Source organism: Scyliorhinus torazame, chromosome 3 (genome assembly GCF_047496885.1).
Source record: "Scyliorhinus torazame isolate Kashiwa2021f chromosome 3, sScyTor2.1, whole genome shotgun sequence".
NCBI classification, from domain to species: Eukaryota; Metazoa; Chordata; class Chondrichthyes; order Carcharhiniformes; family Scyliorhinidae; genus Scyliorhinus; species Scyliorhinus torazame.
Genome location: NC_092709.1, coordinates 298,900,980 through 298,973,068, shown reverse-complemented (window position 1 = coordinate 298,973,068; position 72,089 = coordinate 298,900,980). Strand labels below are relative to the sequence as shown.

General features: G+C 47.1%; 1 protein-coding gene across 3 annotated transcripts; it reads right to left on the bottom strand.

Annotated features, from left to right (window-relative positions):
• Nucleotides 1-18,334: 18,334 nt before the first annotated feature.
• Nucleotides 18,335-67,503, bottom strand: smad7 (SMAD family member 7). Of its 3 annotated transcripts, none has more exons than XM_072497439.1 (4): nt 66,202-67,503; nt 64,850-64,903; nt 56,650-56,724; nt 18,335-19,225 (listed from the first exon to the last, which is right to left on the bottom strand). In XM_072497439.1, exons 1-4 carry the CDS (start codon nt 66,857-66,859, stop codon nt 18,687-18,689), a joined length of 1,326 nt encoding a protein of 441 aa, XP_072353540.1. In that variant the 5' UTR covers nt 66,860-67,503; the 3' UTR covers nt 18,335-18,686. The 3 variants fall into 3 exon arrangements, with proteins under 3 accessions (XP_072353540.1, XP_072353541.1, XP_072353542.1); XM_072497440.1 differs by having other exon boundaries at nt 56,650-56,721; XM_072497441.1 differs by lacking the exons at nt 64,850-64,903; nt 66,202-67,503 and adding an exon at nt 62,718-62,870.
• Between the last annotated feature and the right edge of the window lie 4,586 nt (nt 67,504-72,089).

The window sequence follows — 72,089 nt, the reverse complement described above, 5'->3', positions numbered from 1 at the left end:
TGCCACCATGCCGCTGGATAACTAGCATGGGCTTTAGATGAATTAACAACCTGTGACACCAGAAAAACAGGCAAAATGTACAGTTCTCCAGCGGGAGCCACCTTGTGCACATCTTCCCCGACATTACGCCACTGGAGGTCCAGCTTGACAGTTTCTTTTGACATTTTTGACAGTTGCTATTGGCAGTTCTGACAGTTCCATTTGAGAGCTCTCTTGACAGTTCCAATGAGTTTATGCACATTCATGTCTACTTTTAACAAACTTAAGGGCACATTACTTCTCTGATCAACTTCAGATGATCAGCTCTACCCTACCTTGACCCATTTGTTTTCATTCCATTTCATTTTAACTGTCTTTTACCATTTCTTTCTTTCTTAATATATATTTAATCCCCTCCCCCAATCTTATCCACCTTTCCTTAACTTTTCTGCTCTTTGTTTCCCCCTTCCCCTCCCCCCACATCTACAGTTCATCCTCGGATGTCAGTTTCCCTGCTATTTGACCATTCACATCTTTTGTTCTCTCTGGGGACTGCCATTAGCACTGTTTCCCCTTGGTTTCTGTGGCCATTAGCACTGTTTCCCCTTGGTTTCTGTGGCCATTAGCATCCGGTTTCCCTGGGCTTCTGTGGCGATGACTCATCTTTCATTCTCACTCCACAGTATAAATATTTCCCACTTCCTCTGTCTGTTAGCTTTGACAAAGGGTCATCTGGACTCGAAACGTTAGCTCTTTTCTCTCCCTACAGATGCTGCCAGACCTGCTGAGATTTTCCAGCATTTTCTCTTTTGTTTCAGATACCAGCATCCGCAGTAATTTGCTTTTATTTACTTCTCTGAAGGACTCTTGACATCTCCCAAAGGTGTCTGAGACCATATTCAAAGGAGTGCCCTACCTCTTCAAAAGGTAATCTTTCTCTCTAAAGGACTCAACAAAGTTTAGACCGGCTCCCACCAGGTCAATCCTTTTTCTTTTTAAATTTAGAGTAATTATTATTTTTTTCCAATTAAGGGGCAATTTAGCGTAGCCAATCCACCTAACCTGCACATTTTTGGGTTGTGCGGGCTAAACCCAGGCAGACACGGGGAGAATGTGCAAACTCCACACGGACAGTGACCCAGGGCCGGGATTCAAACCCAGGTCCTCAGCGCCGCAGTCCCAGTGCTATCCAGTGCGCCACCGTGCTGCCCACCAGGTCAATCCTAATACACCTCGTGGAATATTCCCTCAAATTGACAAAGTGTTGTTTTTGATGAGGAAACTGGTGCGATTCCCATTGCTCCGGCCGCACAATCCAGATCGGAGTCCTCAGGCCATGCCTGAGGTGCAAAGTGTCGATTTGCCTGCCCCAGGGGTCATCTGAGCACTTCAATGAAGAGGACACTGCATTTAAACAGCTCCACAATGCTTGATCTGATTCATGCCAGGAGGATGGCAGCTTGCAAGCCAACTCCTAGATTTACGGAGTGGGCCCTCAGCCATTTGCCGGATGCCGTGGAGGAGAGGCAGGCCACAATATACCCGTGGGCTGGCAGGAGCACTCCCAGCAAGGTCACAACTCCTGCCTGGGAGATAGTGGCAGAACTGGTCAGTGCCAGCAGCCTGACCAGGAGGACGGGTACGCAATGTAGCAAACAAATGAATGACCTACTATGATCAGCAATGGTAAGTGCTCCCAGTCTCCCCTTGGCACTCCACCATTCTATCACCAACTGGAATGTCACCTGGAACCCACATTTTTTGCAAAAATATACTTTATTCGTAAAATATCTGCAAGAACATGACATGCATTTCAAAATGTCCATCACATAAAGTTCAATAATATTCAGGTTCTCTGTGATGCACGATCAATTACGATGAGACGAGAGTAGGGAGTAATCGAGGCTTTATTAAGCAGAGATGCGTTGCCTCCTGCAGCTGCTGCTGAAATGGCTGCAGCTTGGTGAGCACACACATTTATACTCCGCCTACTGGGCGGAGCCAGCAGGTAGGGATCTACCCCCGTACCTGTAGTACAGGAGCCTTACCGTATTACTTCTTATATACGTAATATATACAAACAGTGGTGACTACCACACTCTGCATATATCATGTTGTACTCTTTTAAAATAAATTTAGTGTACCCAATTCATTTTTTTCCAAATAAGGGGCAATTTAGCGCGTTCAATCCACCTATCCTGCACATCTTTGGGTTGTGAGGGTGAAACCCACGCAAACACGGGGAGAATGTGCAAACTCCACACGAACAGTGACCCAGAGCTGGGATCGAACCTGGGACCTGCCCTTATCATGTTGTACTCTTGAGGTACTTCAATACAGTCAAAGAAACATTACAAACATTCAAAGTGGTGATTACAAATGGTGCAAAGGCATTTAAGTTGTCTACATAGATCAAGTTGCACCCTGAGGTTCTCCAATACACGAAAGAGAAAATGCTGGAAAATCTTAGCAGGTCTGGCAGCATCTATAGGGAGAGAAAAGATCTAACGTTTTGAGTCCAATGACTCTTTGTCAAAGCTAATGTGGGGAATATTTATACTGTGGAGTGAGAATGAAAGATGAGTCACAGCCACAGAAACCCAGGGAAACCAGGTGCTAATGGCCACAGAAACCAAGGGAAAAGAGTGCTCATGGCAGTCCCCAGAGAGAACAAAGATGTGAGAGGCCAAACAGCAGAGAAACTGACATCAGAGGGTAAACTCTGACAGATATAGAAGTGGGGGGAGGGGAAGGGAGAAGCAAAGGGGAGAAGGGGTAAGGAAAGATGGATAAGATTGGGGGGGGGGGGGGGGTTAAATATATATTAAGAAAGACAAGAAAGAAAGAAATGGTAAAAGACAATGAAAATGAAATGAAATGAAAACAAATGGGTCAGGTGGGGTAGAGCTAATCATCTGAAGTTGTTGAATTCGATGTTCAGGCCGGAAGGCTGTAGCGTGCCTAACTGGAAGATGAGATGTTCCTCCAGTTTGCGTTGAGCTTCACTGGAACATTGCAGGAGGCCAAGAACAGACATGTGAGTATGGGCGCAGGGTCTTTAATTAAAATGGCAAGCAACGGTAAGGTCAGGGTCCTGAATGCGCATAGACCGAAGATGCTCAGCAAAGCGATCACGTCTGCGTTTGGTCTCTCCGATATAGAGGAGACCACATTGGGAGCAGCGAATGCAATAGACCAAATTGGAAGAGATGCAAGTGAAACGCTGCTGAACCTGGAATGAGTGTTTTGGGCCTGGGATGTTAAGCATGGAAGAGGTATAGGGGCAGGTGTTACAGCTTCTGCGATTGCATGGCAAGGTGCCATGGGTGACGGGAGAGGTGTTGGGTATGGTGGAGGAGTGGACGAGATTATCTCGGAGGGAACGGTCTCTGCGGAATGCTGACAGGGTGTGAAGGGAAGGTGTGTTTGGTGGTGCCATCACACTGAAGTTGGCGAAAATGGCGGAGGATTATGCTTTGCATACGGAGGCTGGTGAGATGAAATGTGAGGACGAGGGGGACTCTATCCTTGTCCTGGGAGGGAGGAGAGATGGTGAGTGTGGTGGCGCGGGAGATAGACCACACACTGTTGAGGGCCCTGTCCACAACTGTAGGAGGGAAATCACGGTTGAGGAAGAAGGAACACATTTTCGAAGCACCATTTTGGAAAGTGGCATCATCGGAACAAATGCGACGGAGGCGAAGGAGTTGCGAGAAAGGGATGGAGTCCTTACAGGGTATAGTCCAGATAGCTGTGGGAGTCAGTGGGCTTGCAGTGGGTGTTAGTAGATAGTCTATTGCCAAAAATGGAGACAGAAAGATCAAGGAAGGGAAGGGAAGTGTCTGAGGTGGACCAGGTGAAAATGATGGAGGGGTGGAAACTGGAAGTGAAGTTGATGAATTCTCCAATACAGTTGTGTTACATGTAATATTCACCATACACATTCAATGTAAGTCCTACTGCCCAAGTGGGTTCTATATAATTCCCATCCCCTCAGTTCACTGTGGGTGAAAGGTCTTAGACAGCGACCATCCGCCATTAAGCCTCTGCGATGGTTGCCCCAAGGTTTAGTGCATCCCTCAACACGTGGTCTTGGGCCAATCTGCAACACTTGGTCGGAGGCAACGCTTTGCACCAAGTTTTGGACAGACAAAGAGCGTCTGTCACTAGGTTGATGATCCTCCAGCAACAGCCAATGTATGTTTTGGTGTGTGGCCCTGGAAACAGCCCGTAGAGCACAGAGACCTGCGTCACGGAACTGCTCGGAATAAACCTCGACAAAAAAAACACCTCTCTCCAGGCATTCTTTGCTGAGGCATGTTCCACAAGGAGGTGGACAATGCTCTCTTCCCCACCACACCGACCGAATATTGCAGATTGGCACATTCAGTATTGTATAAAACGTTGGTTAGGCCACAGCTAGAGTATTGTGTGCAGTCCTGGAATCCACATTATAGGAGGGATGTGGTACATTGGAAAAGTTGCAGAGGAGATTTACCAGGATGTTGCCTGGGCTGGAGGGTTTTCGTTACGAAGAGAGATTGGATAGACTTGGATTGTTTTCCTTGGAGCAGAGAAGACTGAGGGGGACATGATTGAGACGTATACAATTATGAGGGGCATAGATAGAGTAGACAGGAACAAATTTTCCCCTTGGTGGAGGTACCAATCACCAAATGGCATAGATTTAAGGTAAGGGAGAGGCAGCTCGGTGGCACAGTGGTTAGCAGTGTTGCCTCACAGCGCCGAGGTCCCAGGTTCGATCCTGGCCCTGGGTCACTGTCCGTGTGGAGTTTCCACATTCTCCCCATGTTTGCGTGGGTTTTGCCCCCACAACCAAAAAAGATGCGCAGGGTAGGTGGATTGGCCACGCTAAATTGCCCCTTTTTTGGACAAAAAAAATGTTTGGGTACTCTAAATTTATTTTTAAAGAGATTTAAGGTAAGGGGCAGGAGGTTTCGAGAGGATGTGAGGAAAAACCTTTTTACCCAGAGGGTGGTGGGAGTTTGGAACTCGCTGCCTGAAAGGGTGGTAGAGGCAGTGACCCTCATAACATTTAAGAAGTATTTAGATGTGCACTTGTGATCCCAAGTCTATGGCCTGCTGGGAAATGGGATTAGAATAGTTAGGTGGTTGTTTCTACCAGCACAGGCTCGATGGACCAAAGGGCCTTTTCTGTACTGTAAACCTATGTAACTCTATGGCACTCCATAACTGCTGGCTGACCTGCTGAGTATTTCTAGCATTCGCTGTTTTTATTGCTTTTGCCAAATCTGGTCTGGCTTTTCTTAACTAACACACTGTTATGGGTCAGGGTTTAGAGAACCCCAAAGTGTATCATGGAGTTCACCAGACCCACAACTTATAATAGATTGTGGTATGGGGAGCACACGGCCCACTCTACAAATGTGGTACTTCAGAATGGAAAAGTTATTTTTTAAAGCAAAACAATGTTTATTCTATGAACGCAAGTGATGCACAATCAATTACACTCAAGACGAAGTGATTCCATAACTGAAGGCTTTAATCTGCTAGAACTCTTCCCCAGCAGCTTCAATACAGAAAGTGAAGGCTGCTGGGACGGCACCGGTTCTTATACACCGCCTCTCAGGGCGGAGCTATGTACAACAGCCAATGGTAGACTCCTGGGTCCGACCAATGGTCATCCACCTCTTAGGTACCGCAATACCGGGTACTACCACATTCACCCCCTGTTAAAAAAGAGCCCGGCGGGGGTGGTGGCCAGCGTTAATAGTCGCCTTTCGCATGGTATGACCAGGTATGGAGGTACCGTTATGTCGAGGGTAATTACAAAGTGTTCATAGTGCAGCAATCAGTCGATCGGGTGGCCTGGTCGTCCTTCTGGAGCGTCTGAGCCTCGGCGGTGATGCTGATGGGGGTCCCGGCGGTTGCGACTCGGGGAGCGTGATGTCGTCCTCCCTGGCAGCTTCGTCACCCCTAGGCGGCGCTGTTGGGGCAAAAGGTTGACAGGGGGGCAAAGCGCCTGTAGAGGGCGTCGGTGCGTGGTCGGGCCTAGGCAGGAGCAGCGGGAGTACTGCCCCTCCAGTTAGGTGCTGTGGGGAGGGTGGGGGTGGGGGCAATGGTTCGGGTGCACGTGGGGCTCCAGCGGGCGCCAGGCCCCGAAGGGAGACTGTGTCCTGCCGGCCATCAGGGAACGCTACGTAGGCGTACTGGGGGCAGCGTGCAGTAGGTGGACCCTCTCGACCAACTGGTCCGACTTGTGCGCCCTCACATGTTTTCGAAGCAAGCTGAGTCCGGGTGTCGCTATCCAGGCTGGGAGCGAGGTCCCGGAGGAGGACTTCCTGGGGAAAACAAGGAGACGTTCGTGAGGTGTCTGATTTGTGGCTGTACAGAGCAGCGACCGGATGGCGTGGAGGGCCACCGGGAGGACTTCCTGCCAGCGGGAGATTCCTGGACCGTAGGGCCAGCAGGACGGTCTTCCAGACCGTTCCGTTCTCCCTCTCTACCTGTCTGTTACCCCGGGGGTTGTAACTTGTCGTCCTGCTCGAGGCGATGCCCTTGCTGAGCAGGAATTGACGCAGTTCGTCGCTCATCAAGGAGGACCCCCTATCACTGTGAATGTATGCGGGGAAACCGAACAGTGTAAAGATACCCTGGAGGGCCTTGATGTCGGTGGTTGTGGTCATGTCGGGGCAGGGGATGGCGAATGGGAACCGGGAGTATTCGTCAATCACGTTCAGGAAGTACGTGTTGCGGTCGGTGGAGGGGAGGGGGCCTTTGAAGTCCATGCTGAGGCATTCAAAGGGATGGGAAGCCTTTATCAGGTGCGCCCTCGCTGGCCGGTTGAAGTGCGGTTTGCACTCCGCGCAGATTTGGCAGTCCCTGGTGGCTGTCCTGACCTCCTCGATGGAGTAGGGCAGGTTGCGGGCCTTGATAAAATGGAAAAAGCGAGTGACCCCCGGGTGGCAGAGGCCCTCATGGAGGGATCGGAGGTGGTCCCCCCGCACAATTGCCGTGGGACAGGGCATCAGGAGGCTCGTTTAGCATCCCTGGACGGTACAAGATCTCGTAATTGAAGGTGGAGAGTTCTATCCTCCACCGCAAGATCTTGTCATTCTTAATCTTGCCCCGCTGTTCATTATCGAACATGAAGGCCACCGACCGTTGGTCCGTGAGGAGAGTGAATCTCCTGCCGGCCAGATAATGCCTCCAGTGTCGCACAGCTTCTACTATGGCCTGGGCCTCCTTTTCGACTGAGGGGTGGCGAATTTCGGAAGCATGGAGTGTACGGGAGAAGAAAGCCACGGGCCTGCCCGCTTGGTTAAGGGTGGCCGCCAGAGCCACGTCGGATGCATCACCCTCGACCTGGAAGGGGAGGGACTCGTCGATGGCGCGCATCGTGGCCTTAGCAATGTCTGCTTTGATGCGGCTGAAGGGCTGGCGGGCTTCCGTCGACAGGGGGAAGGTTGTGGACTGGATCAGGGGTCGGGCTTTGTCTGCGTAATTGGGGAGCCACTGTGCATAATAGCTGAAGAACCCGAGGCAGCGCTTCAGGGCCTTGGGGCAGTGAGGGAGGGGGCGCATGCGCTCAGGGTCGGGGCCTATGACTCCACTTCGCACTACGTAGCCTAGAATGGCTAGACGGTCGATGCTAAACACGCATTTATCCTTATTGTAGGTCAGATTAAGGGTTTTCACGGTCTGGAGGAATTTGCGGAGGTTGGTGTCATGGTCCTGCTGGTCATGGCCGCAGATGGTGACGTTATCCAGATACGGGAACGTTGCGCGTAAGCCGTACCAGTCAACCATTCGGTCCATCTCTCGCTGGAAGACCGAGACCCCATTAGTGACACCAAAGGGAACTCTTAAAAATTGATAGAGCCGCTCATCCGCTTCGAAGGCAGTGTACTTGCGGTCACTAGTGCGGAGGGGTAGCTGGTGGTAGGCGGACTTGAGGTCCACCGTGGAGAAAACCTTGTATTTTGCGACCCTGTTTACCAGGTCGGCTATTCGGGGGAGAGGGTACGCATCCAGCTGCGTAAACCTGTTGATGGTCTGGCTGTAGTCGATGACCATCCTATGCTTGTCCCCGGTCTTTACCACCACTACCTGAGCCCTCCAGGGGCTGTTGCTTGCTTCGATGACCCCTTCCCCCAGCAGCCTTTGGACCTCGGACCTGATGAAGGTCCGGTCCTGGGCACTGTACCGTCTGCTCCTGGTGGCGACCGCCACACCCTTTGCAGGTGGTGGTGCGGGCCGGGCAGCGCGGGCAGGGATGATTCGCCTGCCCGCTGAAGAAACAGCGGGGTCCGGCGGCGTTAGCGGGCCGTCTCGCCGCGCAGGCTTGCGGGGTCAGGGGGAAGGTCTGAGGGGCTGCCACTGTGGGGTGCCACGCAGCCCAGGGGGCCGCCGCGCGATCGGGTGCAAAAGACAGCGCATTTTTATAGGCAACGTCCATGGACCCTGCCAGGGCCCGTGTCTCTGTAAGTCCTAGAGTGTCCCTTTCTAGGAGCCTTCGGCGGATATCGGGGGAGGTCATACCTGCCACGAAAGCATCCCTGATTAAAAGTTCAGTGTGCTCGCTCCCTGAAACTTGAGGGCGACGGGTTTGCAATCTGGGGTGAGGTTCGCAAACAGGGAAGGCGGGTCGACCTTAAGGGTCGCGAGGCCGCAGACAGTAAGGGGAGGTATAGGGCCGCCGAATTTAAAAGTCAGGCTTTGAAAATGGCATTGGAAATCCAGCCCCAGGAGGGTAGCCACGCAGAGGTGCGGCAGGGCGTACAGGCAGAAATTGTTGAATTTCCTACTTTGGACAGTGAGGTTTGCTAGGCAGAACCCCTGTATCTCCACCGAGTGTGACCCGGAGGCCAGGCAGATCCTTTGATTTACAGGGTGGGTTACAAGTGAACAGCGCCTTACCGTGTCGGGGTGAACAAAGCTTTCCGTGCTCCCAGAGTCAATCAGGTACGACGTCTCGTGGCCGTTGATGAGGACCGTCGTAGCCATTGCGAGTGTCCAAGGTCGACTTTGGTCCAGTGTTAGCAAGGCCAGATGAAGCAGATGCGAGTTCTGATCGGGCAGCGTGTAGTCGACCGAGTTGGGGGCCTGGGGCCCCATCCAAGATGGCGTTACCCATGGGTCGCACATGGTATCCGAGAATGAAAATGGCGTCGGCGATGGACAAAATGGTTTACCGGGTGGATGTAATGTCCTTCCAGCAGTTCGATAGTGGCGGCATAGTTCTCCGCCTCCTCGATAAGGGGGTAGATCCCAGGGCTGACCCGGGAGTGCAGGAGATGCATCTTCTGTCCTTCCGCGGGGGTGCCTACGGCCATGTCGAGGTAGCCCTTAAAGCACGCCAGCCAGTGTTTAAAAATAGCAGCAGAGTTATCCGCGTGGGGGCTGAGCTGGAGGCACTCCGGTTTGATGCGGAGATCCATCCTTCCAACTGAAGTTGTAGCAGATTAAATTGATGCACAATCAATTACACTCAAGACGAAATGATTCCATAACTGAAGGCTTTAATCTGCTAGAACTCTTCCCCAGCAGCTTCGATATAGAAAGTGAAGGCTGCTGGGACGGCACCGGTTCTTATACTCTGCCTCTCAGGGCGGAGCTATGTACAACAGCCAATGGTAGACTCCTGGGTCTGACCAATGGTCATCCACCTCTTAGGTACTGCAATACCTGGTACTGCCACAGCAAGTTAACCTTTTTTTAAAACAAACAGTGAACATCTAAGCAACCATTAATTCAAATACAATCCCAAAGACTACAACCCTAAGTAACCCTGTAAGCTGTCCTTTTAACATCCAAAAGACTTAACAAACCTTCAAACAGGAGCACATTAGGTTTACATTGAATACTGAGACCTTTTACAATTCTGGGTTCACCAAATGATCCATAGATAGTCTTTGGATGGCAGAGATCAACAGTACAGCTCTTTGTTAAAATTCAGATGCAACTCACTGAAAAACACAGGCACACCCAAGCTTTTTCTCAAACTGAAACTAAAAAGCAGAAGTAGAGCTCAGCTCCACCCACACTCTGACATCACTCCAGTAACATGAGCAGCTCCATTTCTTAAAGGTCCATTTCATAAACACCCATTTCTTAAAGGTACTCTCACATAACACACACATTTGGTTAAGTGACCATTCATCTTTTTCATAAGTTATTGTTTCTTAAAGGTTCCCCACCATTGAAGTTAAACTGACCTGCCTGTAGTTGCTGTTTTTTACCTTGCACCCTTGTTTGAATAAGGTTTGAACAAGGAGTTTGCAATTCTCCAGTCCACTGGCACCACCCCTCTATCTGTTCAGACCAGTGACTCTGTAGTTTCTACCTTTACTTCCCTCACTATCCTCAGACACATCTCACCTGGTCCTTGGATTTAACTTTAACTGCAGCCACCTAGCTAACACCTGCTCATTTTAATAGTTCAGCCATGTTCACTGCCTCCATGTATAAATTGCCTTTTGGTCACTAAACTCTCCCAGTCCTCTTTTTAACACCTTTTTGCTGTTTATATGCTTAGAGAATACTTTTGGGTTTCCTTTTTATGTTAGCTGCCAATCTCTTCTCTTACTCTCTGTTTGCTTCTCTTTGTTTTTTTCACTTCCTCTCTGAACTTTCTATATTCAACCTGGTTCTCAATTGTATCACCCACCAGACATTTTTCGACTTCACCTCCCTCTTTGTCTCTTTCAACATCCAGGAAATCTGGACTTGTTTGGCCTCTCTGTGCCCCTTGTGAAAATGCACCTCAACTGTACCAGAACTGTGTCATCTTTGAAGGCATCCTATTGTTCCATTACTTCTGTTAGCTTTGCCCATTAATCTCTGGTCCCAATCTATCTAGGTCAGATCCGTTATCACCTCATTCAAGTTGGGCCTCCCCAAAGGAACAATTTTTACTCTGGATTTCTTGTTGTCTTTTCCTTTGCCAATCTAAATTGTACGATACATTGACTGCCATTCTCTAAATGTTCCCCTACTGACACTTGATCCACTTCACTTACCTCTTTCCCCAGGACCAGGACCAGGAATCTCTCTTTGAGCCAAACGCCTTGAGCCAAAAACATCCTGATCTATAAAATTCTCCTGAACACATTTCAGAGACTCTTCCTCCTCTCTGCCCTTTACATTATTACCACCCCAATCTCTAATAGGATAATTAAAGTCCCCCATTATAACAACTATATAAGTCTTACATCTCTCAGTCATGGTTTGCAAATTTGTTTCATCATACCTTTCCCACTAATTGGTGAGCTATAAAATGTACCCAGGCGTGTAATGATACATTTATTGCTTCTTAACTCTGAACAATTAGATTCTGTCCATGACCCCTCAGGAATATCCTCCCTCACCAGCATTTTAATATTCTCCTTAACCAATGCAGCCATGGTAACTACTTGCTTTCCTTCCCTACCTTTCCTGAAAACATCTAAAAACATCTTATATCCAGGAATATTTAATACCCAGTCCCGCCCTTTATGGAAACAATCTCCACTGACACCCCAGCGTCATATTCCCACGTAACTGTTTGTGCCTGCAGCTCACCAACCTTACTTACTTTGTTAATAATTTTAAAATAATGACAATAATAATGGTAATTTCTCAAGAATCACATTTGTACCCCAAAGGCTGAATTGCAGCAACTTACATCAAAAAGTTAATTTATAAACTAAGTAGTCAAGTTAAAAACATGGAAACATGTAACAGTCACGTAATAACAAAAATAGACAAACTAATTCAACAGGTAACTGGGAAGTGGTGGACACGATATTAAAAGAAGGAATATTGAATTAAGACCATACTCCACGCATTCACATATATGCACATAAACCTAATCTAGTTACATTCCCTCTTACACTGTCCCCACATAATACCTCACTACTTCTTACTCTAGGGATAGCAAGAGCTTCAATTGGTGGTGGGGCAGGAAGGTCGCCTTGAGCTTTCCCATCCCGAACTTTATTGAGGCAAGGACAGAACACAGTGGGGTGCCCACCCGCCACTGTCCTGCCCAGTTAAACTTTCTCGTGCCACCAAACCTGCCTTGGGTAAAGGCATTAAATTTTTCCTCGGCAAGGGACAGATTGGGTTGCTCTGCCATTCTGAACTTGATGGCCCAAATGGCCTCCTCCTGTAACCTATGGCACTCTGACTCCACCTCCTATTTCTATACTTACTAGTGCATGATGCCAGGAGTAATTCAGAGATTACTACCTTTGAGGTCTTGCTTTCTCGTTTCTTTACTAACTCCTTAAATTACGATTATAGGACCTCATCCTTCTTTCTTCTTATGTTGTTAGTACATGACCCATAATCACTAACTGTTCTGCCTCACCATCAGGGTGCTCTGCAGCCACATAGTGATATGCTTGACCCTGGCACCAGGGAGGCAACATATCTTCCTAGTTTTACTTCTGCAGCTTCAGAAATATCTGTCTGTTACACGCACCCTTATCGATTTCCTAATCTTCTTCCTGACACTGCCCCTCCACATACCACCTCCCTCCCCCACTGCCCCATACAGCTGAGCCAACCATGGTGCCATTGATTTGGCTTAGGCTGCATCCCACAAAGGAACCATCATTAGTATTTAAAACTAAATACTAGTTGGAGGGTGAGATACACTCCAGGACTCCTGAATTTCCTGCCTAGTCCTCCTTGACTGACTTGTGGATATCTATTGCCTTTTTCTCTGCATACCCTTAAGCTGCAAGATGACCTTATCAATAAACCATGAAACTTTCCACCTCGTGCATGTACCACAATGACACTCGGGAGTTTGAACTTCTACAACTGACAACATTTCATGCATGAGAAGTATCATGAAGTTTCTACATGGAACATGATGCAGACCACACAGGACCGAGCTGCCCTGTCATGCCTCAATTTATTAACCATTAAGAGCAGCAGGGTGACACAGTGGGTAGCACTGTTGCATCACGGCGCCGAGGTCCCAGATTCAATCCTGGCTCTGGGTCACTGTCCGTGTGGAGTTTGCACATTCTCCCCATGTTTGCGTGGATTTCGCCCCCACAATCCAAAAGAAGTGTGGGGTAGGTGGATTGGCCACGCTAAATTGCCCCTTAATTGGAAAAAGTGAATTGGGTACACTAAATTTTTTTAAAAATTAACCATTAAACATAGCGACCATTAAATAACGACTCATCGCCTTCGCATCATAGAATTTACAGTGCTGTAGGAGGCCATTCGGCCCATCGAATCTGCACCGGCCCCTGGAAAGAGCACCCTACCCAAGCCCACATCTCCACCCTATCCCCATAACCCAGTCACCCCACTTAACCTTTTTGGACACTAAGGGCAATTTAGCATGGTCAATCCACCTAACCCGCACATCTTTGGACTGTGGGAGGAAACCGGAGCACCCGGAGGAAACCCACGCACACACTGGGAGAACATGCAGACTCCGCACAGACAGTGACCCAAGCCGGGAATCGAACCTGAGACCCTGGAGCTGTGAAGCAACAGTGCTAACCACTATGCTACTGTGCTGTCCAGTTGCTTTTCCTATGCTGATGTTATTTCATAGGGTGGTTAACTTACCTCATTTAACTTATTATTTGAAACCCTTATATTTCAAATTCTTGAAAAAAAAAATCAGACTTTATTAGTTCGTTAATTTTAATTGTGAATTCTATGAGATTCTATCCCCCAGCTCTGCTATTGTGGGAGCATCTTCAAGTACATTTCAAAGAGGAGCCCTACCAGCACTAACTAAGAGGTGGGCAAAAAATATGACCATGTCAATGTCACCCACATCTCAGAACAAAACAGTAAAATGAATGTTTGAAATATAACAGGCTGTGTGTTTCACACGGTGTGCTACTGTGTTGGTAGCATGCTGCGTGTTCTATATATTTGCTGCATGTTATTCAACAGTCTTTGTAGGCCAGTGTTGTGTGCTAGCACATGGGAACTAAAATCTTCAGCTCACCTTGGAGTGCCAACCCGAGAACATCTGCAGCAGAAAGCTGCATATAAGAGACTTATACCATGAGTTGCACCGTCTTTAGCAGGGTAGGTCATTGAATGGATACTGAGGGGTATCAATAATTTATTTTTTGCTCTAAGGTCTGCTGTCCTGATCAATGGAAATGGCAAAAATAATGTTGCGGACTTTCTCCGATCCACATTCCTCATGGCCCCAGCTGTCTCAAAGAGTGAGCAGTGTCACCTGGGGAAGTGCTGCAGCCAATAGTTTAATCATCCCAGTGCGCACAGATTAAATGCTACCTCAATCCTCACAAACCTCTCATGGACACACAGCTGTCAGTCACATTACTGTGATGGTAGATGGAATCAAGCAGCACAAAGTTAGTTAGTTCAGGACAGAGGATGAAGGTTAAACATTGTGGTCTGGGGCACTCGGATCAAAGGCAGGTTTATATTTTGAGTAATATGGTAGCACATAAGAGTGGATAGCATGGTCATTTGTATGGCTGAGGGAAATATATGTGTAGTTGAAAGGATTATATGGCTAGCAGTAATGGGTTGCTACACAAAGGCAGTGGATGGTGATTCCTCTCCCCGCCCCCAGATATAGGTAAGATGGAATGAAGTGTCAAGAGCTTGGGCGTAACTTTGAAGAGAATTTCCATACAAATCCCACATCGGGAAAAGCTTCCAGGTGAGCAGCCACCCCTGTCTGCTCAAGTACCTGACTGACAAAATCATGGTGCCATAATGTCCAAAATGGAATTTATGGAAATTTTATACATTCCATAGGATTACCGTTATACTTTAGCTCTTTAGTGCAAAATGTTGTGTGCCAGAAATTTGGAAATGTACCTGAAGCAACACCCTATATTTTCCTTCCATCTTTCCCCCCACATTGGAAGATTCCAGGAAAATTCTTGGCAAGACAAATTACTTGTGATGAGAATATAATACAGAATAGTTGCAGGAGGCATTGACCAGCAAGAGACTGAACAGGATTACAAGTTTTAACTTGGGTTCTTTTCTAGGGTCATCAATAGAAGTTATTGATGAAAATTTCTCAATGCTTCCACAAACATCAAGCACCCAGTTGTTACAGGTTACAGAATTTTAAAAAAAAATTTAGTGTACCCAATTCATTTTTTCCAATTAAGGGGCAATTTAGTGTGCCCAATCCACTTACCCTGCACATCTTTGGGTTGTGGGGGCGAAACCAACGCAAACACGGGGAGAATGTGCAAACTGCACACGGACAGTGACTCAGAGACGGGATCGAACCTGGGACCTCGGCGCCATGAGGCAGCAATGCTAACCACTGGGCCACCGTGTTGCCCATACAGGTTATATAAATGAAGCTCCCTCTAATCTATCCTAACAATTGGCTCCTGTATGACCCCAACGAGCCCCCTCACTGAATTATCACATTTTCAGATCAACTATTCCAAGTCTCTCTTGCTTGATAATCCCAATCAACACGAGTCAATATAGAATTAAAGGTAGCTTTGTGCTTTCGTTTCTTGCTCATTACAGAACGGAGTTGCAGAAAACTCATTGCCCATCAGCAAAATACAAAATTCAGCTTGAAATCTGAACTAGAAACAGGAAATAATTTAGCTCGGCAGGTCAGGCATCATCGATCCAAGAAAACACAAATCCGTTGGATGTTTCAGATGTAAATCTGTCCTCACAACTTAAGATATTAAATATAACAGGATTTTACAAATAAAGCTAAAAAAAGAAAATAAAAATAAACTAAAAACTAAGGGAATGAGGGAAAACACGCAAGTTTGATTGGTACGTAGGACTTATAAGCAGGAGTTGGCTATTTGGCCTATTAAGCCTGCCCTGCCATTCGGTAAGATCATGGTTGACCTGGTCACGGTCTCAAATTCATTTTCCCGTTTGCTCCCATAATCCTTGGCTCCCTTGACTATCAGAAATCTAACTGAGTCTTGAATACATTGCTCTCTGGGGAAGAAAATTCCACATTCTAATGACCACCTGAAAGAAAAAGATTCTCATCACCGGGTTGATCTTTAAAAATGATCTTCGTGGGACTAAGTTGTGTGTGTGGTGGGAGGCAGGAATCAGAGGCCGCCCTGCCAGTGTTACTTCGTGGAACCCACTCTTTTATGTGGAGAAAGCCGCTGATAGCAACATATGCTTTTCCCACCCAACATAGGCCGTTGCAATTTCTGGGAAGATTCCACCCATGGTCTAACCAAGGCCCTATTCAGTTGCAGTAAAACTTCCCTACTTTTATATTCCATTCCCCTTTCACTGTTGGTCTCTTACTTTCCAAATTAGCAGGTGAAAAGGACGTATTTAAAAAGCATTGACCCAAACTAATGTACCACCTACCCTTCAAATATTTCCATTTATTTTAATTTTTGCCCCATCTTTGCCAGTGTATTCGTTGCCTGGTGTAACTGATGTGATTAATTGTGATAGGGAAAATGGATTTGCTGTGACTAGCGCATCTAAATGCCGAACAATAAGTGAATTCAATCCAACTTGTCTGAGGCAAGAGTAAAAAGCTATTTCTACAGTATTGGGATAAGTGCAGGAAAAATAATTTAATCACAGTAGGCTGCTTCTGCCCAATCACTATGGTAGGCCTCGTAACCATGGTTATTCCCAATAAACTTTGGAAAACCTGAAAAGTAAACTGGATGAATTTCCAACTCTAATTGAGAACAGCTCCAAATAAGCCTAGGTCAAACATATTTACACTTAGTTCAAAGCTGCGTCAGTACTTTCAACTCTGTGGAATTCACATCCCTTTTAAATCAGGACAAGGCCCTCGGGTTGGCTGTGCAGGCTGCTTCCAGCTATTCTCTGGGTGATTATCAAATTACCTGCTTGAGCTGAGAAATCCAAATTAAATCCAAGTAAAGTCATCTGGTGTTTTTACTCCACCCATTTTCTCTCTCTCTCCTCTCGGTGTTCAGTATCACAGGAAGCGATGACTCTCCTACATCACGCATGGGGAAAGTATTCATGGCTGAGCCTTGATCGGGAGTGTTGAAAGGTTTTAGAACAGCAGGGAGATCACAATCAAGGCCAGTGATGAGCAACCTGGGCTAGTAAGTGGATCATAGAAGTGGCCTTCTTTCATCTCAGTGAGTCAGTGAGTTGCAAGATTGGAAATCGGGTATGTTCACCAATTTTAACCCATGAATAAGATTGAATACATTTATTCCATATCAAATATTTTGTACGTTTTAGAAAATGCTTAAACATATCTTAATAGCAGCATCAACTTCAAGTGGTTAAAACTAAATAAATATTTACACTTAATTGGATGCAGAGGGAGTGCACATCTCGCACGGTCAATGTTGCGTGCAATCAGCATTTCACGTGCTCTTGCTTCATGTGCGTATCACTGTCATACCGGTCGGTGAAAAACTACATGGATGGAAACCAGTGGAACATGGCAATTCTGCACATGGGCACAGTCAACAAAATGTCTTGTGGGTCGCACTCAAGAACCATGTGACCCCCAGTGCCCACAAGCACTGATCAAGACCCATCTCGTCCTTGTCCACTAGCCACAGATATAAAATTCCAATACGTAATGTTGCATAGATTAGTACTAAATATTCCCGAATGGAAGAGGCTAATTGCAGTGTGACTATCTTTATTTAATTGCCGGGCAGCTAACACAACAAGCACAGATATGGAGTCTGGGACATTAGCTGTTTTAAAATCAGAGCACTTCAGATATATCCTCTGAATCCAGGTTATCTTTTCTCTCTCAACTCTGAAATTCTATCCAAGGGCCTCAAGTGGGATATTGTAACGTGAAGGGAGGCACTGAGTCAGCATCATGGTAAAATGTGGTTTTGCATCCACGGTGTCAGATCATAGATGGGTTTGATATGGTACTGAACCAGGGTAGTAACACGTCTAGACCGATCACTGCAGGAACGCAACACAGGCAGCACAGTACAAATAATTTCAGCATCGCAGAGCTTGGAAAGGATAAAATAACTAGCCTCATTGTTCTTCCTATCTGGTGGTCCTTGATGCGCGAGTGCTGGGGTGACGTTTGGGTTTGAGTTACCTCCCCTCACCTGTTTGGTCAAATGTCACACAATACTCTCCATCTCGGCAGACACATGGAAAGGGGTCACTTGGATGAGATGCTGAACGCCTATCAGCAAACAGGAAAATTTGAAGAAAGTTCTCAACGGATTTAATGAAACTTAAAAACTATTTAAAGCAGGTAAGAAATACTGTAACCCAACTCAGTTTCCAGTCAAAAGGGCGCAAATGAATTTAATTGACACTGGGGGGGGGGGGTTCCTTTTGTGCTCTGGATAATGAGATTGTAAATTCCTTGACAGAACAAAGGAGAACTTCTACCAGCATTGCTTCACCTTCAAAAGATACATAAACCTTTTTTTTTTAAATCAGGTGTACAATTTTATTTTTCCACTTGAACATAAACTCCTCTATTTAAAAAAAACACATTCTTCTTGGTTTCAGCACCCATAAGAACACCAATTGTGTTATTTAAATTTTGGCGTTTTTTTCATCTTATTTGCATTTATATTAAGCAAAGTGCATCTTTATTTGTCTGGTTTACACATTGCACAATACATAAATAATGCTATAAAACGTCTTCATATTTACAAGTAATATAATATATTTATATATATAACATAAAATACACTTTTTCTTTTATTAAATCTCATTACTTTTCATTGAAAGCGTCTCTGCTGAATCTTGAGTCCATTAATGAACCACTCTTATCGGTTATTGAGGAACACCTCCAGCCAGCAAGGGCAGCTGGTTATGAATTGTCTCGTGTAGCATTGGCCCCAGCCTTTTACAAAACTAACTTGGACACTGAATCCAGACCATGGCTCATGTGTGAAATCGTGGTCGTTGGGTCTCTGCAAGGTGTAAGACTTCTCATAGTCAAAAGCCTTGATGGAATAGCCCGGGAACACTTTGTGAACCAGTAAAGTCCTGGAATCTGGATTGTCCAGTGTGACAGACTTGATGAAGATTGGGTAGTTGCTGCGGTTGTAGATCCACACCCCATCCGGCTCTTTGCTCAGCTGGATGCCATAGCCGATTTTACTCCGGACTTTGGTCACCAGCTGGCTTTTGTTGTCCGAGTTTAACTGTCCCAGGCAGAATCCGTTCCCATGAGGTAGATCATAGAATATATCGAGGGAGGGTTCTTGGACAGTGTACAGGCGCCCAACGCGAGTCCGCTCCTCCCAGTATGCAACAACACACCAGTGTGACCGACTTCCCAGCTCCTGACTTATCCGGGCATCTGTGACAGGAGAAGAAGAAAAAACATCTTTAGCCTACTAACCAACAACGAAAATGTCAAAGAAATCTATAACCCCATAATCCCACCTAACCTTAGGACACGGAGGGACAATTCAGCATGGCCAATCCACCTAACATCTTTGGACTGTGGGAGGTTACCAAAGAACCTGATGGGATTTATCCTAGGATTCTCTGGGAGGCCAGGGAAGAGATTGCTGGACCTTTGGCTTTGATTTTTATGTCATCATTGGCTACAGGAATAGTGCCAGAGGACTGGAGGACAGCAAATGTGGTCCCTTTGTTCAAAAAGGGGAGCAGAGACAACCCCGGCAACTATAGACCGGTGAGCCTCACGTCTGTAGTGGGTAAAGTCTTGGAGGGGATTATAAGAGACAAGATTTATAATCATCTAGATAGGAATAATATGATCAGGGATAGTCAGCATGGCTTTGTGAAGGGTAGGTCATGCCTCACAAACCTTATTGAGTTCTTTGAGAAGGTGACTGAACAGGTAGATGAGGGTAGAGCAGTTGATGTGGTGTATATGGATTTCAGCAAAGCGTTTGATAAGGTTCCCCACGGTAGGCTATTGCAGAAAATACGGAGGCTGGGGATTGAGGGTGATTTAGAGATGTGGATCAGAAATTGGCTAGCTGAAAGAAGACAGAGGGTGGTGGTTGATGGGAAATGTTCAGAATGGAGTTCTGTCACAAGTGGAGTACCACAAGGATCTGTTCTGGGGCCGTTGCTGATGTCATTTTTATCAATGACCTAGAGGAAGGCGCAGAAGGGTGGGTGAGTAAATTTGCAGACGATACTAAAGTCGGTGGTGTTGTCGATAGTGTGGAAGGATGTAGGCAGGTTACAGAGGGATATAGATAAGCTGCAGAGCTGGGCTGAGAGGTGGCAAATGGAGTTTAATGTAGAGAAGTGTGAGGTGATTCACTTTGGAAGGAATAACAGGAATGCGGAATATTTGGCTAATGGTAAAGTTCTTGAAAGTGTGGATGAGCAGAGGGATCTAGGTGTCCATGTACATAGATCCCTGAAAGTTGCCACCCAGGTTGATAGGGTTGTGAAGAAGGCCTATGGAGTGTTGGCCTTTATTGGTAGAGGGATTGAGTTCCGGAGTCGGGAGGTCATGTTGCAGCTGTACAGAACTCTGGTACGGCCGCATTTGGAGTATTGCGTACAGTTCTGGTCACCGCATTATAGGAAGGACGTGGAGGCTTTGGAGCGGGTACAGAGGAGATTTACCAGGATGTTGCCTGGTATGGAGGGAAAATCTTATGAGGAAAGGCTGATGGACTTGAGGTTGTTTTCGTTGGAGAGAAGAAGGTTAAGAGGAGACTTAATAGAGGCATACAAAATGATCAGGGGGTTGGATAGGGTGGACAGTGAGAGCCTTCTCCCGTGGATGGATATGGCTGGCACGAGGGGACATAACTTTAAACTGAGGGGTAATAGATATAGGACAGAGGTCAGAGGTAGGTTCTTTACGCAAAGAGTAGTGAGGCCGTGGAATGCCCTACCTGCTACAGTAGTGAACTCGCCAACATTGAGGGCATTTAAAAGTTTATTGGATAAACATATGGATGATAATGGCATAGTGTAGGTTAGATGGCTTTTGTTTCGGTGCAACATCGTGGGCCGAAGGCCTGTACTGCGCTGTATTGTTCTATGTTCTATGTAACCCGGAGGAAATCCACGCAAACAGGGCGAATTTGTAAACTCCACATGGAATGTCACCCAACACTGGAATTAACCCAGGTCTCTGGAACTGTGCAGCAGCAGTACTAACCACTGTGCGCCACCATGCCAACCCATCTTTTTTTCCCCCAATACGCTTTGATCTCTTCCCATACCAGTGACACAGCTTGAAGCATTGGTATCCCTTGCGAGTTAGACACCCGTAAATGATCAATACTCTGGCTAATTTTGGGAGGGCAGAGTTGCTAAGTATACCAAGAACCGCTGTGCTGCTGGTTGTCCTTTCCACAATGAAGTTGATTTACAAAACAAAACCATTGCTGTGCTTTTATCAAAATGTTATGAACAGCATAGATATTAATTCATTAAAAGTATTTATGCCAGGATCTTTCAACATTAACAGCCAGTTTTACACACACACACACCAAAAATATCAATATGTAACCTGGTAATGTGGGTGGTTGCTCTGCATATTTGGATGTCTAAATCTGCACTGTGAAAATGTCCTATTAACCAGCGGCCTTGTCAATCCAATAGTGTTTGCTTTTAATAGACGTGGTTAGGTTACTGTCATTGCTGATTATGAATGTTTCTTATTTGTACTAGTGTGTACTTGTATAGCAAGGGGAATAAAAAAAACACTGAAATATAAAGACACACTTGGAACCAGACAGCAGCACAGAACCACACACCCCCTAAATACAGAGAGCTGTACAGAGACATAAGCACATGCCTAAACATAGAGAGCAACAGAAACGTGTTACAGAACCATGAAGCACCACAGCAACGCGCACACGAGGGAGCTGGAGTTTACTGGGAGCAGCATTAATTGCATTAAGACAAGATTTCAGCTCCTTTCTTGAGGGGAAGCCCCATCTTGGAGAGCTGCCCGTCAGATGGCCAGTAGCTTTGCAGTCCAACCATCACCAGCTGGGAGTGGTGGCCACTACATTCAGCCCCACCAGGCCGAGGAGCCCAGGTAAATCTGGGCTAAGGGAGAGGGTTCCAAGAGGCTGGGTGGGAAGGGTGCCTCCGATCTGCCCACAAGATTCTCCCCCCCCCCCCGGCTAAAGCTGCTGGGGCACCCCACACAACCTGCAACCCTGCCCACAGGTAAAAGTACTGTGGAGGTGGGATGAATGGCCCATGCCTCTGCCTCCTGGATTTTACATGCCACCTCCCAACGAGAACATAAAATCCAGCCCACAGAAGACGCACAGACAGCCACACTGAATCACACACAGGCACCGATATGGGCACACAGAATGCATGATGCTAAATATCCAAAGTTTTTCCAGTGCTATAAGTGGGCAGTGTTAGGCCATACAGGTTTTCTTGGCTACTGGCAGGCTAACTTGCTTTAGCCACCCCATACAGAGACCCAGCAAAGCAGGCCCATTCTGGGAGCCTCCACAAACACCATCCCAAACACCCAGGGGTGAATGTGGTTCTGCTGCATAGGTGGTTGTACATGCTAATTTTAAACCAGGAGGGAGGGTGGGCGGGTGGCACTGGTTTTACTCTCCAAAAGATGCCTGGAATTTTTTTTGTTTTTGTTTAAATTAACATTGCATTCTTCAGTTTGAGTTGGCTGCTCGGGGAAGCCTGGGCCTGTCAGAAAGCTCACCACTGCTAAGGCAGTGACACCCCCTTTAACTAACCAAAATGCAATCTGAATTATTAATGTCAAAACAATGCAGACACACGCGAATAAATGTTTTATGAATGCATGGTTTATTTACAGTTGTGACTCAAAAAAAGTTCTTCTGCACCTTTGGTTAATCCAACAGTCCAGCAGAGCACTGACTGTCTCTAAATGATGTCTTGTGTGTTTGACACGTTGGGTGCGCATTTATTTGGCCCTGTCCTTAACAGCAGGAGCTAGTCTGCAAGCAAGATTGTTGGCTCACTCAACATTTCTTGAGGCGAGATTGAGGAAGTGCTGCCCTGTCACCCCTCCCCCACCCCAGCCACTCCCTTCATCCACCCCTCCCCCCCCACCCCAGACACACACACACCCCAACAGTGCCCCTCTCCAGCTTGCCTGCATCCAACCAAAATACTGGCAGCAAACGAGGAGCAGGAAGAGGGAAAAAAAGAAGAAAGGATCTGTGTCAAATTACTTCAAATCTCCCCTTCAAAAACACTCCATAAAACAGGCACTAGAATCAAATAGGAACATGTTCAATGGGGCTCTTTTTCCCCTCCTGCAGTTCTCAACACTGCCCCTCAGCATGTGAAACAGGAATACATTCATCACCAAAATGAAACGAGAGAGAAAAGAAAAACAAGGACAAAAATAATCTTAACAAACACCAGGAACTTTATTTCACTCCCGAGACCTGACTGTAACCTCCCGCTGCGCCAAAGAAAATCCCAGATTGGCCGGGACTGTTCCCCTTTCATCTTCACAGCCCCTGCAAACAGCCCAACAATTTTCAGGACAACGTCAGTGGAGAGGGTTCACAGATTCCTGGATTTGCTCATCCCACATGGACTGAGCTCAGACTGCTCGAGTCCTTAAAGTGGCAGTGCAAAGCAGGCCCTCGAGGGTCTGAGCGGTTTAAACTCGGAGCATATTATTTTAGTCCAGGATGGCTCTGAATTTAAATTCTCACTCAAGACGGAAGCTCTGAGCCACAAAGGCCAAGAGCGAGCCAGGCTGGATCCGAAGCGAGTTCATCCCGGCTAGTGCATAGCTGGGCCCACTTTAACTCGCCTCAGTTCTCATCTGACAAGGGAGGGGGGGGGGGGGGGGTTTAAGGCGAGTTTTTTGCCCTGATCTCCATCCAGCAAATCCCCCCCCCCCCAAAAAAAAACAACAACCGCTGTGCCCCCACCTCCCCAGTTGAAATAGGAATTAGTTATGTGTTGGTGCCCTAATGTAGGAGAGCCTGCAGTGTCTAGACTCACACATAGTGGCCATGGCAAGCTGTGGGACTGCCTCACAGTAAACCAGCACCTTTAGCACAACGGAATGGGTGTGAGATATTCAGGTGAATTAGGCGAACGAGGGCTTGTCTATATGGATGAATTATCAGCAAAGAGTCCAAACAATACACAGTGGTTAGCACTGTTGCTTTCACAGTGCCAGGGACCCAGGTTCGATTCCCGGCTTGGGTCACTGTCTGTGCAGAGTCTGCACGTTCTCCAGGTGTCTGCGTGGGGGAAGTCCTGAAAGACATGCTGTTAGGTAATTTGAACATTCGGAATTCTCCGTGTACCAAAACAGGCGCCGGAGTGTGGCGACTAGGGGCATTTCTCAGCAACTTCATTGCAGTTAATGTAAGCCTACTTGTGACAATAAAGATATTATCGGGGCGGTTGGCTGGTGAAGATTGCTGGCTGGCCAGCCGGTGGTGCCAACCCCTGCCACCAAGAGGCGCCAGTTGGGCAATAACACCTCTGGGGCCACCACCATTCAAGTCGTTAAGTGGCTCCTGTGGGGTGGTGCGGAGGAACCCAGCACATTCCTGCCCTTCTTGGCTTTATAAAATACTTTTGAAATTTGCATTCTGGACCCTCTGGTTCCACCGTGTCGCTGGGTAAAACTGGAACTGCATGTGGGCCCTCAAAATGGAAACCTGCGAAGGCAGGAGGGGAAGGTGCTGGCGTAGATTGCTCTGCAATGGCAAAAGCCGAGATAACAGTAGGCTTAAAATCTTAAAAGGCAGGATATATTTATTCTGACCCACTTCAGTGGGACCCGATTATGTAACAAGGTTACGTATAAAGCTGTGCCTGGGTGGGGGGGGGGGGGGGGGGGGGGGGGGGTTGGTTGCAGTTTGTAAATGCACCATCAATAAAAGAGATGGGACCACACAAAGGGCGAGCTGCCTGCTTGGAGCCCTCCCATTCATTGCAGTAGCTAGGACCTGAACAATAAAACAAGGGAAAGAAAGCACTGCCCCTTTTGTCTGCAAGAGCCTGTCTCCAGTGAATGAGGCAGACAGCTGATTACTGCTTCCTGCTGACATTCTTTCTCCATAGGCGTATGCTCCTCATCAGTCATGCAAATTACAGAGTGCAACTCTGTCCGCAGGGCAACTGCTGCACACACTTCACTCAAATAAGTTAAACGCTTAAAGGGAGGGGCGGGGGATTTACAGTTTAAGACAATTTATTTCCAGACAGAGTGTAATTGTCTATGGAGCCTTCATGTCCCTTACTTTTATATTATACAGTACATAGAGATAATTATTTTATGCAATTAGAGAGCGAGGTATAAATTTAGTGAAGAGGCCATCCATAATTTTTCACGCAAATACACTTTGCGCACTTTAAAATTATTTTTGCCAAAGATGGCAATTATGTCTACCTACTTATCTGAAAGAAACTGACAGCGAGACATCAGTGACACAAAAAAAATAAAGTGCTCTCAGGCTCATCAGCCAAGGAGGCTGCTCTTGATCACTGTCCAGCAGAGAGAGTGCAGGAGCGTGTGCGAGAGACTCAAGTAGGGTGCTCTTTCCAAGGGCCAGTGCAGACTTGCTAGGCCGAATGGCCTCCTTCTGCACTGTAAATTCTATGAAAGAAAGAGGGGGAAGATAGTGAGAGAGCAAGAGATTGAGAGTGTGATACGAGAGAGGTATAGAGATAGAGTGCAAGTGAGAGATGTAAAAGCAGGGTCAGGCACGCTGTGATGCACTCAATGGTCGAATGAACCACTTATGATCAATGTGTACAGTTTGAGGAATGGCACCTTAAGGCACAGTATCAGGCAATAGCAGCACCCCAGGAAGGTAACAGGGAAAACGAGCTGTGCACATTAAACATATTTCCTTTATCGCAAACTTTTGCATTCAGTGATACAGGGCAAGTATTGGTCTGCAGCTGTCAGCGCTATCATCATGGTATTAACCTAGCCCTGTTACATAACAGGCTCTCAGACAAATACCTTCAGCCTCTTTGGCAAGGTGTTCCATTGCGCTTGAGAACTAACGGATTAATGGAGATATATGGCCTATTAAGCATACAAACCTAGAAATTGCTGTTGCTGACATTTGCATATAAACACTCAATGTGATTGAATAAAACTCTTTTGTTAAAGCAGGCAATAACCTATTTATTTGAAATGGGTTAATGCTTTCATTAAAATACCAGACAACTATTGCCAACTGAGACATAGCGGAAGGTTGGGATTACATTTTTTTTAATAAAAGCACTACCATTGCCAACAAAATGGCAAAAAGGTGGCTAGATGGGCTGGCTGGCTGGATACACCGCTACTATTCCCATGGCAGGTTTATGGGGAAGGCCAATTAATTTATTGAAAAGCACAAAATATTGGGGTAGCTGGAAATCGGAAATAACAGAAAATGCTGGATAAACTCAGCAGGTCTGGCAGCATCTGTGGAGACAGAAACAGAATAGAGAGTCCGTATGACCCTTCTAGAGGTTCTGTAGGTCAATGGACTCGAAATATTAATGCTGTTTCTCTCCCCACAGATACTGGCAAACCTGCTGAGTTAACCCAGCATTTCCCGAAATTCATTTATTTGTTTTTAAAACGGATTTCATTTTAAGCTTGCTTATTTTTAATTATGCCAACATCACAACCATCATTGCAAAGTTGTTCACCGAGTACAAAACACTCTCGAGATGTGATATAGCCTGTATGCAGCTCCATCTGGTTAGAAATATTACAACCCAAATAAGTATTTTTGTTGGGATGGGAGGGGAACTGATACCATTATAGAAAAGAACCCAATAGACAAAAGCACAATTGGTTTTCTATCGCACAGTAAGAAAGTTCACACAGGAGGACGGTAACACCGTTACCCAGCTTGACGTAATCTTAAGAGAAAAAACATTTAATATCTTTTTCCCCTATTAAAAATGTTTTTTTTAAAAATCATATTCAAGCATGGAGACGAGAAAAGCCTCTCTGCCAAGTCTTGATGACTGAACCCATTGAAAAGTCTCAAGCATGTAAAATATTAAGGGGAGGGGCAATGAAAAAATAACCAACGTATGATTTTTTTTCAAGTAACACCTTCTACAGCCAAATTTTATCAGTTCCGTAAAAGTGGATGAGGTAATTGAAACAGAGCAAAGAGAAGTCACGCTGAAAAGGAAAAGACTGTAATCATTTCAGTTGAGCATGCGATCTCATTTAGTGCTCGTCGGTTTTGACTGAACTACTATATTAGCACCCGCTTTGTAACTAGTTCAAGGCCTTTGGTAGACAGGACTATTCCTTATATGGGAATGTGCGTCTGGAGCTAGTGTACTTGGTGGCAGCCTTTTGTCCTTTCCAAGATTGTGCGCTTGGCCAACTCACCAACTCACAAGTATCAGAAGGGCCCTTAGTGGTCGAAGTAAGATACTATGATAACACTTAGTGTTATCATAATGTTCTACAGTCCATTGTGTGTAACACTTCTAAACATTCACTTCAAAATTGCACTCACTAGTGCCCCCCCCCCCCCCCCAAACTGTGACAGGTCTATCAACATCAGTGCAGCTTTTTAGAAGAGACAGTCAACCTGCCTTGTCCTTCCAGGCGGACAAAGAAGATTCCACGACACATTTGGGATCTCCCCAGTGCCCTGGTCAACAGTTACTCTCCAATTGACATCACTTAAAAAAAAACATTAGTTCTTTGCTGTTTGTGGGAGCTTTGGTGCCTAAATTAACATTCTCCCCCCCCCCCCCCCCACAGAGCTTCAGCACTTCCAAAGTACTTGCAAGCTGCTTTGGGCTGCCCAGAGGTCCTGGAAAGTGCTATACAAATACAAAACTGTCCCAATTATATTGGGGACCCAATTCTACTATATATTAATATGAACTTCTCCCCTCATTCATGACCAAGATAAATTCTCAAACCTTGTGCTTATGAGGCTTTATTTCAGTCGATGGGAGTTTCACTGATGTCAACAAACCAGCTGTATGAAAACGGTACTGATGTGTAGGTATAATGACCGTATATAGGTCGATGAACAGTTCCATTAAAAGCACATTTGCGGATAAATTCTATACTGGTGTACAAGCGGGGTATAAAATGTTCCACAAACACAAAATCTGTACCAGTGTGCTGTTTATCACAGCTAAAGCAGACAAGCCTAAAAAATATACTTTACTAAAAATTGCTGAGGCTGTAAATCCCGTGAAATTCTGTACCTTCTCCTGTCTCACTTCCCCCCCCCCCCCCCCCCTCTCCATTCCCTGCCCCTACAATCCCTCCAATCATTGGCCAATTTACAACTTTCAACAACCTACAGACTATGCGTCCCCGTGCCATCTGAAGGGGAAAAACAACACCATCCGGCAGACTGGAGACAGAGAGCAGCCTGAAGAAGTTAATGATTACTTCTGTCTGGCTTTATAATCAAATCATTTCTATTCCTGATCACACGGCTTTTCTTCCCTGACGCACCACATAGGCGGCATAGGTTTGCAGCCGGTTACACAGATCGCTTGCTGCCAGCATTTTTCGGGTACATCTCCCACATATTTTTTATTTATAAAAAAAAAAAAAAAAAAAAAAAAGATTTTTCACCCCTGGAGGTATTACTTTGGAAGTAAAATTAGTCACCCTCCCTACCGGGCCACCCCTTTCCCTCCTGAACACCACCCCATCATGCATTCTCTCTCAAAGCTATTCTGACCCAAATGGCAGACTGTGAAGCAAGTACAGACGACTGTCTGGCTGAACTGGAGTGCTCAGCAGGTCAGTTTGAAGGACGACAGCACAGTCCCTCACAGTATAGCTGGAGCCTCTCACATTGCTTTCTGATAATTATTCCCACAACTCTCAAAAAAAAAAAGGTTCAAAAGCTCAGGGATGCGATTTATTAAAATTAAGAGATTTGGGACCAAACAGGAAGTTCAGTCAGAACTTATTTCAAACAACGAGTAAACTTTATAGATGTCTTCGGCATTATTCAGCCATCAGATTAGTCAAAGGCTTCAAATACCCAGGACACCAGTTAAAAATTAAAAAGGCCCAGAACTAAAAGAAGATCTTCCATTCATCCGACTGCTCATCATATCCCAGAGTACATTTCACAGTACTTGCCATCGGATTGTTTTCTGTTGCTGCAGTTTACATTCTTTGGTGGGCAAATGCAGACGGAATTTTTCACACAAGGTCATAGAACCAGCAACGAGATGAACAAGTTCAATTCTTTTGGTAGTACAGAAGGGCAGTCAAGCGGAAATTTTATATTCAAAAAACTGAAATAAGTCACCAGTGGGTCAGCTGCCGGTCGAACTGTTGAAAAGGGCAATTTAGAGAGTTCCTGGAGAGAAGTTTCTAGTAAAGAGGTGGGGCAAGTGAGAGGACTATGTAAAAAGGAGCCACTGGGATAACCATTCATTCCTAACAGTATCTCTCCCGATCCATCTCAAGCCAATGAACCCCATTTCCATCCATTTCAAGCCAATGAACCCCATTTCAGATCTTTCAGTCATAAAATCTGCTGCTCTCTGCTCAAAGCCCAGAGGACTCTTGTTTCACAAAATTATGAATGCACTGGAAGGCAAAATTCAATATTGCTCAAACACTGGCTCAGCTTTGACAGAGTCATCCAGACTCAAAACTCCCTTTTCTCTCCACAGATGCCGTCAGGCCTGCTGAGATTGTCCAGTATTATCTGTTTTTGCTACTACAAAGAATGATTGGAGTATGATGTGCAACCTGTCAGGACAACCTTCCAAGGGTATTCAAATGAGCACTGAACACAGCATGCCACCAATTGGGCCATTCTGATCAAATCTTGCAGAAGGTGTGCGACAACAACTTTGATGGAAAATCTCAGTAAGCCTCATATTCAAACCATGCCACTGATTAACTAAATAAATGGAGTTAGTTCCACGGTCACACACAAGAGGCCAATGTCATGGCACATTAACACCAGGACAGCACCAATTACTTCCTCTGCTTCTCAGTTTATAGCCCAAACTTCATTTCCTCCCCCACCCCCCACACCTTGGCCAGAACGGCGTCACAAGTTTTCAACATTGAGCGGAGCCTGAAACTACCCTGCCTTCCCACACTTCAAAAGAAAAAAAGAGGCCATTCAAGTCTCGTATGATAGCTCATGCTTGCATGCGTTTAACTGACTGCAGTCAACTGGTTGAGCTTTCATCTCACACAAGCTCCAAACTGCATTGTTGCCTTCTTTTATGATACAAATTTAAAGTACCCAATTCATTTTTTTTCCAATTAAGGGGCAATTTGACGTGGCCAATCCACCTATCCTGCACATCTTTGGGATGTGGGGGTGAGACCCACGCAGACACAGGGAGAATGTGCAAACTCCACACGGACAGTGACCTGGAGCCAGGATCGAACCCGGGTCTTCGGCGCAGTGAGGCAGCAGTGCTAAACACAGCCACCCAGTGCGCTGTCGTCTAACCCAAGAAGTCTTCAGCTGCCATAGTTTCCCACGCCTTGACATCTCTGGCTGAAATACTTGCAGGGGTTATTGGGATAAATATTTTTTCCCTCTTCATGAGAGGTAGAATTTATAATGTGTCTAAAGACAGTGTAGACAACCTTGGGAGTCTATGTAGGGCGGGGAAAAAATTATCTCCAAAAAACCTCCCCACTGAGACCTTGCTCAGTCTTGACATAATGCCAGCTGTTTCCCAGCTATTAGCCCAAAGTAAACGATGACATGAATAACAGCGCCCCACCCGCCAGAACTTTAACCAGCAGCAGACTAGAGGAACACAATGCGTGACTCAGGCTGAGTGTTTTGGCTCGTCTGAAACCGGAACAGCATCAGCCTTGTAGGATGTTAGTATGTCAATGTAATCTAATTGAGGAAATGGCAAAGAAACCTGAAGAGAGAGAGTGCAAACGAGGAATAGAGGAGAGTATTATGTAACTGGTTAGCACTGTATCAATGGTACTCCGATGTTGTTTAAAAAATGGTTTAAACGGTGTGTGGAGCCTGCCTAAATTGGCTACGACAAACAAGATCAAAACAGGTCAGGAAAAGCCACCTAAGTGTTTTCATTACAGGGTCTGGTAAATTAATTCAGAAAAGGGTAGGGCAGCTGCCCTGGTTGAAGCAAACTGCTATTGATAAAGTTCAAGAAGCAGAGAGTGAGCTTGTAAGGATTGCAATATCTTAAAAACAATCCCAAAGGTTCAAGGTCGGTGCGCGGAAGCACTACCGCGGTCATAAGAACAAAACTGATAAGGTTTCCCGCACTTGCCAACACAAATTGCAGGCTCAGGGGTGGGGGTTGGACTCCGGGTTCTGCACACAACAGTACATTTCAGCCCAGTCATGTCTCGTCACGGACTTTACTGTTTGGAACTGCATCACTGCCACCCTCGGCTTTGAAGGAATCACCATTGTTGCTCACAGGGTCATGGGGTCCTTACAATTACCACAGGCCTCGACATCATTGCCCATTATCAAACCATCACTGGGATGAAACCGGCCCAGCAGCGCAGAACAGGTTTGCCGCAAATTGGCAGCTGGTGTTTCCATTTTCAGTTTTTATTTTCCATTGAGTTGGAAAATAGCCATTATTTTTAAAACGTAGAACTGAGTAAAAGCGCCAGTGAGATTAGGAAGCTGGTTTCCAAAATTTAAAAAAAAAAGATATTTGGCCTATCGTTCTGTGATTAGGCCTAGTGAAAAAGTCAGCCATTTTGTACTAAGCTTCACTAAGGGTGAATTAGCTTAGACTAATTCGCCCCCCAAAATCGCCACATAGGCCCATTACTGCAGCGTTTGTCATTTCAAATAACAATGCCAGAAGACATTTTTGATAATTGGTGAAACTCTTGCACAGGATCCGACAGATGTAGTAAATAACAAACTACGAGCATGTCCCCTCCCATCTCTTAGGCTGCCACATCCCCTAGAAATAAAGTTTAGGGGCAAATTTCCTGCTTTTTGCACCTACCCCCATCTCCCTTTTCCTAAGCGCAAAGGCCATAGAAAAAAAAAAGATCCATTTGGCCACGACTTTGCTGCCTTTTACACTACGACCAGGGTTCCCAAGGCTTTTCCTCAGAGGCTGAGCACATGAGCACACACAATCCATTTGTGAGCAAATAAAAGTACTCCAGGGATTGAGGAGCGGGAGGGGATATTCTTGGATTTCTGACCTCTATTTCTTAGAGGAGTGCCCAGACACAAAGATGGCACTTGGGGTTTCACCAGAAGCATGTTCAGTCCAGCCGCCCCCAGGCTAGCCTGGCAGCATACCAAAGATAAAATATGTTTTTCTTAAAGTCCAAGTTATTCTTGGGTGAAGGGGAGCAGCAGAAAGGAGGCCTACAGACAGGTGTGCAGCTACGGATTATTTTCCAGCCTACAGCTGGATTCCCTTGTCCCCTCCAGTTTGCCATCATGACACCAGACGGGGTGCCAAAGCCTGCATCAAGGGTTCCCCTGGGGCCATGTTAAATGACTTGAAACACCAAATTTTCAAATGTTTGGGATGGGAGGGCAATGCAACTTGATTTAGGGTGGCGTATAAAAATATTTTTTTTTTTTTTTTAAAACCAGGGCCAGAACTTGGGTAGAGCCAGTAAAATCCAACAGCAAAAATTAACCCTCGTGAAGCCAACTGGAGAAGCAGCGGGGAGAGAGGAGCATGCCCCTCTGTGTAGGTTGTTTTGTGTCTCACTAGAAGTCTGGAAGCTTGTGTGATTGAACATAAAAGGGTTTATAGTCAATACATATCTCCCACGATATAGCGGTATCTAGGTGCCATCATCATGCCTACTTCCTCTCTGCATAGTTTACCATCATGTGATTCTCATGTCACAATGCAGCTGGTACTGTTCACCATTCCCACATTAACTCTTGCTTTGCCAAACACGTTTACAAAACATTCCAAACACCCACCGATGTTATACTGATGGAGCAGGAACTCAGAATTCTCGGCTACAGTGTTTCATGGTTAGTTCAAAAATGTAGCAACCTAATTAATAATTATTTGAAAAGCATTCAAAGTCATGGCTATGGAAACATTGCCTTTCCTTTATGCCACTGGCCGTGATTTGATCGGGGAATAATTTAAAAAGTGTCTCATTGTGGGCGGGTTTAGCAGGGCGTTACAAACACCGGGAACGATCCCACTACTGAACGGGACTCTTTGAGCCTTAGTGAGGAACGCCCAAAGGCCACACTTACCTTAATTTCCTGCACCAAGGAGCTCTACTCGCCCGTGCAGGAAGAGATCAGGGTGCCATTTTTAAATCTCTCAGCTCCCCAAAGTGACCCCCCCCCACCCCCCCCCAGACAGCCCAACTTACCTGTAGGGTGGTCCTCGAGGCCCCGCATCCCACCTCATAAGGGCAGGGCACTCCAGGTCAGTGCCACCTGGGCACATTGGCAGAGCCAGACTGGCACCCAGATGGCACTGCCAAGATGCCACCTGCCCGGAGGACAACCACCCAGGGGCCTCCAATCGCCTGGGAGACTCACCCCCAAGTGCCGTTCTACCGGGTTCCCGTTTGTGGAGACCAGTGCTAAATGGCTGGTGTCTTGTCAGCGAGGTGATTCGATTCGGGGCGCTGGTTAGATCCGGCGGAGATTCGATCTAAATGCACACTCTCGCGAGAGGCTTCTCGTGAGATTTACCAGCCACTATCTTCGATCTGCCACTTGCCCTGCACCACCCAACCATTCACAAACTATAGTTGGGAAGTCAATGATTTCCCTTGCCAGATTGATACTTCCTTCTTTAAACTAATCGCTTCTTTTGTCCTTCGAGCTACAACTTGCCTACATCCGAACCAGCTTTTGACAATTCACCCTCCAGTGCTCTCTTTCTCCCCTCTTCTCTTCCTTCCCCCCCCCCCCCCCCCCCCCCCCCCAGCACTGGCTGCCATTTGCAACTTCAGCTCGAAAATAATGAAAACAATGATTAAAAACAACTCGCCGTCCACAACGTCCGCAATTAATAAATTATTGATAACTAACGTGTCCAAACTTCAAAAAGCGCTCCAGGCAAGAACACGTTACCTTTCATCTTTGTTCCATATCACTCAACTTGTTTTAGTCTGCTGAGACACATTCCTTTCGAACGTTCTCTCATGATTTACATACAACCTATGTAACAATGCCATGGGACAGTGGAAACTTGCTTCAAATATTAGATGCCGCCTGATTTATATCAAAAGAATATCAGGAGTCACATACAAAGTGCAAACAAATTTTGGTGTACAGTCTCAAAAGGTCCTCCTTACATACCTCACCGAGCTTCTACCTCTAACATTGCAGTTATCCTGTGCCATTGCTCATGGTAAGTTAGATGATATTCTGTTGTCTAAGGAGGAGCACTACATTATGGAACACCCAATATATAATATTGTTACTACGGTGTGGTTGTTTTTGAGATGTTCAAGGGCAGAAAGGCAGATTGCTGTAAATGCACATGTCAATTAGGTTTAATCTTTGTCACAAGTAGGCTTCCATTAACATTGCAATGAAGTTACTGTGAAAAGCCCCTAGTCGCCACATTCCAGCACCTGTTTGGGTAGAGAGAGGGAGAATTCAGAATGTCCAAATTACCGTTCAGCAAGTCTTTCGGGACTTGTGGGAGGAAACCGGAGCACCGGGAAGAAACCCACGCAGACACAGGGAGAATACGCAGACTCCGCACAGACAGTGACCCAAGCCAGGAATCGAACCTGGGACCGTGCTGCTGTAAAGCAACAGTGCTAACCAATGGGCTACCGATGATGATGCCTGTTAATTGGTAAATGCTTGCGTGTTCTCAGTTCCAGGTTAGGAAAAAACAGAGAAATAATAGTACTTCTTACTCCTTTTAAAATAATTGACACACACAAAATATGACCAAGAGGCAAATCGCAGAACTCACGTAGGCTTGTTGAGTGAACCAAGAATGAACAATAGGAGAATTCCCTTTTTGTCTCTCTAATTGATAATGAATCGTAGGAACATGCAACCTTGAAACTTTAAGAAACATTAATTACGGTGGTAAAAACTATTATTTTTGATGAGTGAGCAGCACACCTGGTCATATATCAGAGTTGCAGTGATGCTGCACGGTATATAATTTTACGTTATGCTACTGTTCATCCACACTAGAGGGCTGGGACTTAGCAATGTTTACAAAAATAGCTTTTCTATATTGCAAAACAATAAGAGGCAACGGAGATGTCACAAAATGCACTTTTATCATGTTTTCAGGATTTCAAAACCAACGACCTCCCTCACATTTTCCGCACTCTGACAAACTACAGGCTTTCAAAACCTAAGCTAGGCCTCACCAAACCACAAATTCCTGATTCTATTCTTCTAAACAGGAATGGGGCCCTGGACTCTCAGGCCTGCACTTAGGCGGAGGAGAAGAGGATCCATTCAGCAAACGTACTTCCTGTTCTAGCAGAATAATAATTTATTTGGGGACAGGAGGGGAGGGGGTCCAAGCAAAGGTGTAATCCTTTTCCTAGTCCGTGCTGATGAGACTGGGTGGAGCCCAGTGTGCAAGGCCCAGAGGACTGGGATCAAACCCAAGTGCAAATCAAAACCAGCTCTTCAGCCAAAAGCTTCCTTGGCTGCACAGCAGGGAAGGAAACTGGGAAAGGAATGAAATATCCATAAACAAGAAGCAGACGACCACATCCCTCTGGGTAATGATCAAGGCCGTATTTAAATTAAAGAGAAACGTTACCATCCTACCATCAGGAGGAGAAGCAAAAATTAAATAAATAGAACACAGTACTTTCATTGTCTGTCTTTCTGCCTTGAAAATGTCTCTAGTCAGTCCCAGTTCTGTGTATGTAGAGCAAGAGGATAAAATCTCTGCTGCCTCAGCAAGGTTGCATTTATATTTTCCATTTTTAAAAAAGTATCGTAGCTCAAGATTTCTTGCTCAACTTCTATCGCGCTATTTGAAAGCCAGCAGTTCTCCCAGTGCCCTGACCACATTTCTCAGTTAAAACATATTAACCGATTAATCTCACTGGTCTTTGCAGGGTGTCGCTGTGCGCAGAATGGCTGCTACACCCGCGTACAAACGGCCGGAGCTGCAGATCAAAGCAATTCTTTGGGACCTGTCAAATGTTAGGCGCCGTTCCTCCTGGCGCGAACCAATTTCCTGCACATTGCCTAGCATTGGGAACGTGCAATAGGCAGGAATATGCCGAGCATTGATTTCATTTAACTGAAGAGAAATTCTAAGAAACGAGCACACGGGTGAAAGAAACTACAGGCACGAGTTAAATTAGGTCGAACGACCTCTGCTGGGAAATGCATGCGTAGATGCTGGGTCTTGCCCCAGTCAAACTGCCTGCCAATATTCACAGTCTAGGTAGGAGTGCGCACGAAGAACAGGAGTACAAGAGAAGGGCTGCAGATCTAGTTAGCCAAGCACAACCTGACAAAGAGAGAAGAGGATAAAAAAAAAAATCATTCAACCCAACAATATATCTATGTGACAGAGAAACACACTGATAAGATGCAGCTAATGCTCCATTTTTAAAACAAAACACTGCTGAGTTTATGTTTTGATATCAAGTTGTCATTAAAATCTATGCCAAAAGAAATTGCTAATTAGCAATTGAAAAGATCATTATACGTTTGGACAAAGAACCTTCTGACAGCACTTGTTGCTATGACGACACCCCCTCTTCCGCTGATTGGAAGTGATAACCAATAGGGTTGAAACTAGGTTTATTGAAAATATTGGCACCATAGGAAAATTCACACCTGTCAATAGGTTTTAATATTATGCAGCACAGATCTAGCTTGACTGATAGTCTTAAAACTGCCATCAACAGCACTGAACAGACCGGTCACAAAAAGGACCACATCGATAGTGGTACATCATGGGGATCAAAATACTTAGCTCAGAAAAATCCATGTTTTGAAACAAATCTAGTTATTTGGTGCTTCTTTTATTCAGACCAAGAAAATCGGAACACTTCTCAACACCGATGGGTTAGATTCTCATGAAGTCAGGGAGAATCTATGGAGGGGTGAAAATAACGATTGAGACTAGATTCTGGAATTCCTAACCCCATTGTCGATGTTTCCGATTTGGAGGAGCGTCTTTTAAGGATGCGGGCTGGTTTAGGTCTCGATGTATTCTTGGCTGAAAGCCCAGGCATCCAGTGGAGTATTGAAACACCCGAGCCCCAGGGAAACATTGCTTGATTAACAGCTCTGGCTCTCGTCAATTGCGCAATCTTTAATGACACTTTAATTGCAGCCCTGTTGAAACCATCTTGAGACTCCGTGCCAACGTCTCTGCAGCCCTGATAGAGAGCAGCTATGCAATGGATGCATGTTTGTTTTCTTTCACATTTTCTGGAGTTGCACAGCTGGGGCGTCATTCTCCGACCCCCCGCCGGGTCGGAGAATGGCCGTTGGCCGCCGTGAATCCCGCCCCCGCCGAAGTCTCCGCTCCCGGAGATTGGGCGGGGGCGGGAATCTGGCCGTGCCGGTTGGCGGGACCCCCCGCTGGATTCTCCGGCCCGGATGGGCCGAAGTCCCGCCCAGGAATTGCCTGTCCCGCCGACGAAAATCAAACCTGGTATTTACCGGCGGGACCAGGCGGCGTGGGCGGGCTCCGGGGTCCTGGGGGGGGGGTGCGGGGCGATCTGACCCCGGGGGGTGCCCCCACGGTGGCCTGGCCCGCAATCGGGGCCCACCGATCCACGGGCGGGCCTGTGCCATGGGGGCACTCTTTCCCTTCCGCCTCCGCTACGGCCTCCACCATGGCGGAGGCGGAAGAGACTCTCCCCACTGCGCATGCGCGGGAAACTGACAGCGGCCGCTGACGCTCCCGCGCATGCGCTGGGAAACTGACAGCGGCCGCTGACGCTCCCGCGCATGCGCCGCATTTCCGCGCCAGCTGGCGGGGAAACAAACGCCATTTCCGCCAGCTGGCGGGGCGGAAATCCCTCCGGCGTCGGCCTAGCCCCTCAATGTTGGGGCTAGGCCGCCAAAGATGCGGAGCCTTCCGCACCTTTGGGCCGGCACGATGCCCGTCTGATGGCGCCGGCTTTGGAGCCAGTCGGCGGACATCCCGCCGTTGGGGGAGAATTTCGCCCCCCGTTTCAAAGTCTCATTGAGCACAATTAGAACATAGAACATTACAGCGCAGTACAGGCCCTTCGGCCCTCGATGTTGCGCCGACCTGTGAAACCACTCTAAAGCCCATCTACACTATTCCCTTATCATCCATATGTCTATCCAATGACCATTTGAATGCCCTTAGTGTTGGCGAGTCCACTACTGTTGCAGGCAGGGCATTCCGCGCCCTTACTACTCTCAGAGTAAAGAACCTGACATCTGTCTTATATCTATCACCCCTCAATTTAAAGCTATGTCCTTTCGTGCTAGACATCACCATCCGAGGAAAAAGGCTCTCACTGTCCACCCTATCCAATCCTCTGATCATCTTGTATGCCTCAATTAAGTCACTTCTTAACCTTCTTCTCTCTAATGAAAAAAGCCTCAAGTCCCTCAGCCTTTCCCCATAAGATCTTCCCTCCATACCAGGCAACTTTCTGGTAAATCTCCTCTGCACCCTTCCTATAATGCGGCGACCAGAATTGCACGCAATACTCCAAATGCGGCCACACCAGAGTTTTGTACAGCTAATTGTTCCCTAAAATGTCAAATTCTCTGTTACTGAAGTCAATTTTTCAAGACTGAACTTGCAAAATTGAATTTGAGGGCATTATTTCATTTCAAAAGAGCATTAAAAAATTTAAATAATGTGATTAGAAAATAAGAGTTCAAGCGCTTTCAGTTTCTGTTAATATTTTTAAAAAGGGGCTGGACGTTTGAAGAAATTGAGAAGTGATCAAAGAATGAACTGATGTTTCTTTTCAAGTGGTTTAAACACATACAAATGCCACTCTCAGGCGGATTGATCCCACACAATATGTAGTAGGTGAATGAGGAATGTGGGGGGCCTGGGGGAGTGGCAAGGGGTAGAGACAAAGCCCCACAACACCCAATTAGGCTAGCCCGACTGCAGCCTGTACATGGTGCCAAATACCCCTGGCCCAGAATGAAAATACAGTCTTTCCTGCTACTCCTGAGGTGGCCGAGCCAAGCTGGGAATTTTTTTGACTTCTGCTACCAGCCTAGAGGATGAAAATCCAACCCAAAGTTTTGTTTCTCTCCCCACCTCCTGTCCTAAAATAGACAGCTCCTACAGGGTAGACTAGTTCCTGGCCAAGTGCTCACTCTTTTATACACAGGTGTGACCGTGATGTTTGCAGATCCGAGGATCCCATTGCGGGTGAGCAAATCCCGATCCGCTATTTCACTTCATTCGCCAACTCAAATGGTGTCACCCCCACTGCCAACAAGATTGAAGTCAACCAACCAAGCACAGGCCTGGGGTATGACCTTTAATTACTGGATCATTAGAATGCGAATAGCTCAGAAATGATCAGTGCTTTAAGAGGGGTTGTCTGAAGCAATGATTCATACACATTCCCTTTTCCTTGATGTAACTGGGGAAGCACTGAGCTGCTACACTGGTTAAACCATCTGCCATAAAAAAAACAAGAACGAGGGATAAGCTGAGAGCTAAATGGCTCTCAGAAGAAAGCAAAAAGTACACATGAACACACACAGACACACACACACACAAACGCAAGAGGAAAATCTCTGACAGCAGGCAGGCAGCCAAGCCAGTGCCGGTGGGTCATTCAATCCTTCCTCCAGGATGATGCCAGTGTCAGCACGATGTTTCAGCACTCTTTTTTTCGCAGTGGAGCACAAAAAGGTCAGTACAAGACGGCACCAGCAGGTATTCCATATCGTCTCGGTGGAAGGCAACTGTGACGTGCAGCTGATAAGAACCCTCTGGCGTCCTCTTACCCTGCCACAAATAGTCCTGAATCAAGAGGTTAGCTTCTGCATGTGACCATGGCCTCAACCAAAGGCAAAAAGCCAAGGGGGGGGTCATCCTATCAACTGCTACAGCGACAGGACTTCTGCTGGCTGCTACTTCAGCACAATGCTGAAATATGTCCTTGCTTGTCTAATGCTTCTCTTGACCTTTCTGCCACTTGGCAAGTGGCCTGTGGTCAAGGAAGCCAGAAGGGCACACAGGCCCTCTCAGGGACCAGAGTTAATAATTTTTTTAAATTGTTGTAAGATTACTGTATTTCTTCGGCAAGTTCCAGACAAGCTGGCAGCAATGTCCAGAACAAATACGATAGCAAACTGTGTCTACTGTGACTGCTTAAAGGGAACATGCAGTCTAATGTCCCATAACATTTAAAGGTTGTGACACAGTAAAACTTTTAAAATGTGTCATTTTGCTGTGTCTTTCCTTCGGCAAGTAATTGGGAGTCTGTTTCCGGAACCGTTATACACGCAAGACCACTGGTCACAGCACAGAGCTGTCCTTAGCCCAGGGTTTCTCCTGGGCTTCTCGGACTGTGCTTCTGGAATCTTGCTGGAGTTGGGAATGTGGGAGCAGTGGTACAGGTGGGTAGCATAGGAACAGTTCTGGGGAAATTCTGGCCCATTCAATGTTCTTTTTCCTATCTGCGACAGTGAGTTTTCCTGGGGATTCTCCCTCTAATTCAGCTAAGCAGACTATGCTGCTTCTTAACGCCTCACAAATTTGGTTTACAAACTGAACACAAGCTCCCACCTGCATTCCATGTGGTGAACGATTGGGTCAGCATTTTCTCGGCTTACAATGCAGGTCTGGCCAACATCTATCATTTTCCTCTCCCCTCTACCCCCCTCAGTCAGCTACAGATCACCCAACATGAAAAACTACAACTGCCAACAAAGGGACAGATTCCAGCACAATTTTCAATAACATCTTTATGGGTTTTAGGAGACTTGGGGCCTCTTGATTACAGGCCTAAGCAGCTGTCAATATCCCAAGTGATAACATTTGGCATCTTAATTTCAATGACTTAATGCGACTCTCACTTTGATCTTTAGCAATTAAACCACCCAGGTTTCTGGTCAGACTGACTAGCCTAGGTCACATGACTCCTTTCATTTAACTTGCATTTGAAGACAAAGGGCAGGATTATCTGGCCCCTCCCACCAGGATATTTTCGGTCCCACTGAAGTCGACACTTCGAGATGGGTCGGGGTGAGCCACACACAAGGGACCAGAAGATCCCACCAGCGGATAATATCTTACCACTTTGGCCTGAAAATCCCAGCCAAAGTCTCAGAAAATGGGGCCGACTTCCAGCCCATATTAGCCATCAGCGAGGGCACAAATTACGCCGAGAATCAGCAAACACTATTCTCACCAGCAAGATCGCATTTTCCAATTTTCTAGACCCCTGACCAATGGCGTAACGGGAATCTCGTCATCGCGTGCCGGCGTCATCTCACACTAGCGTGATTTAGGAAGAACCTGACGATCCCGCCCCCAAAGGGGATATCGGAGGTGAACGCTCAGGTCACTATTACCCTCCATGGTGCCAGTCACAAAAGGGGCACCACAGGGGGAATCGGAATAGGTGCGCCTCGGAGCCGGGCCAGGGGTCACTTGCAGGCCTTGGCAGCCCTTCATCGCTGTGAGCCTCTAGGTTTAAAAGAGTCTGGCAGCCACTTTTCAGGCAGCGTGCCCGTCCTCCTTTCTGGGCTTGTGGTGATATCATTGCTGAGGGATTGCCCTTCTGTAGTGGCATTTGGAAAGTGGGTGGGAGCATGTGAATCCATAAGGCCAGCACAGGCATGACTCGAGGTCCCTGGGTGGGGTCTGGTGCGAAGTCAGGCTGCTTGGGCAGATGGGGGACTCTGACAAGGGGCGGTTTCCAGTTTCAAGATGGTACATGTACTCAATGAGTACAGAATGAACCCCACACACCAATTGCAGTTGAAGACAGAGGGCATGGGATGTCTGGAAGGGCAATGCACTGGTTAGAGGGGCCGGCTGAATAGCTGGCTGTTTATTCTGCAGCCCATTACAAAGGAGGGGGGGAACGAGGGTGCCCTGTAAGGATGGAATTGACTGCAAATTGCAGTCTACACAAGCAACAAGATTTTATGGATTCTAAGAAGTCTGGCATGTGTGGGATGAGGGCTGTGAGAAGCAGATTATCTGCTGGGGGGCCCATGGGGAGTGGGGGGAGGAGATCCATTACAAGTGCTGGGAACCTGTGAGGTGGCTGGGAGAGAGACCACCATGGAGGTGTGAAGGGATACAAACGGAAACTTGGGGAGGCAGGCTTACCCTGGCTGTACGAAGAAGGTCATTCATCTTCTTCCGGCACTGTTAGTGCCATTCTCTTCTGGAGCGAGCTGGCACTCACTATCGTGACCACAGCCTTCCAGTTGGGTTGGTGACCTTCTTTGCTGGACGTCTGGGTCTTTGCGGGTACAGGGCGTAAAGCCTCTGCTCAACACAGTCTACAGGTTTGGTGAGTGCTCCCTCCGTGAAACATGGTGCCGTCTTCCCGGGAGGTATCCCTCCCCCAACTGGACTTGGAACAAGTCCTGGAGAGGCGTTTAAAAGGAGAACCCCACTGATGACAAAGATTAGGCTTTCCCAGGGCGAGTGAATCAGGGGCAAGTTGCCACGAGTGCAAAGTGAATCACGTGGAAAAAGAGGCAGAATATACGGGTTTTTCCCCCAACGCGGTTCTCCCAGTTTCTTTTTTGCCCATGTTGAGAAAATATGGAAAACATCCATCCTACGATAATCTTACAAGCCAAAAGATATAGTCCCAATATGCAACAACCCTGTACCTCACACTTGTCACAGGAATAACTAAAGTTGCAAGAATCAGAAACTTGAGACATCAGTGTGTTCATAGGTATTGGCCTTCATAACATGCAGAAATATCCAACATCTGTGCTCAGTTAACTAATCTTGACTGGGGCAGCAGTTTGCGGTGCTACTATTGGCTTTCGGAGACTTGTGCTAGTGAGATGGAAAAACAGTTTAGATCCTCATCACTGTCAGAGACCCGGTGCTGGAAATGTGCGAAAATAACGTCAGGACAGCGGTGCTCCAGCCCTCTTACATTCACTCACTGCCAGGGCTCGGATAGGGAAGAGTGGCCACCTGCCTGGAGGTACCAGAGGCCTCCCGACACCCAGGAAGGGAAATCCCAAAACCAAAAACATCAAGTAAGGAGCAGGACAAAAAAATTAGATCCTTACAAAATAGTGATGTGGCAATTCTGTAGATGGCACTACTTTAATTTCTACTTGGCATGGAATGCTGATCATGTGGTTATGAACTGGATCTCGGGCATGGAGGAAAGGGTGGTGCAAAAACACAAGTGGTGGGGGGGGGGGGGGGAAAGAGGAGGAGGAGGAGGAGAGATGGCCCACCCAAGTGCAAAGGTTTTTTACAGTTCAATTATATATGTTTTGCAACATGTACTGGACCTCTTCAGATGAGAGACCCCTGCCCTTCCTTCACATCCTGCTGCTGTGGATCCTACAGAAAAAGGGAAAAGCCCACTCTGCCTGCACTAGAAGAGAACTGGGCCAGGCAGTGGGATGGGAGACCAGGGAACAGGCAAAGACGGAGGGGGGGGGGGGGGGGGGGGTTGATGTCAAAGGCCAACAACTACAGGCAGGCAGACAGTGCCAAGTCTTAGTTTCGGAATGTCACTGGCCGACTACATCTTGTTCTAGCCATGTGATGTGCGAGAGGCGAGTTGCAAGGCTCCAAGTCTGGCAGACAGCCTAGAGAGCAATAAAGGCATTTCAAAGCTGAATTAACCCTTCAGTAACTTTCTTCAATCTGCTTTCTTATAAACATGCAATGAGCACCAATCAAATAGTCCCTGCTTTATGTGGTCAAAAAAGACTCAATTCCAGCTAACAGAGGGACACGATCTTCTTTATATTTAAAGCTCTATTGTTTCTTACTATGTTCTTACTGAAGATACTTCGAGTTAAGCATTTGTCTTGTGCACTCATACCTACTCGGAGGTCACTAAAAGTAGGGATATATTTTTACATGCATATATTTAAAAAACAAGGCACCTTAGCAGAGAGGTTAATTCAAAATTTGTAACCATCCAATGCTAATGCAGGAACAAAGGCACTTGTGACATTATTCTCTCCAGTACAAATTAATGCCATTTTCCATAACGATTGAGAATTGAATCTCCGATTGACATCCTGCTCCCCAAGCAGAACTAAATAGATTGACGTGTCTGTGAGAGCACCATCCCATTCGCCCGTCAACCCTGCCTTTCAGCTTGACCACACACAGAAGGAAAGCTGGGGCACACACACACAGCACATCCATCTTGTCACTTTAACTTGTTAAACCTTGCAAAGAGCACCCCAAAAATGCATTGTCAATCAGAATTCTACAGCATTTGCTTTCAGATATGAAAATATACAGTGGCTGAAGAGGGTAAACTCTTCGCTGTTAAGCCCAGGCTCAGACACTCTTCTCCCCCCCCCGGAAATGTTTTATAAATGACATGAAGGGTCACAGCCAGTGAGCTAAAGGTCACCTGTGTGCTTCCAGGAGGAACCACTTCTTCATCTTGAGTCAGTCCCTAGTTCTAGCCTCCAGTCCCTCCCCTTTTGCCCCAAACAGAGCCTCATTCAATACTCTAGCTGACCAGCTCTACATTTGACAGGAAGAAACATGGATAAAGAGAGAGTGATAATAAGATAGGTAATGGCAGAGAAAGAAAGGGAGAAAGGGAGAGTTAGAGAGGTGAAAGAAGGGAGAGCGAAAACTGGATATACATACCGAGAGAGAAACAGACAGAGTTAGAGACAGGAAAGGCAAAGATGGACAAAGATACAGAGAGAGGGGGATACCAGTTCAAGACAGGTACACAGGTAAGCTGAAAACAGGTACAGAGATATACAGATTTCCAATTATGGCAGGAGAGACAATAATCTTTTATTATTGTCACAAGTAGGCTTTCATTAACACTGCAATGAAGTTACTGTGAAAAGCCCTGAGTCGCCACATTCCGGCGCCTGTTCGGGTACACCGAGGGAGCATTCAGAATGTCCAATTCACCTAATAGCATGTCTTTTGGGACTTGAGGGGAAACTGGAACACCCGGAGGAAACCCACGCAGGCATGGGGAGAACGTGCAGACTCCAGACAGACAGTGACCCAAGTGGGAATTTAACCAGATAAAAATAAGAATATACAGATGGACAGAAGAAAGTCAGAGAGGGCAATGAAAACAGAGATGGGAAAAAAAGACTTGCATTTATATAGGGCCTTTCACAACAATCTGACAACCCCCAAAGCGCTTTACAGGCATTTAAGTGCATCTGAAGGAGGAAACATGTTTAAAAATAAATTTAGAGTACCCAATTAAGGGGCAATTTAGCGTGTTCAATCCACCTACCTTGCGCACATCTTTGGATTGTGGGGGCGAAACCCACGCAGACAAAGGGAGAATGTGCAAACTCCACACGGACAGTGACCCAGAGCCAGGATCGAACCTGGGACCTCAGCGCCGTGAGACTGCAGTGCGACCACTGTGCCACCGTGCTGCCCCTGAAGGAGGAAACATGGCGACCAATTTGCACACAGCAAGCAGCAACGTGATGGTGATCAGGTAGCCTTATTTTGTGATGGTGACTGAGAGATAATCATTGGTCAGGGCGGCAGGTTACAGGCCCACGGATTGGGTGACCAAAACTGGGGCTCAGTGGGCATAATTGTCCACTCGCATGTTTTAGCAACCCAAAAATCCCACTCAGTTGTCCAATCCATGCTCACTTCGAGCATCACTCCTGACAGGAGCATGCCCAGTTTCATTGAATGTACCCCAAAGCAATATACAGCCACAGATATATAGATGTGTGGAGAAGAGCAAGACAGTTACAGAGAGAGAGAGAGAGAGAGAGAGAGAGAGAGAGACAGACAAAGGTTAGAATGAGACATGAATTTGGACAGAGGTTGAGAGAAAGAAGGCAGAGCAAGAGACAGAAAATTAATCTGTACCAATCAGAGTATAATATATCACGGAGGATAATTCAACAGGGAGGGTTACAAAGTGTAGATTTTTTTTTTAAAAAGCAAGCTGAGCAAATCCTTTTTATGCCGTTGAAGTGTTCTTAGCAGTTTCCAAAGACAAATGGGAGTTTTGTATCAGACCAAGATGAAGCACGATCGGAATCCCTTGTGACCGTCAGCTCAGATTGTAACCCACTCACACTGCACTACCATTAAATAGTGTTTTGGGGTATGTCCTGGGAAGGGACAGAGGCGAGTGTAATCACAGGGGATGTCAGATTCTGGTCTGACCAATGGGATCATCACTGGAGTTTGATCTCCAATGTAAGTATCAGAGAAAGATGACAAACAACAAGTAGGTAACATTCAAATGATGGATAGGTGGGTGGGGTGGGGGCAGCACTAAGAGGACATGTGAATAGAGGGAGAGACAGAAACCGATAGAAATTTGGGAGAGAAAGGCACTGGAGACAGAAATAAATTATAGACGGGAGAGTAGGGGTAGAATAAGTGCTGATACTCACTGGGTAACTTGGCCAATGTGATGCAGGTTAAGACCCAGGTTTGAATCTTGGTTTATCCCAAGTTAATTTATCTCAGGAGGTTACAACTGGCCACGTCCGGGGATGGAAGGAGGTTGAGGAGGAGAATCGAACAGGGATCACCACACCTCCGATTGCTATCCGGTGCTCCCTGCTGGAAAATGTACACATGCGTGCACTGATCAGTTGCGATCACTTCCAGGGAACCATCTCGTGCTGTCAAAAGTCACCCTGCAATCTCTTGGGCAAAGTACAGGAGGACTAATGGCAGCCATTAGATCGTCCCTCTCAACACCTTCAGGAAGGGAGCACGGCAAGGATGGGCGGAGTGTAGAGAGAAGCAGGAAGCAATAGATTGAGCATCTCACCCACTCACTTCCTGCAATAGATGGTTACATAGTATTCATGCTTCACTCCAGTGACAACACACTATAAAGTGGACACAAAAAAAAAATTTCCTTTGTGGTTTTCAACAATCAAGAAGAATCTAGCTATGAGTAGCAAGAAAGCTAAACACAATCCACACCACCGTGGTCACTGCTGGCATGCTCAAAGTGAAGCAGGTCCAGTAAATATAGAACTCCACAAACAGCTATTTTGACATTTAGTAAATACAGGAGCAAGAGAGCTAGAAAGACCCTTGAGAATCTTAAATATTCAACAGACAAGACATTGATTTGAAAAAAAAAAAACAAGTCTGGGTGGACCCATGCAAACCTATAAAGGCCCTTGGTATTTCAGCAACTGAAGGAATGGGATTAAAAAGGATTATAAAGCTTAATATTTCTTTACTTAAAAAAAAAAAATCAGTTCCAGTCCATCCCCAAACTAGTTTGATCATTTGCAGGTGCCAATAGGACAGCCATTATGAAATCCTGACTCTTTGCTTCTTGTTCCTGCACTATCCTGGTCAGCACCTCCCTGCAACCTTCCTCCCTCTCAGTCCCATCCCCTCTATTCCCCACAAGTGGATGTGACAGACAAGAGGAATAGATTTTTGGGCTGTTCCATTCGGGATCTTGAACTCAAGTTTCCCTCCTGTCTCACATTCCCTCAGACCCTGGAGTAAAGTATACATTTCAACTCCAGCTTCATAACTTTCTCCATTTCTAGAAATAAATTCATCTGGACAGGTTGAGGAAAAAGCAATTGCTTTTCTGTAGTGGTTGAGCTCTAAACCAAAACCCCACAATCAAACAATGCTCAACTTCTTTTCAATTCTTCCAGGTGTCGCTCTTCTGGCCTAATGTACAGAGAGAGCTTCGGCACCCCAGGCGCTTTCGCACACAGATTTCTCATCCTCGGAATGTGCCTTCAGGTCAGAAAGATCCACTCTACAAAGCAGCGATAATGCTCACCACTTGCTTTTCAAAGCTAACAATACTTGACAGGGCCTTTTGAGGGTCAGCCCTGCTTCAGTTGGCACCACTCTTCCCTTTGAATCAGATGGTTGTAGGTTCAAGTTCCACTCCCAACTTGTGGCAGACACTTGGGTGCCACTGAGAGACTGCTGCACTGTCAGAGGTGTCATCTTTCAGAAGAAAGCAAAACTGGGGCCCTGTAGGCTCAGTCAGTGTCTCATGATATTATTTTGAAGAGGGATTCCTTAATCAACATCACTGAACAGGTTACGTGGCCGTGAGGGACCTTGCTGTGCATAAAGTGAACTGGAGTACCCAGAGCTCAGGAAAGGTGCTGTGTAAGTACTGTCTCTGGACCAGGGAGAGAGGTTGAATTCAACCATATTCCTGATCCTACTCATTCCTCAGTGACCAATCCGGCTGCCTGGTCTCCCCCATGAGGAATGGTCGCTTGGATCAAATACACGAGAATTACTTGCACCCCCTGGGGTTGTGCCACATCTAGGAGTCAAATGTTTTCTGGATTGTTATGCTTACATTACTTCCTGCCAAGTTGAGCTAGGAGGAGGGTGGCCAGCTCCCAGCCGATGATAATTGGGAAACCTTCACCTGGTCACGGGAACCAGCACAAGTGTTGGAGTTTCATCCTCCCTGTGGTGACACTTTTCCCTCCTGATTGCACAGACCAGGGTCAGTTGGTTGGTACAGCAAAATCACACTCAAAGATTCCTACAAACTGTCTGGGCTCAGTCTTTAAGAATGGTAATTTGGCCAAGTGTAGCATTGTCTATCTTTGTAGGAGTTAGTCTTTCAAAGAATGGAGAATGAAAGATGGCCTTTACAATGGATGTGTCCAGTTATTGATGAACAAAGTCGCTACTGTGTGCTCAACTCAGCAAGATAGCGTGTCACATCATGTCCTCATATTGGAGTCTGGCCATTTTAATGAGTTGAACACAGTGGAGTAAATGAAAGGCGGTGAGGTGAATGAGAGGCCTATTGTGGCCTGGGTGCTGCTGCTGTAGTGATGGTACAGCAGAGTTCTTGAGGAAAGCTGGGTGGTCATTTCAATCCATGCACGGTTTTGAAACTAGACAGTGCAAACCCAGAGCCCTACATTGTCACCAAACCACAATGTGGCATAAGGGCAGCACGGTGGTTAGCACTGCTGTCTCACCGTACCAGAACCCAGGTTCAATTCCAGCCTTGGGTGACTGTCTGCGTGGAGTTTGCACGTTCTCCCTGTGGGTTTCCTTCGGGTGCTCCGGTTTCCTCCCTCAGTCCAAGATGATTAGGTGGATTGGCCACGATAAATTGCCCCTTAGTGTCCAAAGATGTGCAAGTTAGATTACAGGAATAGGGCGGGGGAGTGGGCCTAAGGTAGGGTGCTCTTTCAGAGAGTCAATCTAGGTTCTTTGTTTTATAAATTTAGAGTACCCAATTCTTTTTTTCCCCAATTAAGGGACAATTTAGCTTGGTAAATCCACCCATCTTGCACATTTTGGGGTGGTGGGAGTGAGACCCATGCAGACAGGGAAAATGTGCAAACTCCACCTGGACAGTGACCCGGGGCCAGGATCGAACCCGGGTCCTCGGCGCCGTGAGGACCACTGCGCCACCATGCCGCCCTTGGGTCAGTCTAGACTCGATGGGCCAAACAGAATCTTAACATTGCAGAATGAGGCTATCATAGAATTTACAGTGCAGAAGGAGGCCATTTGGCCCATCGAGTCTGCACTGGCCCTTTGAAAGAGCACCCTACTTAAGCCCACATATCCCTATCACCGTAGCCCAGTAACCCTACCTAACCTTTTTAGACACCGAGGGCAATTTATCATGACCAATCCACCTAACCTGCACATCTTTGGACTGTGGGAGGAAACCGGAGCACCCGGAGGAAACCCACGCGGACACGGGGAGAACGTGCAGACTCCGCACAGAGTGTGACCCAAGCCAGGAATCGAACTGTGCTAACCACTATGCTACCGAGCTGCCCATGATTCTATGCTACTAAACAAAATATCCATCTGCACTGTGTTACGACACAACCAGGGTGGTTGAAGTTCACAGCAGGATCGGACTTTAAGAGCTGCTTCTCTGTACCTGGCTTAACTGATTTATTTGCCCAAGGAGGGGCTCATTAATGCGTAGGGTGCGCTCCTCATCACCGAGAAGTGACGTGCTGCTGAAACGTGGTGGAACTACCGAGGTATTTGACGAAGAGGCCAGAGACTGGAATGGGACAAAACAGCCCAGAGAAGCGGAATAGAAGGCGTTTTAGGCCTTAGATTCAGCCATGGTCTATAAAAGTCAGTGATGGGTGCCAAAATATCAAGTAGGAGACAACAAATTGACCATTCACCTCTATCCTCAAACTTATGCAGTCTTTATTATCGCTAGCCAAGGATAACTGTTACTCTCTTCTTGGGGGCTATGTCACTGGCGGTGATAGGCTGGAAAATATGGAGGTTTGCTAAACTCGCATCGCTCCACATTGGCATTTGTATGAAGTAAAGAAAGGACAGGTGATGGCCATCCAGTCAGGGACGTGGGGGTGAGGAGTTCGAGGTTAGGCTGGAATCTGAGTCGGCATTATTTCCCCATATTCTTCCTAGTATCCCACCCAGTCTGGAAGGAGAAACCAGCCCAGAGTGCCTAAGGTTTCATACCAATCAACGATTTTGATTTTTTAATTTTTGGGGAATGGGAGATATTCCTATGGCGACTAAGGCATGAAGGTCACTTGCTGCGAGCTCCCCGTTTCCTTTAAACAACAAAAACCTGATTTATGCAGGCCAATTCAATTCCACCTTCAACTGCTCATGAGCCAATTGGCCTATATTTGCATGGTGGGTTGCATTACAATGGGACATTTTTGCTGTACAAGACTGGTCACCTTATCAAGCTCCCCGATCTCAATCAATTGAACAGTTAAAAAGTTGACCAACAGACACTCTCCCCACTCGAGCTTCATTTTTTTTCCCTTTCTGGAGTCAGAACTCTGTTTTTTGGAGTTACAATTAATTAGTGCTAGTTTCAGACTCGGTGACAGATATTAGGGATTAAACAAGATTAATGAGATGTGCTAATTTTTTTTTTTTTTTTTTTAAATTCAGGCCACAGACATACTAGATTGACCCTGTCCAAGATGTTAATAAAGTTTCTGTTCCGACTCCTAGCATTTCCCTTTGCTATTATTACCTCAATTTCAAACTTTATTCAGACAGATTCACCTTGCTGCCGAATAACCATAAAGCACATATCCTAGTCATTTGCCAACTCCACATCAGCATCAGGCAGATTCTGTTGGTCTAAATCTACAGTACACAAGACTTGGATGAATGCATTTGAAAGCTAAATTGTTAATTCATCCCGTGCCCCGCTTAAAGAATTAGCTCAAATTGCCCCCTCCACTGCCAGTAAGAGATCACCTTCAACTCTATACGCTCAAAATAATCACGAGACAAAAATGTATATACCACAAAGCATCATCCATAGACCACAGGAGCAGAATTAGGCCATTCAGCCCATCAAGTCTGCTCCGCCATAGAACCGATCTAACAGAGATTTGACCTCCACAGCCTTCTGCGGCAAGTGTTCCACAGATTCACCAATTTGTGCATGCCCACCACGGAACTTAAAACAAACTCCAAACAGCAAAATTGACACAGATCGCATGTATCAGAACTGCCCTGTGCAGAACTGCCCTGTGCAGAACTGCCCTGTGCAGAACTGCCCTGTGCAGGTTAACAGCAGCAAGTGGGGCTGATTGCACTTTGAGTTCCAACAACTTCCTACAATGTAGCACCACAGTCTAAAATTAACTGGTTGGATCCGGACCAGAATGTTAGTCACTGAAATATCAACTCAAGATTTTATATTTGAGAGCGAGGGGGTGGGGAGAGAGCGAGGGGGGTGGGGGGGGGGAAGAGAGAGAGCGAGGGGGGTGGGGGGGGAGAGAGCGAGGGGGGTGGGGGGGGAAGAGAGCGAGGGTGTGGGGGGGGGGGGGGAAGAGAGCGAGGGTGTGGGGGGGGGGGGGAAGAGAGCGAGGGTGTGGGGGGGGGGGGAAGAGAGCGAGGGTGTGGGGGGGGGGGGAAGAGAGCGAGGGTGTGGGGGGGGGGGAAGAGAGCGAGGGTGTGGGGGGGAGAGAGCGAGGGTGTGGGGGGGAGAGAGCGAGGGTGTGGGGGGGAGAGAGCGAGGGTGTGGGGGGGAGAGAGCGAGGGTGTGGGGGGGAGAGAGCGAGGGTGTGGGGGGGAGAGAGCGAGGGTGTGGGGGGGAGAGAGCGAGGGTGTGGGGGGGAGAGAGCGAGGGTGTGGGGGGGAGAGAGCGAGGGTGTGGGGGGGGAGAGAGCGAGGGTGTGGGGGGGGAGAGAGCGAGGGTGTGGGGGGGGAGAGAGCGAGGGTGTGGGGGGGGAGAGAGCGAGGGTGTGGGGGGGAGAGAGCGAGGTGTGTGGGGGGGAGAGAGCGAGGGTGTGGGGGGGAGAGAGCGAGGGTGTGGGGGGGAGAGAGCGAGGGTGTGGGGGGGAGAGAGCGAGGGTGTGGGGGGGAGAGAGCGAGGGTGTGGGGGGGAGAGAGCGAGGGTGTGGGGGGGAGAGAGCGAGGGTGTGGGGGGGAGAGAGCGAGGGTGTGGGGGGGAGAGAGCGAGGGTGTGGGGGGGAGAGAGCGAGGGTGTGGGGGGGAGAGAGCGAGGGTGTGGGGGGGAGAGAGCGAGGGTGTGGGGGGGAGAGAGCGAGGGTGTGGGGGGGAGAGAGCGAGGGTGTGGGGGGGAGAGAGCGAGGGTGTGGGGGGGAGAGAGCGAGGGTGTGGGGGGGAGAGAGCGAGGGTGTGGGGGGGAGAGAGCGAGGGTGTGGGGGGGAGAGAGCGAGGGTGTGGGGGGGAGAGAGCGAGGGTGTGGGGGGGAGAGAGCGAGGGTGTGGGGGGGAGAGAGCGAGGGTGTGGGGGGGAGAGAGCGAGGGTGTGGGGGGGAGAGAGCGAGGGTGTGGGGGGGAGAGAGCGAGGGTGTGGGGGGGAGAGAGCGAGGGTGTGGGGGGGAGAGAGCGAGGGTGTGGGGGGGAGAGAGCGAGGGTGTGGGGGGGAGAGAGCGAGGGTGTGGGGGGGAGAGAGCGAGGGTGTGGGGGGGAGAGAGCGAGGGTGTGGGGGGGAGAGAGCGAGGGTGTGGGGGGGAGAGAGCGAGGGTGTGGGGGGGAGAGAGCGAGGGTGTGGGGGGGAGAGAGCGAGGGTGTGGGGGGGAGAGAGCGAGGGTGTGGGGGGGAGAGAGCGAGGGTGTGGGGGGGAGAGAGCGAGGGTGTGGGGGGGAGAGAGCGAGGGTGTGGGGGGGAGAGAGCGAGGGTGTGGGGGGGAGAGAGCGAGGGTGTGGGGGGGAGAGAGCGAGGGTGTGGGGGGGAGAGAGCGAGGGTGTGGGGGGGAGAGAGCGAGGGTGTGGGGGGGAGAGAGCGAGGGTGTGGGGGGGAGAGAGCGAGGGTGTGGGGGGGAGAGAGCGAGGGTGTGGGGGGGAGAGAGCGAGGGTGTGGGGGGGAGAGAGCGAGGGTGTGGGGGGGAGAGAGCGAGGGTGTGGGGGGGAGAGAGCGAGGGTGTGGGGGGGAGAGAGCGAGGGTGTGGGGGGGGAGAGAGCGAGGGTGTGGGGGGGAGAGAGCGAGGGTGTGGGGGGGAGAGAGCGAGGGTGTGGGGGGGGGAGAGCGAGGGTGTGGGGGGGAGAGAGCGAGGGTGTGGGGGGGAGAGAGCGAGGGTGTGGGGGGGAGAGAGCGAGGGTGTGGGGGGGAGAGAGCGAGGGTGTGGGGGGGAGAGAGCGAGGGTGTGGGGGGAGAGAGCGAGGGTGTGGGGGGGAGAGAGCGAGGGTGTGGGGGGGAGAGAGCGAGGGTGTGGGGGGGGGGGAGAGAGCGAGGGTGTGGGGGGGGGGAGAGAGCGAGGGTGTGGGGGGGAGAGAGCGAGGGCGTGGGGGGGGAGAGAGCGAGGGTGTGGGGGGGGAGAGAGCGAGGGTGTGGGGGGGGGGAGAGAGCGAGGGTGTGGGGGGGAGAGAGCGAGGGTGTGGGGGGGGGAGAGAGCGAGGGTGTGGGGGGGGAGAGAGCGAGGGTGTGGGGGGGGAGAGAGCGAGGGTGTGGGGGGGAGAGAGCGAGGGAAGAGCGAGGGTGTGGGGGGGAGAGAGCGAGGGTGTGGGGGGGGGGGAGATCGAGGGTGTGGGGGGGAGAGAGCGAGGGTGTGGGGGGGGGGGGGAGAGAGCGAGGGTGTGGGGGGGGGGGAAGAGAGCGAGGGTGTGGGGGGGGGGGAAGAGAGCGAGGGTGTGGGGGGGGTGAGAGAGCGAGGGTGTGGGGGGGGTGAGAGAGCGAGGGTGTGGGGGGGGTGAGAGAGCGAGGGTGTGGGGGGGGGGGGAGAGAGCGAGGGTGTGGGGGGGGGGGAGAGAGCGAGGGTGTGGGGGGGGGGGGAGAGAGCGAGGGTGTGGGGGGGGGGGGAAGAGAGCGAGGGTGTGGGGGGGGGGGGGAGAGCGAGGGGGTGTGGGGGGGGGGGGAGAGAGCGAGGGGGGGAGGGAGGGAGGGAGGGAGGGAGGGAGGGAGGGAGGGAGGGAGAGAGAGAGAGAGAGAGAGAGAGAGAGAGAGAGAGAGAGAGAGAGAGATGGAGGGAGGGAGGGAGACTCAGGGGGAGATTCACCATTCGTGAACTACTTCACTAGATGAACACGGTATTTCCACTTTTCCCACAGATCAGCCATTAGTCAAACACACAAGTGAGGCCCCAATCAAGGTGACACAGAGCTGACTACATGTTGCCCCCCCCCCCCCAATAATTCAGCAGATGATAGATTGCAAACATTGGAATATGAAAAGAAAGAAACTTTTCACCAAGACACATTGCCGCATGAAAATCCAAGGGACGGATTCCACTGACTGATTTTATTGCATACATCTGATAGAACACCAGCTCCAACCCCCCCCAAAACACTACTGCAGTCCAGATCTGGGCTGAGTCAGACCCGTAGACTTCTGCAGAGAGCACAAACTTCATCCCAAGTCTGCAATTTTAAAATCGGGCACTGCAATAATGATTATAGATACAGCTCTTTAAAAAAGTTGTAAAATGACAATAACAATCCAGTTTGCCTTGTTTTGGCAGCTCCAGCCAGTTTGAGGATCTGTAAATTTGTCAAAAGTCTGTCGAAAACATTTCCTTTCTTCTTTTTATCCCATCCAATATCACAGGATATCACAGGATATCACAATGCAGGAAATGCACATCAGGAGATTACCAACTCCTGCCTTCTCCCATCACAACTGCCTACCAAACTGTGCATCCCTTCAAAATTGGCATGGACAGCACAGCATATGCAGAGTTTTCTGTAACAATGGGTGGGATTCTCTGGTCTTATTCATGTCGGGATCCGTTGCGAGCAAGAACGGAAAATTTGGCAAGACATTCAGCAACACTGGAAAATCCTAGCCACGAACGAGCATGGAAGATTTTGGCCAATATCAGAGGGAGCAAAAGAACATCGTACCCCAGTGAACTACCACATTATAATGTTATACCTAGAATATAAAGTAGACATGTCTGGAATACCACACTACAGTGCATATCTAGAAGACTACAGTATGATGTACACTGACAATACTGTAATATGCTGCACACTTAAATTCCAAATTACACTGCCATTTTAATTCCACAATAACTAGAATACACAACTAGAGTGCCAATGTGGGATACTATACAGCACTATACAGCAGTGTGCACCTAGAGGAACATAGCATGCTTGATATATATATATATATATATATAAAAATAAAAGTCATATTCTGATACTGATCCATGAAGTTCAATTCATCAACATCACTGTCTTTCCTCTCAATTGGGGTAGGAGGTTATCAGTTTCACTGTCTGGACAGTAATCTGGCAGAGTACATTGGCCATTCGTCAAGAAAACAGTCTGATTCTCACCCCATTGGTATCAATGGAATGAAAGCTAGGCAGGCTATCTGATTTGCTCCACCAGAAGGCTGGCAATAAAGATCCGACTGAATATTCCCAAACTTCCCCATCCCCCGCACACACCAAAGTCAGAATGGGGTCACCGAGAGTGAGAATAATTACGGGAATCAGGCAGGAGGCAAAATCTTGGTTTCCGACAGCGGGCTGAGTTTAAGGGATTAGGTTGGCAGCATTTCAGCGAAGAGTTGGATCTCACAGCGTTGTTTGGCGGGAACCTCTTTCCCCAACATTTTCATGCCAAGAATATTCATTAAATCACAACTTCTCCAAACTAAACCAGATCTTCAAGACTAAAACACGTCATTTGGTTTATTTACAATTGATTAACGGTGAAGTGGTCCATTTGGATCATAGGCAAATGACGTCTTTGTTGAAGAGCAACGAAATGGGAGCAGAGCAGGGGGAAATGTTCATGGACTTGGACAGTCGGTGGCAGAAAGGGCAAAGCAGTGGCGGAGGGAGGGTGAAATATCAAGGAGGCGATTAGACTGAGGGAGCGTGGGTGAGGAATGGGAGTGCTGAGGTGTCCTGCGAGATGGTACAGAATTAATGAGTGGGGTGACTGATGGGAGTATAAGACCGAGATCTGCAAAGAGATGAATGCATGGCTTCCAGATGGTATCCCGCCAAATGTTTTCCTCCCCGTGGAACCTGCTCCCTGCCCGCTGGTCCTGGAGGCTCTTTTATAGTCCTTGAACTGCACTGCAATCACTCGATTAGTTTGGCCACTTGCTGCCCACCTTGCCACGCGATCACTCATGCTCCACTTGACTGCCACCCGTCCTTTGAAATTAACATTAAATCCCGTGCATGCCAGCTGGCGGCTCACAAGTGGAAGTGGCAGACACTTCTCACCAGGACCCATGCCACCTGGATCAAGTTCCATCCGTAAGCCTCTACTCATTTTGTTTTAAAGTTGGGAACATCCCACTTCAGTACTCGAGAGGAATCACGGTATCATTAACACTCATCATCTCTTACCTGAAAGCCCCCCAGGGGCCATATAATGAGTTCCCCCAGTTTCAGTCGAGGGAGGCACAGAGTCTGGTGAATCTGCTGTAAGGAAAAGGGAAAACGCACTTTAAAAAGATTTCGGAACATTAGTTTCTGGCGTTGCTTCAATCATTCAGCTTGGACATCTAATTACACGGCACCACCTCTCCCACCCAGTCGTTAAAGCATTTGCTGGCACTTACTGACTAGACTTGTATAAAATGTCCCTTCAGCAAAATGGCCACCAGTGTCTGTGGAACTATGGACCAGCAAGTTACAGTTGTCAGGAGTTGGGGGAGAACGTAAAACAACCATATCCGTAAATAATCACACTTCACGTATCGAATCGTTAGGATTGCATTCACAGCCCAATTACTCCTAGTTCCATTTACAAACTGGCTGCCAGGATATGAGACCCATATCTCCCATGGCGACTCATATGGGGCTGAATTTCCACTTTGGGGGCCAGGAACAGGGGTCAGGACTGCTTCTGAAATGAAATGAAAATCGCTTGTCACAAGTAGGCTTCAATGACGTTACTGTGAAAAGCCCCTAGTCGCCACATTCCGGCGCCTGTTCAGGGAGGCTGGTACGGGAATTGAACAGCGCTGCTGGCCTGCTTTAATAGCCAGCTATTTAGCCCTGTGTGCTAAACCACCCCCAGCTTCAAGTCCAGACCCTGCACTGGGTGGGGACAGTCATTCTTGGGGCTTATCGTGAATGCCCCCCCTTAATTGGCACAGAAACAGGTTTCATTGCAGCTGGGCTCAAAATGTGAAGGCTAATCAGAGGCTTGAGAGAAGAGCAGGCTGCATCGAAGGCTAGGTAACCAAGAGAGTACGCTTCAACATGGGAGGCGTCCTCTCACTCACCTCCTTATTTAAAAGTTTTACAAAAGTTCCAGCCTGGAAATTCCCTGCAAGGGCAGCCTTTTGCTGCACCTGCTCCCAGATAGACAGGGAGGGCTGGCTCCCTGGCCTGCCACGGGGCCCACCTCTGGGCAGTTAAAAGTCCCCCATCTTCTCTCCGTGTTTGCTTGTGTTTCACCCCCACAACCCAAAGATGTGCAGAATAGTTGGATTGGCCACACTAAATTGCCCCTTAATTGGGAAAAATTAATTGGGTACTCTAAATTTTAAATAAAAGTCCCCCATCTGACCCAAGAATCTGCAGAAATCCTAGCCAGCCTTATGGTTACAAGGTTCAGTGAGGATAAACTGGTTACTCCCCTCATGCTGGTATTTTCACACCCAGTATTCCTCTCTTTATGCCTTGGCAGGGCCTGCAAACGCATCCCATAATTGACATTCTCTGGGAGAGTCTTGACTGCCAATTTATTGCTCCATCCTTCTGACTCATTGCCTGATTCAGGAACTCACCAGGTTAGCATTCAGAAATCCTACACAGAGCATGTAGCAGCCACGCAGCTGCAGAAATATGGAGGGGGAGGAAAACAGAGCTCAGCGGCGCTGATGCACCAGGGCTCTCGCCTGCTGGCTGGAAAGCTGGCAAGAGACACCCACACTACCTTTTATCCCCCCAAACTACAAGCCAAACAGGCAGTGGCAAGGCCAAAAACAGGCCTTGCCCTGGAAACAAGACCACGGGGGTGGCAGTTTCACCAACCGAGAACTGCCAGCCAATCAGAGGCTGGCATCACTTCCGCTCAGCAGCACCAAAGGGAAGGCCATGGCTGGTGCTGGAAGGATAGGCGCTGGAGTCCAAGGATCGCAGAATGACCAGGACATGGGCAAGAAACATGGGGGTGACGTGCTACAGGCCCCTCCCTTCCAATGTCCAGTCTCTTGATCAAGTACCGAGTGCCCCTGATCAAGGGACCCCCGTCCTCACCAAGAGGTGACAAAAGCTGGCCGCATGGTTTTAGCTGCCGTGCACACATGGCTACAGGCCTGCCTCCGGCCCAGTTAATATCAGCGGCGGCGGGATGAGGCCCTGGAGTGGTCATTAATAGGCCACTTAAGGGCCTCAAATTAGTGGCAGGGCAGGAAGGTTAATCATGGACTTTCCCGCCCAGAATTTAGCTTGTGCAGAGGCAGGGAGTAGGGTAAGTCGCCATCCCGTCCAAGTACATACCTCTCCCGCCTCCCAAGCTCGCATCAGCAAGAACTCAAAATTCCACCCAAATGCTCACACAGTTAGGGTTAAAAACATCCACCCAGCTCTCAAAGGGTTAAAATCAATTTTCCTTTTCATGCAGCCATTTTTGACTGAGCTGATGAAAGCCATCTCCTAAAAAGCTTCAGCCTTGTTTTTCATGCCACAGTTCCACATTAAGAGCTGGACAGTGAGGGAGTGAACGTGGGCCCATTTTCTTTGGCTTCCCTCCAAGCTATCTCCATTTCCCAGCCAGCCACACTGAAATACCTCAAATACTCAGCGACGCACTAAAACCTAGAGGCTTTGAGGCGAACCCCTGATAAGACAGAATACAATTACAGTGCGTCTTCAAACGTCTCTCTCCTGTTTGCCTCTTCGGAATATAATATTGAAATGGGATGAGTCTATTCAGACTGCAGATGAAAGCTTGTCAACAGATCTGCACAAAAACTACCTTTAACCCACATCAGTCTTGTGCTGTCCTGGCTCCAAATTACACCCAGCTCATATCACACAAGAAACTTTTCAAAGTCAGCCCCTGATATTTAACAGCCTGGGATATCTCATAACCAACATGGGGATATGACTAAATTCTATATAGGTGTAAACGTCAAACGAGTGACTTGTTTTAAAAAAATTTTTACCCGAGCTATTCAAGGCCAGATCTACTCCTGGGACAGCCTTGGCCAAAATATTCCCACTGTTCAAGTGTTCAGAGAAATTATTTTCTTCCCTGAACTGGCCTCCGGTTTTTTTTTTTTTTTTTTAAATCCGTTTTGTCCAAATCCTAGGAGCTTATGAGGCTGAAGAATGGAGGTCAAAATGCTGAATTATAACATGACTGTTTGGGACCAGCTCAACAGACCACTTATCTTTTCCCGCCTGTCATTTTCATACATTTGTAGTCATGTGAGGCCACGAGAGAGTGTGCTCCCGACAAAATGTTATATCCGCCAAACCATTCTGCTTTAGCATTGTTGAATATTTTTAAATATTGGATATTGTTTACCTCTCTTCCCACCCCCGGCAAGGTTTAATCCAGTTCTCAGCCAATAAGTTGCACTCCTGCGGGAATTTAGGCCAGCAGGAGACCCCTCCTTGATCCCAAGCCCAGGGTGCTGACATCAATTGGAGCCTCCTTTAAACACCCACTTGTGCCAGCAGCAAAGATAGATCTTTCTGATTTATTTAATTTTGTTTCTCACTGGGCAGCACCTGTATTTTACTCTTCCAATGTTTACAATTCTTCAAAACAATTTACTTCATGACATGAAAGAATAAATATCTAAATGCCAAAAATGTGCAGGACAATGCAGCCTTCCTTGGCATTGTTGCCCAGCCAGTGGTTTGTCAAGACTGCCTAGCCAAAGAATGGTTAACGCATAGTGACGTCTATGTTGCCAGTGTTTTATTTTCCCTGAATAATTATAGTCTTAATTATGGCCCAATTGGTGAAATTCTGACTTAACAGCACCGCCACTATTAAAAAAAAAATGATTGGCAACACTGACAAGCAGGTACACAGAAATTAAGACGCCAAGAGATTTTCACTCCAAACCAGAAGGAAAGCCTTTCTACAGTTTCCAAATGCCAAAATCGGCATGACTTCCTCGAAAGTGATTGGGCTTTCCCGGCCATAAATGCAGCTTCAGATTGTGGCTTTCCGTTTACATACATAACGTTAACCTTTATGTCAACACTTCACAGGAAGTTGTTCCACTCAACTAATGGGATACATCAGGTGCAGAAGTCGCTGAACGTCTAATTTACTCAAGGGCCCAAATTGTTTCGTTAAATCTCCCCTCTGCTCAAGTGGTTGCCGAGGGCACCCCCTGTCCCACACAATGCCTCGGGACAGAATTGGAGATGGGTGCAGTCAACCCAACTGAGTAAAACTTTTCATTTGTTAATATCTTTATACATAATTGCCAAATTCCTCAAGTGGTTTTATTCCCTCAGGGTAGAAATCAGACTAGTTTGAAGCAGAAACACCCCATAGAGGGAATGGATACAGCACTCGGGAATTTAAGAAAAAGACGCTTGACTTCACAATATTCCTTTTGCTTCCTGCACATCAGGGCACCGTGGCTGTATCCATCAATAAGAGTGCTCCTGCCAGTTCCCTCTCAACTCTACAAGCCTCAGTTATAATCTGTAAAACACCAATTCAATTGAAGAAGCTTAATGGGCTACATTTATGAACAGGAAAGAGTGGACCATTCATCCCCTCCAGCCTATGTAAACAGACCATGGATGATCCACCCTGACACCTTTGCTCAGACAAGGATGTAATAAGCGATGATAAAAAAAACTTGGTCTCTCCAACTTGGGTTAGGAAGTGCCAAAAAGAATTAGCCAGGACACCTGCTGGAAATATTGTGCATGGGTATTGGGTGTGAGCCTTGCGTCAGACTCGGGTGCACTGCCCTACTGTCAAATGAGCTCAACAACACTTTCTTTCTAGGCCCACACGTGGGTACATTATCAATCTCCTATCAGTCTGTGTTGAGCTGTACCGGAGCCTCAAGAGAGGATGATTCTACTTTAAAACCTTACTGGATCACTAGAAAAGCAAAATTAATTTCAGGGCTTTTCAGATTTATTTTCTCTTCCTTAAATCCTGTGCGTTGTTCATGGTCTATCGCACAGAAATGCATTTAGATTTGTCACAGGGTGAGTGACTGGTACGGATGCTGTGCAGTCCATTAACAATATCTGCATGGGTTTCATCATGCTAAATTGCCCCTTTTAATTGGAAGAAAATAATTGGGAAGTTTTGTTTTTTTAAACTATCTGTATGGACTAACAGATCTTCATCTCACTGAAGAAAATAAAATTGTGCCGGTAAATATTACAATTTACAGAGCTCCAAGGGACAGCAACACGTGTGAGGAACTTGGATGTGGAAGTTGGTGCATCAAATTTGCAGCCGTCATGATTTTCTGTCCATGGGTGTGAAATTTCTTGAGCGGAGATAGCGAGGGGGGGGGGGGGGGCCTGATGGAGAGGGGAAATGGGGCAGGAAAGTTAGGATCGGTTTGTGCGTTACAAACAAGAGGTCAGTTTCCATGGTTACAGAGGAGCATCAAGACCTTTCAGAAGATGGGCGTTATATTGAAGCACAATCACTGTTGTATCAAATGAAATGTGACAGGCAGTTGCACAAAAAAAAAACAGCGAAGAAACCAGCCAGATCATCCATTTCAGTCAAGGTTCCAATATCGGTCTTGGTACCAGAACTCTTTTTTTTTCTTTAAAATTGAGCCACGGTTTAATGCCTCATCTAAAGATGGTACATCCAAAAGTGCAGCACTCCCTCAGTGCTGCACCAAAGTGTCTGGATCGGTGTGTTCATGACTCTGGAGTAGAACTTAAAACCCTTCCCATACCAGCCTCCCCAAACAGGCACCAGAATGTGGCGACTAGGGACTTTTCACAGTAACTTCATTTGAAGCCTACTTGTGACAATAAGATTTTCATCTTTCAACCACAAAGTTTGACTCAAAGAGGCAAGAGTACCACCATCGAGCCACAGAAGTTTGTGTCTAAAATAATTATTGACCAATTTCCACAGATACACCTCATCCAAAACCAGCTTTCCTGCTGTGTTCCCTTAATGACTGTCTGTAACTGGGAGGCTTTATGCATCCACATAATTTCCATATCAGACTCAATGAGCTGACGTTACTGTGCTCTCTACTCAGTGCTGCATGACAACAGAACTCACATAAAAATATCACTGCACTACATTAAAATAAATCAGCACTCACACCAGAAATTCATGTAGGAGGAACTTTACTCACACCAGAAATTCATGTAGGAGGAACTTTACTGAGTGCAGCATGTTCCTCTCAACATGGAAGCCTATACAATAGTTATAATGCTTTTCATGTTATGGTAATTGGGAGATGGTTGGAGAAGTGTCCAATTTCACTTACACACGGATAGACAGGCAAATATGAAGGGTGAGTCATACAGCTTCTCAAAGAGGTATTCTTGCATTCCTCCTAAAGAATGGTTCAAAGTGGCAAAAGTAGGTTGCACCTATACGATACTGTCCAATACTGGGCGACCGCAAGTAAGAATGTACCCTTTGGGATAAAAACATGATTTGTATCTGTAACAGTTCACTGCGCACTTCCATGCACAACACGGACATTTGTTTCACGCCTTGGCATACTTAGAGACGCTGCTGCTGAAAGACCAACCCACATATGGTTACCCCATTTTTAGTCACAGGTGACTCCCAGCTGGGACACACCAGCTGAACCACCTCAGCTGTACACCAGTGGCAGAACATAAGTCCCTTTACAAATACTTTTAACTGCAGCAAGGTATTTGTGAATTGGTAAGAATTAAAATGCACGGTCTTGTGTGCCATACAGAAGTAGTTTCAATCCCACTGATATCATAGTCAGACAATGTAACTGGCCTCAGCAATAAGAGTGGGGAAAGCAAGCCACGGTCCCATTCCAATCAATCACTGAACCAAATGATCTGGTTTATTATTACATGGTCATTTATAGGGGCTTGCTCCCCCCCCCCATTCCGGCTGGTTTACCACATTGGGCTAAATAGCTGGCTTTTAAAGCAGACCCAGGCAGGCCAGCAGCAAGGTTCAATTCCTGTACCAGCCTCCCCAAACAGGTGCCGGAATGTGGCGACTAGGGGCTTCTCACAGTAACTTCATTTGAAGCCTACTTGTGACAATAAGAGATTTACATTTCATTTTTTCAATTATTCATTGAGTTTCTCGGTCTATGCCAGTATTTATTGCCCATCCCTAATTATCCTTGAGAAGGTGATAATGAGCTGTATTCTTGAACTGCTGCAGCCCATGTGATGTGGGTGCACCCATGATGCGGTCAGGGAGGGAGTTCCAGGGTTTTGCCCCAGTGACAGTGGAGGAACAGCAATATAATTTCAAATCAGGACGGAGTGTGGCTTGGGAGGAGAACTTGGGTGTTGCCATGTCTCTGCTGCCTTTGTTCTTGAGGGGTGCTAGTGGTAGCACAGTAGGTAGCACAGTAGGTTAGCCCTGTTGCTTCACAGCACCAGGGTCCCAGGTTCAATTCCCAGCTTGGGTCAGTCAGTGTGGAGTCTGCAGGTTCTCCCAGTGTCTGCGTGATTTCCTCCGGGTGCTCTGGTTTCCTCCCACAAGTCCCGAAAGACTGTTGGGTGAATTGGACATTCTGAATTCTCCCTCTGTATACCCAAACAGGTGCCGGAATGTGGCGACTAGGGGATTTTCACAGTAACTTCATTGCAGTGCAAATGTAAGCCTATTTGTGACAATAAAAGATTAAAATGCTTTGCAATGTCCTGAGGTTGTGAAATGTGCTTTCTTTTGCCTTTACTTTGGATCACTTATCCCAATGACTTCTGTTGGAAAGTTGTGTGTGGGGATGGACAAGAGCAAGTTTGTCAGTCACAGTCCCCAGCCCATCAAGTGAACTATTAATCAGCAGTGCCTGGAGAAATCCATGTGGGTGAGGCCCTGAAATGTGGCAAGCAACCAGCTGTGGGACCAATCCCAAGAATATGGCGGTAACCTTTTTCACTGGCTCCACTGAGTCTCTAATAAACTTCATGCATCAAAATTTCCATATGTTTAGATATACAGATATTTCATAGAAATATGTGTGGGAACCATGCATGCTAAGTCTCGTCTTGAGCTGTATATGGTACATTTATTATTTTCTTAAGAGTGTGAATGTAAACAGTGAACACTGGTTTAACTCTACAGGAACTCAGAAACATGTCCAAATTTCCCCAACCAACAATCCCCTGGGAGGACCAACTCTTTCTAGCTGTGCCCCAAATCATTCTCCTTCCTGATAGAAGTTTCTATGAACATCTCTCCTCTCTTTCCCCTCCCTCCACACCACCACACACAGTTTGAACTCCAAAAAGTGTAATAAATACATATTTTAAACATTTGTTATAATTTTCTTACAAATAGGAAAATGTTATTTTTAAGTGGCCGGCCATCAGGAGGAAATAGTCTTTAATTAAATGCACACAAAAAAAAAACTACATTTCCATCACAAATAACGCAATGCTTACTTACCAGGTTGCTTGAATGAGTCCATTGGAAACCGAGAATAGGGAGGCGGGGGTGACTCTGGAAACATAAAAATAAGAGAAAGAAAAAAAGGCAACGCCATGAGAAAAAGAGATAGAAACTTATGATAACAGTGGCAGGAGAGCCGGCATTCTTTTGTAAACTGTTTGTCTTAGCTCTGGGGGCTGGAGGCAGAACAGCAAAGGCGGCGATTGCCTTGATAGTTAACAGTCACATAAACAACAGTCAGCCTGGCGCCAGTCTCACTGATATGCAACTGGTGTGTCTAATCGCCCCTCCTTGGCTCACGTAAACCACTTCTGCTCTGGAAATTACCACTGAAGTCAGTCTGGCTGAGGATCTGACCGCGCCATCTAACTGGAAAATCACCCATTTACCTCGGCGACAAGTCTTCTAGACAACTCTCCTGCGCCCGCCCCCCCGCAAAAAAAGGAACAAACTTTTAGCCACTTTGATTGAAACGTTTAACGGGATTTATAGGGCATTTTAAAACCTCCTTCTAAAAAGAATGTGAATGTAAAGAGTAACGTTTGATGTTCAGACGATTCACAGAAACATTTTAGACAAATCAAATTTTTTTCAAAATCTATAATTGTAGCCAATCTCCCCCCATCAATCTCATTTCCAACAGTTTCAATTTAGATCACAATCGGAAATGAAAATGTGTGTGTAATTTTATAGAGAATTTTATTTTTATATCAATGTTTTGAAATCGCGGCATATTTATAGGTTAATAGGCAGAATGTTGCCCAGGAATGTTTTGGAGGGAGAGGGACAGTTTTAAGCCCTAAAGGCGATGTGCGTGGTTGTTTTTTTTAAACGCAAACTCTACTCCTGAACCAGTATAGGATAACTTTGTTTTAAACCGGATCGCCCGGAATTAATACTAATCCGGGATCAAACTCGATTAATCGCAATGTGAACATTGCGACATGACCACTTTATTTTTTAAGCGACTTAGTTAATACAACGACAGTGTACACTTCCAGATAAAATTTACTAAGTGAGTTTTTTTAAAAATGTTAACATTTACAAAGCAAATTCTGCCCTTACAGGGACAGACACCCTTCGGGGCGTAATAAGAATGACGGCGGGTTAAAGTTTGCAGAACTAAAGTTAAACACGTCTGGATTTTTTTTTAAAAAGCCACCATTATTGGAACGCCTGGTTGGGTTTAAAAAAAATAAAGGTGATCCTTGCCCCATACGAGATGGCCCAGGTGGTCGGAACACAGAGGTCATTAAACTTGATTTTTCAACCACCCAAAAAATTTTTTTTTTAATATAACCGGTCCCATTTAAAAAAAGAAAATTTCAGTATTTGTAAAATGATCTTACCGAGTTCACAGAGTCTGCTAAGGTGGTGCGGGTTGCAACAGACGGAATCCGGATTATTCGTTCCGTATGATTCACAGCAATAAAGTCTTTTTAATTCCGAAGAGTTTCTGAGGTCAGCCCAGCGGAAGACTTTGCATATCAGTACCGGCAAGGAGTAAGTTTGTTTGCTCAGTTTGGGCTCGATCATCTTGGGTAAAAGGAGGCAGCCGGTGCGGGCTCCCCCTTTACTCTCCACCGATTGCAACAATGATTCCAACTGTTTCTCTTTCAGCTTCTTCAGCAGCGAGTGCGTCAGGGCTTTTAATTCGGGGTCCGAGGCGGTGGATTTGGATGCTTTGCCCCCGCAGCATCCCCCTCCTCCTCCTCCGCCGCTGCTGCTGCCTCCCCCGCCGCTGCCTCCCCCTCCGCCGCCTCCTCCTCCTCGGTTTGCATCGCCCTCCTTATCCGTCTGGCCGTCTGCTTCTCCGCCCAACGCACGGCTTCGCCAAAGTCGCCGGACCAGACCCGATCGTTTCGTCCTGAACATGCGAGACGAAGGTCCGCCAGAAAGAAATCTACTAAAACCCAGCCAGGTACAGCAAAAACATATCCGCAAAACATGAATCCAGCCTGTTCTCGATGGCAACAACACAGTAATAGCTGTGCAAATCTGTAGCATACGCCACCCCCTTATAATTTTTTTTCAATTAAAAAAAAAGGTTTTTAAAAAAAAAAAGAAAGATCCGGTAAATTGGTTTCAACAATACTGCAATTAAATACAGGGGGATGGGTCAGAGCTCCCCACAGATACAATCATGCATTGTAACCCACCGGTACAAAGTAGGAGAAATGTAGCCAGGAATACGTATCCATTAAAATGTAACCCAAGTGTTCTCTTCGTGTTCCTTCCTTGGCTTTTGGGGAATGGGTGTGGGAGGGGGGTAGATTAATCCAAACCCTTAATCCGGTGGGACAAGGCTGTCCTGACGATTGCAGAACTCGCTGTCTTCCTTCGTTTTCTCTTCTTCCTTTCGGCGGTGATAGATATACATGCAGTGTCTCTTGCTCTCTCTAAATCTTTGGCTTGGTTTTTGTTCCGTGCGCCGAGCTCGTCTCGTCTCTCTTTGCCACTTTCCTTTCACACTAACTTGATCTCTTTGTTTTTAGTCATTAAAAAAAAAAGACCGAAAGCACGATTTATGAAAGGGAGAAGAGTGGGGTGTTTAAAAGAAAAACCCCGAGAAAGTTGTCGCCGTTTGCTGCTCTGCTCTGCGTGTGGATTTCCTGAGTGCCCCGGACTCCTGGCTGAAACTGACACAAGGATTGAAATTTACAAGCTCTTGCTTTGGCTGCGCATTGGCGCGGTGGATCACGTGTGCGTCTAGACACTGAGTCGCGGCCCCCGGTTTAAAGTGATTGTTACGCAAACAGGCGATCACATTACTAACAACCCCTTTTACTTTATAAACCCCCCCTCCCCACCCTGCAACACACACAGCACACCATTACAACAAGCTGCTGCCAACATTAAACCTCTACTCACCACGTCAACAATTAATGCACATGCCTTTTTTTTTGGTGGGAGGAGGGAGAACGAAAGGGAAAATCGGTCGGGAATTTTTTTTTGGCGAGCTTGAAACTTGGTCCAGACTCTTGTGTGAACATTTCTGACATTTTCTCTTTTTTTTTGCCTTTGCCTGACGGCATGGATACAGGTAAAGGAGCTGTTAAAAGCTGACTGTCTTGTGCAGGTTATTGCTGGATTCTACTGTAGTATAGAGGCGAGGAGCTGGGATAGGTCCGAATCGAATTTTGAAGGTTGAATTAAAGAGTTGAAATCATTGATACCCCCCCCCCCCCCCCCCCCACACACACACACACACCGTGCGAGACCGACGACAACAACTTGACTTGCATCTTTACAGGGTTAAGGTTACAAAATAAGCCTTGCATCTGCCAACTGACACCATGTGGGGGATATGGTCCAAAGTGCTTCAGTTAATTGGTCACTCTTCATGTAGTAGCCAACAATAACTTACATTTACATTGCGCCATTGGGCCTCTAGTCTCACAAAGTTTAGCTGGAGATAAATACTGCATGCCAGTCAAGCATGGTGAGTACATGATAATCGCAGTAGGCCACTAAGTCCTTCAGCCTGTTCAGCCATTCAGTGAAATGATCTGAGACCTCATCCATATATACCCACCATTGCCCCATATCCCTTAATCCCTTTATCTAGCAAAAGTCTCATTTTCAGATTTTAAATTAACTATTGCATGGACATAGAAACTAGGAACATAAGAACTAGGAGCAGGAGTAGGCCATCTGGCCCTTCGAGCCTGCTCCGCCATTCAATGAGATCATGGCTGATCTTTTGTGGACTCAGCGCCACTTTCCCGCCCAAACTCCATAACCCTTTATTCCTTTATTCTTCAAAAAGCTTTCTATCTTCACCTTGAAAACATTTTATTAAGGAGCCACAACTGCTTCACTGGGCAGGGAATTCCATAGATTCACAACCCTTTGGGTGGAGAAGTTCCTCCTAAACTCAATCCTAAATCTACTTCCTCTAATTTTGAGGCTATGCCTCCTAGTCTGCTTTCACACCCCAGTGGAAACAACCTGCCCACATCTATCCTATCTATTCCCTTCATAATTGTATATGTTTCTATAAGATCCCCCCGCATCCTTCTAAATTCCAACGAGTACAGTCCCAGACTACTCAACCTCCCCTCGTAATCCAACTCGCTCAGATCTGGGATTAACCTAGTGAATCTCCTCTGCACACCCTCCAGCGCTAGAGACCAAAACTGAACACAATACTCCAGGTGTGGCCTCACTAACACCTTATACAGTTGCAGCATAACCTCCCTAATCTTAAACTCCATCTCTCTCGGAACAAAGAACAAAGAAATGTACAGCACAGGAACAGGCCCTTCGGCCCTCCAAGCCCGTGCCGACCATGCTGCCCGACTAAACTACAATCTTCTACACTTCCTGGGTCCGTATCCCTCTATTCCCATCCTATTCATGTATTTGTCAAGATGCCCCTTAAATGTCACTATCGTCCCTGCTTCCACCACCTCCTCCGGGAGCGAGTTCCAGGCACCCACTACCCTCTGCGTAAAAAACTTGCCTCGTACATCTACTCTAAACCTTGCCCCTCTCACCTTAAACCTATGCCCCCTAGTAATTGACCCCTCTACCCTGGGGAAAAGCCTCTGACTATCCACTCTGTCTATGCCCCTCATAATTTTGTAGACCTCTATCAGGTCGCCCCTCAACCTCCTTCGTTCCAGTGAGAACAAACCGAGTTTATTCAACCGCTCCTCATAGCTAATGCCCTCCATACCAGGCAACATTCTGGTAAATCTCTTCTGCACCCTCTCTAAAGCCTCCACATCCTTCTGGTAGTGTGGCGACCAGAATTGAACACTATACTCCAAGTGTGGCCTATCTAAGGTTCTATACAGCAGCAACATGACTTGCCAATTCTTATACTCAATGCCCCGGCCAATGAAGGCAAGCATGCCGTATGCCTTCTTGACTACCTTCTCCACCTGTGTTGCCCCTTTCAGTGACCTGTGGACCTGTACTCCTAGATCTCTTTGACTTTCAATACTCTTGAGGGTTCTACCATTCACTGTATATTCCCTACCTGCATTAGACCTTCCAAAATGCATTACCTCACATTTGTCCGGATTAAACTCCATCTGCCATCTCTCCGCCCAAGCTCCAAACAATCTAAATCCTGCTGTATCCTCTGACAGTCCTCATCGCTATCCGCAATTCCACCAACCTTTGTGTCGTCTGCAAACTTACTAATCAGACCAGTTACATTTTCCTCCAAATCATTTATATGTACTACAAACAGCAAAGGTCCCAGCACTGATCCCTGTGGAACACCACTGGTCACAGCCCTCCAATTAGAAAAGCATCCTTCCATTGCTACTCTCTGCCTTCTATGACCTAGCCAGTTCTGTATCCACCCTGCCAGCTCACCCCTGATCCCGTGTGACTTCACCTTTTGTACTAGTCTACCATGAGGGACCTTGTCAAAGGCCTTACTGAAGTCCATATAGACAACATCCACTGCCCTACCTGCATCAATCATCTTAGTGACCTCCTCGAAAAACTCTATCAAGTTAGTGAGACACGACCTCCCCTTCACAAAACCATGCTGCCTCTCACTAATACGTCCATTTGCTTCCAAATGAAGGACAAAACTCTATTCGCCTTCTTAATCACCTGTTGAACCTGTAAACCAACTTTTTGCGACTTATGCACTAGGACACCCAGGTCCCTCTGCACAGCAGCATGTTTTAATATTTTATCATTTATATAATAATCCTTTTTGATGTTATTCCTATCAAAATGGATAACCTCACATTTGTCAACATTGTATTCCATCTGCCAGACCCTAGCCCATTCACTTAAACTATCCAAATCCCTCTGCAGACTTCCAGTATCCTCTGCACCTTTTGCTTTACCACACATCTTAGTGTCCTCTGCAGACTTGGATACATTGCACTTGGTCCCCAACTCCAAATCATCTATGTAAATTATGAACAATTGTGGGCCCAACACTGATCCCTGAGGGACACCACTAGCTACTGATTGCCAACCAGAGAAACACCCATTAATCCCCACTCTTGCTTCCTATTAATTAACCAATCCTCTATCCATGCTACTACTTTACCCATAATGCCATGCATCTTTATCTTATGCAGCAACCTTTTGTGTGGCACCTTGTCAAAAGCTTTCTGGAAATCCAGATATACCACATCCATTGGCTCCCCATTGTCTACCGCACTGGTAATGTCCTCAAAAAATTCCACTAAATTAGATAGGCACGACCTGCCCTTTATGAACCCATGCTGTGTCTGTGTATGGGTTCCTTCTCGATGCCTCGCTATTTCTTCCTTGATGATAGATTCCAGCATCTTCCCTACTACCGATGTTAAGCTAACTGGCCTATAATTACCCGCTTTCTGCCTACCTCCTATTTTAAACAGTGGTGTCACGTTTGCTAATTTCCAATCCGCCGGGACCACCCCAGAGTCTAGTCAGTGAATTTTGGTAAATCATCACTAGTGCATTTGCAATTTCCCTAGCCATCTCTTTTAATACCCTGGGATGCATTCCATCAGGGCCAGGAAACTTGTCTACCTTTAGCCCCATTAGCTTGCCCATCACTACTTCCTTTAGTGATAACAATCATCTCAAGGTTCTCACCTGTCATAGCCTCATTTCCATCATTCACTGACATGTTATTTGAATCTTTCACTGTGAAGACCGACCCCAAAAACCTGTTCAGCTCCTCAGCCATTTCCTCATCTCCCATTATTAAATCTCCCTTCTCATCCTCTCCAGGACCAATATTTACCTTAGCGGACCAATATTTACCTTAGCAGGCCCTTTGAGCCTGCTCTACCATTCAGTAGGATCACAGCTAATCCTTTATCTCAAAGGGTGAAACGGTGGCACAGTGGCTAGCACTGCTGCCTCACAGCGCCAGGGACCCTGGTTCGATTCCAGCCTTGGGTGACTGTGGTGCCTGAACTACTCACAGTATTCCAGCTGTGATTGAACATGAACTTTGTTTACCTGAAGCATGACTTCACCCCCATGGATTCTAATGAGGACTTCCATTCCATTAGCCTTCTTGATTAGTTTTTGTACCTCAACATCTTAATAATCTGTGTACCTGGGCTCTCAAGTCTCTGTAGTCCTCCACTGTTTCCAGTGCTTTGCATTATACGTATTAGGTTAAAATTGGATGACCTCACATTTTCCTACATTGAAAACCATTTTCCACAGTTTTGCCCATTCACTAAATCTACCATTAGCTCCTTGCTTCCATTGATACTGCTTACAATGCATTCTATCTTTAAGTTCTCGGCAAATT

Coding starts and splice junctions, on each gene's coding strand:
- smad7 (XM_072497439.1), bottom strand. CDS start 66,859: ATGCTACAGATTTGCACAGCTATTACTGTGTTGTTGCCATCGAGAACA. Junction 56,725..64,849: donor GGACTCATTCAAGCAACCTG/GTAAGTAAGCAT, acceptor TTTTCCTTACAG/CAGATTCACCAGACTCTGTG. Junction 19,226..56,649: donor GGCCCCTGGGGGGCTTTCAG/GTAAGAGATGAT, acceptor CTCCTGTCACAG/ATGCCCGGATAAGTCAGGAG.